Below are 72,089 nucleotides of genomic sequence, written 5' to 3'. Positions count from 1 at the left end.
TAAAATAACTTTATGAAGATGATAGAAGCTCATAAAGACAAAATGAGAAACCCCCTTAAAGAAATGGAAAGAAAGACAAACAAAATATGGACGAAATTAAGGAAAAAACAAACCAATAAATGCAGGAAATCAGTAAGTTTCTTAAAGAAAACAAGGAAAGCTAAGAAAAAAACAATAAAATAGGTGAAGGAAACAATTTAAACAGTTCAAGACTTGAAAACTGAAATAGAGGCAATAAAGAAAACATAAACCGAGGAATGCTGGAAATAGGAAATAATGGTAAACAATCAGTGACTACAGAAGCAACCATAGCCAATAGAATACAAGAGATGGAAGAGAGGAATCTCAGTTGCTGAAGATAAACTAGAAGAAACAGAATCATCGATGAAAGAAAATCTTCAGTCCAACAAATCCTTAACATAAAATATCCAGGAAATGTGGGAACCCGTGAAAAGACCAAACCTAAGAACAATAATTGTTAGAGGAGAAGGCAAAGAATTCCAGCTCAAAGGCACAGAACACATATTCAACAAACTCATAGAAGAAATAAGAATCGTGTTTTAGAGTTTAATTAAGTGATTTAATATTTACAATTAAGGGAAATTTTAAAAGTTTTCTCTAAGATTTGTTTGAAATCACAACATGATTTTGAATATAATTTACTATAACATGTCCCCAGACTTTAGTAAGCCTCTAGCCCTTAGCCCAACTAATACCATGAAGAAAATGTCACTCAAGCCTTAGAACACAGTATGTAGGTAGCAACAGCAGCCAAAATGAAAACAAATATCTAATCTATCAAGGGAAGTCCCTAAATGTACTGACATTGTTTTTGAATTCCATAATTCAGCTTCTGGCTAACTACTGTTGCTTATTGAATTATGTAAGCCCAGCATGTGATTTGTACTTAAAAGGCCTCTCCTGGGAAAGTCTTGGGATTGCACTTAGTTTCTGAATACCCATTGTAGTTTCTGGCTTGCTATAACTTTCTATAGGCTTGAACATGAGTCCAACTAGTCACATGTGGTTTGACTATTGACCAGCCTTTGAAAGCTTTCAAGGCAAGTAAAGATCTCTATACAAAATAATCATCTTATAAAACCTTAGATATGGGTTGAGACATCAGAAATGTCTGACTTAGGATCTGATTATCATCTTGACAGGAATCTAGAGGCACCTAGCTCATAAGCTTCTTGGTATGTCCATGGGAAGTTTCTATATTAGGTTAACTAAATGGGGGAAGCCAACCTTAAATGTGAATGGTACCTTTCCTTGGCTGGGCTTCTGAACTAAATAAGAAGGGGAAAGCAAGCTGAGAATAAGCATTTCTTTCTCTGCTTCCAGAATGTGAAAATCATGTGATCAACTGTCTCAAGTTTTTTTTTGTTCTCACAGATTGAACCATTAAACTGTGATCCAAAGTAAAACCTTTCTTCCTTAAAATACTTTTGTCAGATCTTTTGTTGCAACAAGTGATTACTATAGAAAATAAGGTATGAAATATGTGGTTTGTAGAATTTTGAAATGTTTGCTGGAGAGATATGGAAGAGTTTGGAACTATGAACTAGAGAAATTCTAGGATTCTAGGAAAAGAACTCCATCCCTGAGGGATCTGAGAGGAACATGAATTTCTTTGATTTAAGGAACCAGCATCTTTCATATGCTTGGTATCTTCTATATGAATACTAAAATGCTCTCATTCCATTGGATAATTTTATTTTAATTCTTCCCTAAGTCTTATTATCAACAACAAAGCACAGAGATTAGTTTGAGCATATTCCCTGATAAAATGCACAATAATACATTGTTTTTTTGCCTTAAAATGATAAGGCTAAAATATCCTAACCAGTAGTATGGAAATTTGCCAAAATCAAATTTATTAGTGGTTTCTCTAGACATACACCAATTAACATGGCTTTGTCAGATATGGTCAGCATGAGTCTGAAGGCCTTGTTATTCTAGGATCAGGCTCAATAAAACTGAACTGCTGACTTGAGCTGGCTATCTGAACATAACCCTTGGTTCATGATGACCTTGTGAACTGGACAAACTGTAGCTTCTAGAAGGAGATGAGCAAGCATTTATAACAGTTATTAAAACTATCCCTCAAGGTTCCAGCTACTCTTTATAAAATATTGTGACTTCTGCTACTCTCACCAAAATTCTGGACAAATAATAATTAACAAATACCCATTTCCTCACAATATAAAGTCTTTAAAAAAACTAGCTACCATTGTATAAAAGGTGGAAGCAACATTTTTATAAAGCTGCTTGAATTTGGTGTCTCCTGGATTGCACTTATTTTGTATTCATTCATTCTGAACCAGGATATACCTCTGTATCCTTGGCTGACCAGATCTCCCTACATGGACTAGGCTGGCCTCCATCTTCTGGCAATTCCATGCCAGGGTACTACCAGAATACTAGGACTACAAGTGTGAGATACCACACCCATGTTTGATTGCAAACTGAATTAACCCAAAGAATTTTCTTGTTTCTAATCAGTTTCATATTACAAAGAAGTCACAGACATATTTAATTAAAACTGTCTCATTGGACAATGATGGAACAGTACATTTTCATTAGCCCTATGTTCTATTAATGATAGTACTGTGAATGTGCACATGTGTATGTGTGTTTATTGAGTGCTTGTGTGTGTGTGTGTGAATGAGTGTGTGCACATGTGTATGTTCATGTGCATGTGTGTTCATGGGTGTATGCCTATCCATGTGTGTGCATAGATAATGGATGCACACACATGTGTCTGTGTACTGTCATGCTTCCTGTTCTGATGAAATGGTAACAGATAGCCAAGAAGCAAATGGTGCTAAGAATCACCCTTCCTTCCCATTGATGTTGTGGTTTGAATGTGAAATATCCCCATAGGCTCATATGTTTGAACATTTGTTTCTGAGATTGTGGCAATGTTTAAGAAGGCTAGGAGACTTGAAGTTTTATAGCCTGGCCAGACCTCCTACTTGTATCCTGCTTCCAGAGTGTAGACATACTGTTACTAGCCATTCTGCTCCTTTCCCATACCTTTGCCTATGATAGGCTCAATCTCTCTCAAGCTGTGAAACAAAATAAAATGTTTCTCCCTTAAGTTGCTCTTGTCAGGGTATTTTATCATAGCACCAAGAAAGTAGGTAAGACAGTTTGAAACAATAGAATTGAAGATTTCACCCCTAAAGTCTACATGAATAAGCAATGAAGCCTCCTGTAACTTAACACATAAAAGAAAAGCTTTAGCTTAGTGGAAGCATTGATTATGAAGCAAAGAAGGGAGAATAGCCTTCACTGTCAGTGTTATTTACACACAGAGAGATTGAAAATACTGCTCAGAGTGATAGATGGGAGTTGTTCTCATCTACTCTCTGTATCACTTTAGCTTACATTCCCAGGGTCAATATTACATGAGGATCACAAAAACATGAACAGTCCTGCATGCACTGATACACACACACACACTCACACACACTAATAAACACATATACCTGAACATACACAAACATACTCACACTTATTTTTCCAAATTTCATAATATATATATATATATATATATATATATATATATATATTCCCACAAAGGATTTGAACTTAATTCTATCTATGTGTCTGTATGACAAGATTTCAGTACTCATGCAATAAAGTTCTTGGAGGAGTTTGAGGAGTTGGGAGAAAGGAAACCATAATCAGAATATATTGTATGAAAACAATCTATTTTCAATAAAATAAGCCTGGAAAGAAATAAAAACAAACAACAACAACAAAGATATATTGGTATCTCCTATACATAGCACAAAAATTATATTTTCAACTTTTACATTGCAACTTGGAGTTTTAGAAGCAGGGGAAGTGTGTTAGGGAATTCCAAGATATTAACAAAAGTAAACCCTACTAGGATATCCTGGCTCTTCAATATTCTCATACCTGCACTATTCACAAAATTCCTTATGATTCCAAGATGGTTTCAGCTGTCAATTTGATACATTATAAAATCACATGGAAATTGAGTCTCAATGAAGGATTGTCTAAATCAGCTGGTCTGTGGGTATGTCATTGAAAACCTGATTGCATTCCATTTAATGTGAAGACAAAGCCTGAATGCAGGAGTTCCTGATCCCTGATGCTCAGTCTTAGACTGTAGAAGAAGAGAGAATGCCAGCTGAGCTGGCAAGTTGATATCTCCCTACTCTTGACTATGTATGTGAGTTGGTGTCTCAAGTACTACTGGCTTTACTTCCCTAAAATGGTGGGCTGTGGCCTGGAATTATGAGGTGAAATAAACCCTTCATCCCATAAGGATTTTTAAAATAATTTTTCAGTGTTGTAGTGTTTATTGAAGTCATGGAAATGAGACCAGAACACTTCCTTCCCTCATCCTTCCTGTCATGTGTGCTGGAAGAGGACAAAGTCTGAGTAGAGGCAAGTCATTCAGAATGTGAACTTTTCTCAAAGCAATGTAGCTGTGCTAGGCAAAATTCTGGCACTACATTCTGGTCATAGCTCTACAACCTTGATCTTTCTAAAATTCAGGTTTTATTCTAAACTATTTGATAATAACACACTGTATGTAACATCTGAGTGTTAAGTAACATTATGTATTTTGTAATTAGAATGTAATCTACATTACCAACGATGAGGTACACACCAGACATTCAGTTAAATATTATAAATGGTGAAACTCATTTAGTTTTCTCAGTAATTCACATAAGAAGCTTTATCATATTATGGAAGAGAACTCGGCTTCCTTGGGTTTCAAGGATTCAGCATATGAAAATTAACACAAATTATAAATGGTATATTTCGAGATCATTTATCTACCTTTAATTTAGTAATACAACTGCTAACTGTTCCTTTTCCTTTCATTTCATATTTTCCCTTCCTTTAAAACACACACACACACACACACACACACACACACACAGAGGCACGCAGGCAGGCAGGCAGGCAGGCAGGCAGGCAGGCACAGGAGCTGGAAAGGTGACTCAGCATTTGCCAGCACAGACTGCTCTTCCAAAGTAGCTGAGTTAGATTCCCTGCTCCCAAATGATAAGGAACAACTATCTATAAATTTAGCACCCTCTTCTGGTCTCTACAGGCATCGCACATACATGGTACACATACATGAATACACAGAAAGCCAAAATAAATTATAGACTTAGAGGTGTGTCGATGTGGGATGCTTGATTCTTTTGAGCTGTCCATCTTTGTGTACATTTAGGTGATTTCATACATTTATGTTCTACTCCAGGATGACAGCATTGAAGTGTTTCACAGATTTCTGTTATTGACAACATGATCACTTTCATTTGCCTGCTATTATTTTAAATTGTTAGACTATTAAAAATGTGTAACATGTTTATCATTGGTAGTGAAATTTTGTGTATGGAGATTCTGAATATTTTATTCTATTTTGCTTCCCTGGTGCATTTCCGGGGGGGGGGATTGTTGGGGATGTGAGGACTGGATTATTATTTCCCAATTCTTGCTTCCTGTTTCTTTTTACTGAACATGATCATCGTATTGTAGGTATGTCTCCAGGGTCACAATGAATAAAATGTAAGGGATGGCACATTACACTTTCACAAGACTGTACTGTGTGTAGGTGTGCTCTCTGAAGATTGGCACCCAAACTTCACTCTCTACCTTCACCCCTCTCAACTATACTCATTTCTCAGCATAGCTCCTCTCTGGAATATTTTCTAAAATAAGAAGAGAGCTCTTCAGAGCCTCTTCAGTGCCTTTGTGCAATTACTACATTCCTCAGTGTGACATTGGAAGACTTTTACTATTTGGCTTCTGAACAAATAGTCTGTCTCCAGATTGAATACAAGATATGACATTATTTTGAGATTTCTGGCTTCTAGCTTTTGATACACTCATACCAATATTGTCCTCATTTGCCTGTTCTGATTCATTCAACTCATTTAATAATATGCCTGTATTGGTTTATTGACAAGATTTTTCATTATTCTTATTTTAACAACAGCAGAAAGAAGAAAAATATAGAGGAGGTGGAGAAAGAGATGAGTTGCAGAAGGAGTATGCTGCCAGGGTTGGGTAAAAAGACAAAAAAGGAAGAGGAAGATGAGAAAGGGATGGTGAAGGAGGAGGAACCCTGTAGAAAGATCAAGAGGCAGCATTGTCATTTCCCCCTATATCACCAGTAAGAGCAATAATGGTTCAGGTGTATGGAAACTTTTGTTAAATATACTAGCTAATGATTTCTAGATTGGGGATCCAAGTCAATATAGCTTTAGCATAAAAGCATATATCTTCAACTACTGTGTGAATGCCATGTCTAACAAAGCCATAAACTATTTCTGTCAGCGTTAGAAATGAAAATTCAACCTTTCTAAAGTTAAAAAATTACACACCATTCTAAAGAGATGTGTAGGAACTATGTGACAGCAAGTTGACTTTTGCCTTCTAGATGTCACAAGAAATTTGACATAGAAATGTTTTTTTTGTTTTTTGTTTTTGTTTTTTGGTTTGTTTTGTCTTTTTGGTTTTTTGTTTTTGTTTTTGTTTTTTTGTTTTTTGTTTTTTTTGGTTTTTACGAGACAGGGTTTCTCCGTATTGTTTTGGAGGCTATCGGTCCAGCCCGGCCTCGAACTCACAGAGATCCGCCTGCCTCTGCCTCCCGAACGCTGGGATTAAAGGCATGCGCCACCACCGCCCGGCGAAATGTTTTTTTTAAATATGTCGGACTCATAAGTGATTACTTTTTTGAGCTCCTCTTCACCAAAGGTCTTAACATTACTTCTAAACACTTTGCCTATGGGAATAAAATACTCTGACAAAATATGCGATATAGTAATTGAATGGTTTACATACTTTTTTTTTCTTGTGGGCAGTATTGGCATGCATTTTGTAGGTAAAAATTAAATACATGCTTAAAATACATATATCTTAGGGGATTAAGATTTCAACAGAGTTTTGTGCTGATCCGGGAGGCCAGTTTGGTCTTACTACCTTGTTCATATAGGTCAGAGAATGAGGCTTGTGCTTGCATTGAAAGGTACAGTATGATTTATTTGAAATTATATCCTGTTTTAGTTTGACACAGGATCTTATATATCTCATGTTGACCTCAGAGATACTATGTATTGGAGAATGGCCTGGAAGTTCTAATCTTCCTACCTTCACATACCAAGTGTTAGAACCTACTACCACTTCCATCTTCATAAGGCTGAAGCCTAAACCCAGGGCTAAACTTTTACATGCTAGATAAGCACTCTACTAACTGAGCTATATTCAACTTCATTTGAGGTGCCATGTTGTCAATAAATGTTTGGTATATTTTATCAGCTTCATCAAATTTTGATGTACAATTTAACTTTTACCTACACAATGAATTCATGTTGTATATGCATAGTGCATTGTCAATCCTTGTTTTAGGCTTTTTGTTTCAGATAATTTCCAAAGAAATTGATGTTGAACATGGTATCAGAAGTAAGAACATGGCTTTATCAAGTCTCAAAGTACTGTCCCATATCATTTAACTATCTTACTGTGTAAGGCCTTAGTTCACTTGAGGAGAAGAGGCAAAAAACTACTTTAGAAAATCAAGTACAGTTTTTTATTGACTGGTTTTGAACAATCATAAACAAGAAAAAGAAAGAAAACAAATTCTATTCTGCTTTTGTTTTTCATCCCAAAGGGCAAATGGAACTGGGTGCCATCAATCAGGTGAACAATTGATTTTTTTTTCTGAGACAAGATCTCATGCATTCTTGGCTCTACAGCCAAGGATGACTGTAAACTCCTCATCCTTCTGCTTCCAATGCTTGTGTACTAGGAATACTGCAATGTACTATCAAACCAATAAACATGCATACACAAATGTATGTGTTGTATGTTAATTAATGTGAATAAAATAATTGCATTTTAAAAATTTCTAGAAAAATTGAAGCTTCATATTTTAACAATAAGAGTAATAAATAATGAGGCAATTAATTAAAGTTATATTAATTCTGATGTTCCCTGGAAACTCATATTCTCATTTTTTGAACGAAAGTCTATAAAATAAGGTTTTTATTTTTAGGTAAATTCCCCAGAATGATATGTGTTTATTTACAGAATCGTGTACTTTGAATATGGCTCTCTCTTTCTGTCTCTGTTTCCCTAGGCCTCCTCTTCACTGCTTCCTTAGCCTAGCTTGAAGTATGTTCCCTATTATGTACCCTCTGAAATTTCAATAATCAGAGGCTGAACGTAAATGTGTATGTGCATGTGTACACCCCTGCATGCACGTGTGCACGCACCCCCCCAACCCCAGCACAAAGTTTCTGTATTTTCTGGTGTGTTAGCACATGCTGGCAACCCAGCAAGTTTAGGGAGTAGAGGCAGAATGATCAGGAGTTTAAAGTCATCCTTATCTACACAGTTTCAATCTCACCAGGAATACATGGGGTCCTGTCTCAAAAAAGAAATAAGAGAGGAAAATATTCACTATATTGATTGGATTAAGGTACTTGTGGTAGTTTGAAATAAAATGGCCCTCAAAGGGAGTGGCACTATTTGGAGGTGTGGCTTTGTTTGAGTGAGTATATCCTTGTTGGAAAAACTCTGTCATTGTGGAGGTGGGATTTATGGTCTCATGTATGCTCAATCCACTCCTATTGTCTCAGACTACATCCTGTTACCACTGATTCAAGATGTAAAATTCTCTGAACTCCCTCTCTGCCTGTATGCTGCCATGCTTCTCACCATGATGATAATGGGCTGAATCTTTGAACTGTAAGCAAAGCATTTCCCTTTATAAGACTTGACTTGGTCATGGTGTCCCTTCACAGCAATAGAAACTGTTACTAAGATAGTACTGAAACTCAGCACATCTTAACTTAGATCTCATGAGTTTTGTCATCTCTAAATTTACTTACTTTAAAAAGTATGTCATAACTTTACTTAGTTGTGGGTTACAACATATTTGTGGACGTCAGAGGACAATTTGCAGTACTTGTTTTCCCCCCTCAACTGTTGGGTATAGTGGATGAAACTCAGGTTGCCAAATTTGGTGGCCTATACCTTTACCAGCTGAGCCATCTCTTCTCTCCCACTTCTCCTTTTGGAGTTCTAAAGTTCCCATATTTCTTCTTTCCATGTTCATGAATTACATGTTGATATCTCATAAAGGATGATAAAAAATTCTGTTTAGAATTTAGTTTGAGCAGTAGTTGAAAGAAACATGAGAAGACAAATGAGTTGTTTCAGATGAATACAATATAAATGTAAGACTAGCAAATGTTCAAATATACAGTGGTGATACTATTTTTTAAATTCAAAAGTATTCAGGAAGAAAAAGAGTCTCAGTTGGAAAGATGATGGAACTTATTAAGCCTTGGTTGTATCCTGACAAGACAGAATATATACCCAAAGGGTAGGAATTAGGAAACAAACAATAATTATTAACTCGAAGTTTGCAATGAAATGCAGAAACTTGATGCTTTTTATTTAAAGATAAAACAAACTTGTAGCCTTCATTAAATAATAAGTGTAGGTGATGCTCATTAAAAGAAGTCCTGCTTCTATCAACTCAAAATGTTGACTGGACAATAACCATGAAAGAATTTACATAAAGAATTTAAGGAGCTCTTGGCATTTCTAATTATAAGACACAAATACAGACCATAATAAGTTAGAAACCTTGACAATTTCTAAAACTGCACAGAAAAAGAGAAGAGGGAGAAAAAGTGTGGGAAATGCAAAAGGCTAGAGTTCTTTCTGTTTTCGGAATGAGAGCCAACTTGGAGAACCATCCTCTAAAAATACACTTCATATTCAAATAAAGGCTAAGTTTACCATCTTTCTTTCTCAATGCAGGACTTCCTTGTCATTATTAATGATATGTGGGAAGAAAGCAAACAGAAATTAACTAATTGTGACATGTGGCAGAGCAAAATATTATGTAGCAATTGTACTGAAAAGATATCCAGGGTGATGATTTTAGTTAAAAGCCTGCTTTTTCTAAAGACTTTTTAAATTTGAAGTGTGTGTGTGTGTGTTCATGGGACTGCAGGTGACAACAGGAGGCTCAATTGTCATTGGATCCCCTGAAGCTAGAGGTACAGGAGATTGTATTGGGATGCATACTAAGGACCTCTGAAGGAGCAATGCCCACAATTAACCATGTATTAATCTCTCTATCCTCTAGATAGACAAAATTTAAGAGATATGAAATGCACACAAAATTTAAGAAAATTAATCATGCTTTTCCCCGTCCTCAAACTCCTCTCCATCTGTCTACACACCCACTGACTTTATATTTGGTGTTAACCTCCTTCTCCCAATCAAAAAAAAAAAGGGAAGGGAGATACAGAGAGGGGGAGTATTCTTAGAAGAAGAAGCAAAACTGTACAACAATGGGTGAGGAATTTTGTAAAATCTAACCATATCATTTTGTCAAGGGTTGATGTGCAGGAAGGGAAAACAAATTTGTAGTTAATTTGTAATATCCTCATCACCACATTTTTGCACCCCATTTATGACTGCCTGAAGACAATTTAGATTGAGAAGAGTTGACCATCTTTTACTGTACAGTAGCATCTTAGTTCTGGGTGAACAATGCTGCCAAAATCAATCCTGCGCTCCTTGAATAGCAGACAAGGTTGAAAGTTAATAAAGAAGGTGAAGGAATAGAACATTGAGTTATGCAAAGGCTTATTAAAATCTCTAAAACTGTTTGTAATTCCTCTAGTTGTAAAATTTATTATCACATAGCAACTTTAACTGAAAATAGCATCAAAAATTATTATAATGTCTAATAAAAGCGAAATGGGAGAGCAAAGAGAGGGTATATTAGGATGCTTGGAGGGTTTAAAGGGAAGGGTGAAAAGTTGTAATTAAAGCTTAATCTCAAATATATGAAAAGGCGTTCATAAAAAAATTAATCAATGAATAACTCTCAGACAAAATGATAAGCGAAATAAAATATCCCCAATAGAATAAAAAGATGAGGAGGCATTGTAGGAAGAGGAAGAAGAAATGAATTTGCCTACCCTTAGTTAGAAAGCCTCAATATTATCCAATTGAAAGTACAATTAATCAGTTATTTTGGATATCCTATGGAATATGAAAAATGGCCTTAAAATTTCTCAGAGAAATTGGAGAATAGTGGAAGAATAAGTAAGCAGATATGAACAGTAACTGCTCTGACAGAAGACTGGAGTTTGCTTCCCAGCACCCACCCACCCTGCTGCCTATTACTATAGCTCCAAGGGATCCAAAGGCATTTTCCCAGCCTCCATGTGCACCCCTAAGTACATGGGTGTGGCTTCATCGGTGTATACCTACACAGAGATGGACAAGTTGAAACATAATTAAACATAAACAATGATTTTACCAAGTTAATTAATTGAAGAGTTAAGGAAGCAAATTAAGTGAGTAGGTTTATAGTTCGTTGTCAGAACAAAGTCCAAGAACGGAGTTGTAGGACAGTTCTAAGTGCTTGTGAGAAAGCTCTAAGAAAAGAAGAGGCTTGTGACCTCAGTTTCTTGAAAATGTAGAATATTTCATGAAATGCGTTTCTGTGGTCTTTCCAGCTGTGGCATATTGGAGTAAGTTTACTTAAGCTGCTCTTATTCATGTGTCTCTTTGGAGAAACATGTTTTTGTCATGTGTGGAATATTCTTGGGATTATATATTGTACTAATGTGATCTTCATAACACTCAGCATATAAATTGCCTGATGCTCTGAATAAAGTTATCTATTGCATGAGATTTCAGTCTGCCTTATTTTAGGTCCCCTTCCCCAGGTTTATGCTGCCCACTAGTGTGGTAAATAATTTATAACAAGATTAACTCATTTATGTAGGATATAAATATATTACTACAACCAGTTGCATATCAAAATGAAAATTAATGCTAGCATAATATATATTTACAAAACTAATAAAAATATAAAACAATAATTTTCAAAATGTTATGAAGATAAATGCCTCAGGGGCTGCTACTGAACAAATGACTGCAGTATATTTGGGGATGAGTATAAAATTATAAATAAAATATTATTTCTAATATCCTTTGAACCTACAGTAACACTTTAAAAATTACCTTACGTACTCACTCATATATTGATTTTTAGATATGGATCAGGGGAGTGTCAGCCTACAATCCCAGTGCCAGTGAGTCTGGGGAAAAAGGAGGTTCCCAAGAGAGATGCATGATACCCCAGAGAAGTGGAATGAGGCAAGATCTCCTGAGCAGATTGAGAACATCAGGGGAGGAGAGAGAGAACCTAGAAAAACAGAGGGGGATAAGAGAAGGGGAGAAGAAGGCTTGGAGGAGCAGGATGGTTGAGTCGATGTAAGAATAGAGGAGCGCACGATGAGAGATGTCATAATAGATCGAGTCATTATAGGTTTGAGGAATGAGCTGAGTCTAGTGAGATCTCCAGAGATCTATAAGGATAATACCAACTGGCAACCTAAACAATAGTGGAGAGACTACATTAATAGCCCCTCCTTGATGATAGGTCCTAGGCTGACTATCCTATATGCCATCCTAAGACCTTCATCCAGGGATTAATGGAAGCAGAGACAGGTACCCACAGCTAAACACTGAACTGAATTCCTGGAACCTAGTAACAGAGATAGAGGAGTGATGAGTAAAGGGGTCAAGACCATGATGATGAAACCCACAAAGACAGCTGACCGGATAAGGTGGAGCTCTTGAATCCTAGACTGATGGCTGAGCGGCCAACAGGAGACTAATCCAGACTCCATGAATGTAGTGCCAGGGAGGAGGCCACAGAAATCACTGGGGCCTTGTGTAGTAGATCAGTGTTCACCATGGTTTCTGAATGAGCTTTGGGAGTCCATTTCAAATAGAGGGATGCTCTCTCAGTCTGGACACATGGGGAAGGGACTAGGTCCTGCCCAGGATGAAATGACAGACTTTAGAGATCCCCTCCTCCAAGGAGGTTCTCACCCTCCCTGGGGAATGATGTGGGGATTGGGTGGGGGGCCGGGGGGCTGGTGGAGGCACAAGGGATTAGGGGTGGAAGAGGGAGCTGGGATTGACATGTGAAGCATTCACGTTTCTAATTTAAATGAAAACATATATTGAGGAAAAATTACTTTATAGGTGTGTGTGTGTGTGTGTGTGTGTGTGTGTTTGTGTGGTTTCATATGAATGTGGATGCGTATGGAGGTTGCCTGTAAAGGACTTGTGTCGTCAATGCATTCTTCCTTACATTCTGAGACAGAGGTTCTGATTGAAGCTGGTGCAGAGTGATTCTGCTGGACTATGGTGGCCATCTTTGTATGTGAGTGCTGGGAACTCGACTCAGACACCCGTGACTTTCACTGAAAGTACTCTAATGACTGAGAAGTAGCCATGGTCCCTTGTTTGTAGACACTTTATAAAGGATTGTTTTAAAAAAGATTTGTAAAAGTCATAGAATAGGAGAATAAAATAATAACTACCTATAGTGGGTTTGTGCTAAAATATGTGGAGTTGACAGAAAAGAGATACACATATATGGACTTACAGGCCATCATGAGTTACCGAGGAACTATATCCAGGTCCTCTTCAAGAGCAGCAGTTGCTCTTATCCCTGTACCATCTCTCCAGGCCCTTTCCAAATGCTGTAAACACATTCATTTATAAATTTAATTATAAGTTTAAAACTGTGAATACAATGTAATCTGAATTCAGAAATGGGCACAGTAACCAGGAACATTAAAGATAAGAACACCAGCAATACACAGTTGTAATTTATATGGTTGCAAAATCTGTGAGCATCTCAAAGAAAACTAGATGGAATCAGTGTTAGGGGACATGAAACACTGATAATTATAAATAATGTCTTCTGAAACACAAAAAGGGGACTGAAATGACTGTAAAGTTACCTGTACCTTCTGTGCTAGTCTGATGACTGAATTCCAAACCTGGGACCCACATATTTGAAAGACACAACTCATTCCTCAAAGATGTGTCCTGAACTCCAAGAATGCACTATCTAATACATTCCCCTAAACAGATATGGGTGGGCACATGCATATTCTACTAACTAGCTAAACTAGAAAATTTAAAGATGCAAAACAAGAAAAAATTAAAAAAAGGAGAAGATGAAATATCTCAGTATGTCTTATGCCAAGATATGTATGTGATTCCTGGAACTCACTTCAAAAAGTCAGATGCAGAGGGAGGTATTCTACACCAATCCTAGAAGATAGGAGGTGAACATAGAAGAAACTCCCTGAAGTTCCTAGGCAAATTAGCTTGGACTTTACAGCATGGCAAAAAGACCTGCCTCAATAATGGTAGAAGCAACTGACTTCTACACCAACTTCTACACATATGTGATGGTGTGCATGCACCAGCATTCATACACACACACACACACACACACACACACACACACACACACCAATTATAATGACTTTAAAAATGAAATAGAAAAGATAAAAATTCTGAAATTTGAAGTAGAAAATGGATGAGATTTAGGTAAAATACAGAATTACCTAGTTATCACAGTGAAAATTAAAACCAGTTCATTTTCCATAATGTGTCAATCACAGATTGAAAGTTTTGTGGCTAATATCAATTTAATTCCAATCATGACCCAGCTAAAAATATTTTATACACAATGCATTTTAAGCTTCTGAGTCTATAAATATTCCCTTAGCACTTCATTTATCAAAGCATATCCCTATCAACATGCAGGATAACTACCTGTTAAGGATTTTGTCAGTATTCTGATATGAATACCTTTGAGAAATAAATGAAGAAATATTCTCCAGTAGAATAGATACAGACATTAGGTTATTCTACTCCCAACCCTAACACTAACTTCTCTTATAATGTCCTTAATGGTTTGACATTCTCTTTATGACATTTAGAGAAAGTATCCAGAAAGAAATGAATTTCATATAAGGTTCTGGCACCTCAGCAATGTGCCACTGTGGGTTTATAGGTTTATGGACAACTTTAATTCTGCAGCTGTGATAAAGTATATCAACAAAGGCAACTAGAAGAGAAAATGGTTTGTTTTGCTCACAGTTCCAGGTTACACTGCATTACTGTGCAGAAGTCAAGATAGCAAGAATGTGGATCAACTGTAGTCACAGTGAGGCACCGTGAGAGAGGGAGCGCATGCATGTGCTCAGCAAGATTTCTCTCCCTATCAGGAACCAGTCCCAGGCTGAGATGCTCCACACTAGTTCATGTGATCAAAGCAACATCCAGGGTCTAGAAAAAATGGCTTAAACAATAAGAAAACTTACTGCTTTTGCAAAGGGCCTGAGTTTACATCCAAGCACTCCAATGGTGACACACAACTATCCATAAACCCACTTCTAGAGTATCCAATGCCTTCTCTGACATCCACAGGCATCAGCCATGCAATTGATACATAGACATGCCTGCAGGAAAAACACTCATATACATCAAATAAATTTTTAAAAATCTTTTTGTTATTTAAATCAGTAACAAGATTGCTTAACACGTCAATCCCAGCTCCCTCTCTGTCTCCCCTCCACCCCTGCTCCCTCGCCCCCCATACCCCCCCAATCCCCCATTCCATTCCCCAGGGAGGGTGAGGCCCTCCATGGGGTATCTCCAGAGTCTGTCATTTCGATCAGGGCAGGGCCTTGACCCTCCCCCAAAAGTTCAGGCTGAGAGAGCATTCCTCATTGTGGGATGGGCACAAAAATCCATTTACATGCCAGGGATAAATACTGATCTACTATCCAAGGTAAGAGACATGCCAGGGATAAATACTGATCTACTACCCAAGGTAAGAGACATACTTAGATTAACAATTATGGGGTAATTACTTAAGTCAGAGCTAGCCAGTTAGAAACATGCAAGGCCAACAGCTTCATAATTAATACAGCATCTTGTGTGTTTATTTGGGGACTACAAAGCTGCAGAGCCCAGGTGACTGGCGGGGGATAAACCAAAGCAGCTAGCAAAGAAAAAGCTTCTCTTAACAGATTGCCTAGGCCTCCTCAGTGACACCCACATTCAGGCGGTCTGGATCAGTCCCATGCTGCCTCACAGCCATCAATCTGGGGTCCAAGTGGTCCCCCTTGTTCAGGTCAGCTGTTTCTGTGGGTTTCACCAGCCCAGTCTTGATCCCTTTGCTCATGACTTCTCCCTCTCTGTCACTGGGTTCCAGGAATTCAGTTCAGTGTTTAGCTGTGGGTGTCTGCCTCTGCTTCCATCAATCATTGGATGAAGGTTCTAGGATGCCATACAAGGTAGTTGTAAAACTCATTCTCAGGGAGGGGCATTTAAGATAGCCTCTGCACTATCACTTACCTTGCTAGTTGGTGTCATCCTGGACATCTCTGGAAATGTCACTATTGCCACAAATCTCCTCAAATCTATAATTACTCTGTCTACTATGGTATCTCTCATCCTTCTCTCCTCTATTCTTCCCCTAACTCATCCTTCAGGCTCCCACATGTCCTCCTCTCCCCTCCTCTTCTCCCCATCTGTTTTTCTGAACATTGAAGGTGCAGACAAAATAAATAGGTCTATAATGACTAACATGAACTGAGCATTTTGAGGGCTAAGATAATTGCATCCATTATTATTCCATGTCTGGATGTTTATCAACTACATTAGTTCATGTTTATTTAATCTCCATTTGCTTACATGCATAGGGATCTGAGGTTGGATCCTCAGCCCCCACAGTCTGTGGCTTTGGAGAGAAGTATCTCCTTGAAGCAGCTAATTTATGAAGTAGGAATGGGACAAAGAAGAAAATTTGTTACGGAACATCATGAACATTTTTTTGAAATAAAATAAGATTGGTGAAGGACTCGCATGAGTTCCTGCAAAGGCTTACCACCCAGAAGTCAATGCATGTGCTAATACAGTCAACTAGAAAGGAAGCACATAAAAGACAGGTCAGAAAAACATGATAGACCTCTGCGTCATACTGAGAAAATATGGCTATTGCTTATTGGGGTGTGCTGTTGGGGTATGACAAGTGTTGTCAGGGTATTCACTATTCCATCTATGTATAAAAGGCAGATGTTGGAGCTCAAATCAATGTGAGCACATAGATAACCGAAATAACTGAGCCATGACTAGAAAGGTTACTCTTATTTTGTATGGGGGACATGGCTACTATTTTCAGTTGGGCTGGATGCTAAGCAAGATGAGATTTGGATATGCTCAGCAATATCGCATAACTCAGCAGCATTTGACCAGTTGAGACAGCAATGACCAGTGATTCTATCTTTTCAAAGCTGTGGAGGATAGAGGGAGCTGCCTAGTGTGGCAGCTCTATCACTTTTCCCTGGATATGTTAAGTAATATCTTCTGGTTCCAGATAATAATCTGATATACCTCCAGCAGAAACTCATGTCCTTGCCCGACATGAAAGATGAGCTCACTGAAACTATTATAGAGTCCCAGTTTTACTTCTTTCTTACTTCCAGTCATCCAGGGCCACTCCATTCTGTAAAGCTCTTTAAATTAGGTTAAATGATGAAGGTTCCTGACAGTTAAAGAAATTGTTTCTCTTGATTTCTGTCCTCCTCTCCCCCACAATGATGGGAGCCATGAGAGCTGTCTGTCAAAAACTTGTCATTCTTTTGCTCAAAACTCCCTGGTTGCTCATAAGAGTGCTCAACTCAGGCCTAACTAGGAAGCTTTTATTTTATTAAGTATTTTTTTGTAATTCTTGTGTAATTGTGTGTGTGTGTGTGTGTTTGTGTGTGTGTGTGTGTGTAGGTTTGGGTGCATCAGTGCAGTTGCCTGTGGAGGTAAAAAGAAAGCATTTCAGATACCCAGAAGGCCAACTCTGTTCTTTTTCAAGAGCAGCGTGGTCTCTAAACTCCTGAGCCAACTTTTCTCCCTACCTATAAGCAGGAACCTTTTCAGTTACCTTTCCATTCTCCTCCTCTTTGTTCTATAATTACCATAGAATGTTGGTGGAGAGAGCTTTCTGTTTGGATCAGACATCACCTTCTGCAGCATCTCCCCCATCCCCCAATCTTCCTCTCGATTCAAGCTGCTGCTATAAGGGGCACCTTTTCCTTGTCTTTTGTCAAACTCACTCTTCCTGTATATGCTAGGCTTTCCAAAGATTCATTGGAGCTTGCAGGATGACTGTGGGAGATCAAGTGAGGACTAGGGCCAAGGTGAGGGTAACTTGTCACTCACTCCACTCCCTTTCAGTTCCTCTTTCTGTAGTCCTAGCAAACACTGTGCTGTGTTATTAATTTCCTTACCTTCACTAAAGAATCAAGGAAAACTCCACTTCTGTAAAGCAGCCCATTGTTATGTTATGACCAGAGAGAAAGTCATGCCCAGAGTCTGCACTCTCCCACTCTCCCACAATCCCGTTAAGAAGCCTTGTCCTTCAGCTCACCTCTTCTATTTCTAGCCTCTTTTAAATTGGAAAGAAGAAGCTTCCACTTTTCAAACTTTAATTTTCACACCTTTTAAATTGTTTTCTGTAGTGGGAGAATTTGAGAAGATGCCTCCAGATACCCTCCATTCATTTGAAAAACAAACAAACAAAAAAGAAAAATCTTTATTTTTTTCTTTTAAAGTTTATCCCCCCTACCCATGGGAGGAAGAAAAGATGAAATTTCCTCTGTTGACATTTGAGTTTTCAAAGTAGGAAGATGATGGTGCCTCATGTGATTAATATTAATAATGATAATATAAGCTCCTACGAAGGTCCCCACTGATCTCATATTATTCTGGCTGCATAATGAATATCTTGAATATTTAACAACCAAGGAGAAGAAAACTCAACTGTACAGGCATCTTGAGCTGTCATATATATATGCATGAAGAAGTCTTTTTCCTGTGATGGGAAAAGACTGGTCTGTCAAGGACAAAATACGACATTTTCACCTTTAGCCACACGAAACTGATTACTGCACATGATATCCTATGCAACAAAGAACAGCTTCCTATAAAATCTGAGATTCAGGAATCCTTTCTTTCCTGAAGATCACCACCTTAGACAATACCCTTCCCTGAAACAAACTCACTATTTCCCTGCAGTCGCATCAGCTGAGCAAGAGGGGTCTTAGCTGAGAGTTAGTTGAAAAGCAGAGGCTAGAGTAAGGCAGTTGAGTGAGGGCTTGCTGGAGAAGAAGGTTCATCAACCATGAGACAACAGCAAATTTGCATGTCTATGCTTTTGCATTTTGCTGGGGGAGGTGACAAAATGTTTTTTTTTCCTTTTATTATTTTTCCCTTCCTTTTTACCATGAATAAGGTGCGAGTGGCTTCTTAGGGCACAGGCATGTGCCTTCCTCGCATATAAAGGCTTTATGAGATACAAAGTTTTCTTAAGAAAATGAGTTTTTTTTCAATTCAATTCACCCTGGGAATGAAATTAGTTTGGTGTATTATGTGAACTGTGCCACTTTCTCCTTTATTTGTATGCTCAGCATTTTGAATATAACAACGGAGACTAAGAGAATATTTGAGAGAAGGGAATAGATCCCAACAGAGTTGATTTTTACTTGGAGGATGTAAAAGCTCCCAGCAAAAGAAATTAGTCTGCTCTTCTGTAAGATGTTCTGGCTGGTATACTGCACTTGACAGCTGTCAGCCTGGCCTTGGGGATGATTTCTGAATAAAACCTGAAGTGTTAGGACCTGACATTGAATCCTGAGACCCCACTTCAAAGACAGTAGCTTAGCATTAGCATCTGCAGGCAAGCTTGCCTGTGCAGAGATGGGAGGTGGAGAAAGAAGAGATTCACAGACGAACTAGCTTTGTGTGTGTTGAGGGAACACAGCAGCAAGACCCCATCTCAAACATGGAAGGCTGAGAGTCACAACTGAAGTTGTACTCTGACCTTGACTCTTAGGGTGTGACATATGTGATTAAACTCACATTTGTTTTTTTTTGTTTAATTTTTTATTTATTTTTCAGTTTAAATTTAGATAAGAAGCAAGGTTTCTTCACAAGTCAGTTCCATACATGCCCATTCATACTACAAAGGGTGCTCTTGATCCAAGCTTATTAATTATTCAGAGATTATAGCTTCTATTAGATGCCAGATAGAGGTAGTTAACCTGAAAATTTTCATTCAGGAATCTTAAGATATCTTTGATACCAGAAACCTGCTAAGTTCTTGGCCACAAAACCTGCAAAGGAATGGGCTTTCAGGTTCCCATATGTCAAATTTAAAGAATGAAATTCACAGACCACAGAGGATGGGATTTTAAAAGAAGCTTATTTTATATTCCTAGACACACACACACACACACACACACACACACACACACACACACACACACACACACAGTGACAGCAAAGCTCTTTAGACAGCTCATGTAGCATACAATGTAGAAATAAGATCAGAACTTGTTCCTGTCATTCCTTCCTCCAACATGGACATTCTCAGAACTACTGCCGTGCTCCTGCCCCACCTAGACAATTTCTGCCTCTTGTTCTCATCAGTTGCTTATATAATGCATTAATGAAACCATTAAATCAAACACACATATAAGAAAACTAAAATCCATTTGTTGGCTGCTACTGCTACAAAAGATAATTTCTGGCTTTGAAATAAGATAGCTTTTCAGTGCTTTCATGCTCAAAATACTAGATACAGTTTCTAAATTTAAGAATATTAGATTACATCAATATAGAAAATAGTATAAACTGCATGATATTATAGGTATATTTCTTGGCACATTAAGTTATTTTCTGTACTCGCTTAAAATATAATAATATTCTGATGTCTGACACTGTTTAGAGACATGATATTCTTTATTTTATTTTTTCTTTTTTTTTTTTGAGGCAAAACAGTGTTTCTCTGTATTGCTTTGGAACCTGTCCTGGAACTAGCCATAGCACACCAGACTGGTCTTGAGTTCACAGAGATTCACCTGCCTCTGCCTCCTGAGTGCTGGGATTGAAGGCAGGTACCCCCACTGCCATGACAAGACACGATATTCTTTTTCTTTTTACATTTTATCTGTTTATGTCCTCAGGAAGAGGTATGTGTTCCAAAGCATGCCTGTGAAGGATAAAAGACACTAATAATTTGGTTCTTTTCTTCTACTACATGAGTCTTGGTGATCAAAGACAGGTTCACAGTCTTGATCCTGTTTTCCTGCCAGCTAAGCCATCTCCCCAGCTCTAGTTACTAGAGACATGACATTCCACATTTCCCAAAGATCATAAGATTGTAAAACTCTACTACTGTTCTCCTTAAGAAACAAGCAAACAAAAAGCCTGTTAATCCAAATGCACTATCAGTAGTCTGAGGCAGGAAACAGATCTTGAGAGAACTATCTGATACGGAAATTTCCAGAAACATGATATACATGAAAATTCTTTAACAGGGAAGGATTCACAACCCAGAAGCCCCTCCCTCAATGAAGTTGCTTATGGACCTTACTGCTGAACCTCCCTGCTTCATTTTTCATCAGTCCTAAATCACAAGGTTTTCATTTATCTCTTCTCTCTTTTTCAGATCCTAACCAAAATCTTACACTTGTTCATTTTGATACTTTGGAAATTTTCACACTTTCTTTCTGAACTCTAAACTCTATCACCAACCGTATTCACAAGGAGCTACTTGCAAACTTCTAGTGCTTTACTCTGACTACTTTCTTGCCTCTAACTCGAAATCATGGCTTTTGTTCTTATTTCCTCCACTTTGCGTAAAAAATAAAAACAAAAAAAAAAACAAAACCCAAAAACCAAAACAACAACACAAAATCTTAGACCTCTATTTTGATTGATTGTTTTTTCCTTTATTTTGTTTCAAATTTGCTTTTTTCTGTATTGTTTGCCTACTCACATTCTTGCAAAATTGTCTTCAAGTTTTCCTCTTATTTATGAGGATTAGATCTTGCAGAAGCACCCTTATTGCAATGGTTATTCTTGGCTATCATTTGACCACAAATGGAATTAAATAAACTCCCAAGTATCTAGGCACACTTGTTAGAGAAGATCTTGTGTTAATTGTGCTATTTGAAGTGCAAATGTTACCTTAAACTTAGATCATTTTATCTCAGAAGACTCAGCCTAATTCTGCCCCCCACCATCTTATGACAGTTTATGTGCAAGATACAGAAGAAGGAAGCTTTTGGCTTCCTGCCTGCTTGTTAGCATTCTCACTGGTAAGCCTATCCACCCTAATGCTGAAGCATTTCTTTCCTGGTATTAGAGTCTACTTCTTCAGGATTTCAACATACACTGAAGGCCAGCTGATACCAACCATGTGGACAGAAAAACTATAACATGATACAGACATTTTTGGACTAGCAAAACCATAGCCTATTAGGTACTCTAATCCCTTTTCTTTCTAAATTAATTCAAATTATTCTATCACTTCTGTTCCTTTTGAAAACCCTGACTAATACACTTATTCTCTTGGGTTTCATTTCTGAATGAATTAAGTTGAAGAGTTACAATTAAAAAATACCAGCCAAATAGTATATTAAAATATGACCAGAAACATTTCTTTTTTTATATCATTTTTATTTTAATTTTATTTTCCAGATTAAATTTAGTAAGAAACGAGGTTGCTTCACAAGTCAGTTCCAGGTCCCTCCCCCAACCCTCCTCCCTTTATCCCCTCATTCCCTCAGGGAGGGTGAGGCCCTCCATGGGGGTGTCCATAGTCTGTCATTTCATATAGGGCAGGGCCTAGACCCTTCCCCAAGAGTTCAGGGTGAGAGTGCAACTCACATTGTTCTATGGGAGTCCAAAGTCCATGTGTATACTTGGGATGGGTACTGATCTGCTGCCCAAGGCTCAATAGATTCCCTAGCTTGTTTTACATGTCAATCCCAGTTCCCTCTCCCTCCCCTCCTCCCCCACTCCGCTTCCCCCCCACCCTCCCACCCTATTGCCAAATCCTTCCACATAGGGGATATCTAGAGTCTGTCATTTTACTCTGGGTAGGGTCCAGGCACTCCCATAAGAGTCCAGGCTGAGAGAGCATCCCTCTTTTTGCTATAGGCACACGAAGAGAATTTGTATACCAGGGATAGACACTGATCCACAGCTCAGGGCCCCATAGGTTGCCCAGGCCTTCTCGCTGACACTCACATTTGGGGGGTCCAGAGCAGTCCCATGCTGGCCTCCCCACTGTCGTTCTGGGGTCCAAGAGCTCTCCCCTGTTCAGATCAGCTGTCTCTGCTGGTTTGCCAGCCCATTCTTTGCCAATTTGCTCATCACTCCTCTCTCTCTGTCACTGGGGTCCTTGGGTTCGGTTCAGTGATTAATTGTGTGTTTGCCTCTGCTTCCATCAGTCACAGGACGAAGGCTCCCCGATGGTTATAGACATCAAGTTCATTAACAGGAATGGGCATTCGAGGTGGTCTCTCCACTATTGCTTAGCTTGCCAATTGGTGTTATCCCTTTAGATCACTCGAGGTCACTCTGGTGCCTGATCTGTATTCAATCCTATGATTCCCTATTCCCCTTATTCTACCCCCACCCCCTCCACTTCCTGTTTCCCATGACCAACTCTCTTCCTCTTCACCCCCTCTCTTCTTCCCAGTTCCCACTGCCCCCCACCCCTCGCCGTGTTCCCCATCCATTCAGAGGATCTTGTCTCAATCCTCTTCTCTTGGGTACTATGCATATATGCATATCTTTTAGGTTCTTTCCTGTTTCCCAGACTCTCTATCAGTGGAAGTGCAGACTGGCACTATCCTGATCCATGTCTAAAATCCATATATGAGTGAATACATACCATGTTTGTCTTTTTGCGACTGGGTTACCTCACTCAGGATGGTTTCTTCCAGTGCTATCCATTTCCCTGCGAATTTCAAGATTCCATTTTTTTTTCTGCTGAGTAATACTCCATTGTGTAAATGTACCACATTTTCTCTATCCACTCTTCAGTTGAGGGGCATCTAGGTTGCTTCCAGGTTCTGGCTATTACAAACAATGCTGCTATGAACATAGTGGAGCAGATGCCCTTGTTGTATGAACCTGCCTCATTTGGATAAATGCCTAAGAGTGGAATTGCTGGGTCTAGTGGTAGATTAATTCCCATTTTCCTGAGGAATCTCCATACTGATTTCCAAAGAGGCTGTATGAGTAGGCACTCCCACCAGCAGTGGAGGAGTGTTCCTCTCTCTCCACATCCTCTCCAGCATAAATTGTCTTCGGTGTTTTTGATTCTAGCCATTCTGACAGGAGTAAGATGGTATCTCAGAGTTGTTTTGATTTGCATTTCCCTGATGGCTAAGGATGCTGAGCACTTTCTTAAGTGTCTCTTGGCCATTTTAGCCTCCTCTACTGAGAATTCTCTATTTAGCTCTGTACCTCACCTTTCAAGTGGATCCTTTGGTGTTTTGGAGACTTGTTTGTTGAGTTCTTTGTACAATATTGAAGAGATATGGAGAGAGTGGACAGCCTTGTCTTGTTCCTGATTTTAGAGGAATTGCTTTGCATTTCTCTCCATTTAGTTTGATGTTAGCTGTTGGTTTACTGTATATTGCTTTTATTATATTCAGGTACGTTACTGTTAACCCTGATCTCTCTAGGACCTTTATCAAGAAGGGGTGCTGCATTTTGTCAAAGGTTTTTCAGCATCTAGTGAGAAAATCATGTGGTTTTTCTTTCGCAGATTGTTAATATGGTGGATTACATTGATAGATTTTCTAATGTTGAACCATCCCTGCATTCCTGGGATGAAGCCTACTTGATCATGGTGGATGATTTTTCTGATGTGTTCTTGAATCTGGTTTGCGAGTATTTTATTGAGTATTTTTGCATCCATGTTCATGAGGGAAATTGGTCTATAGTTCTCTTTCTTAGTTGTGTCTTTGTGTGGCTTGGTTATCAAGGTAATTGTAGCCTCGTAGAAAGAGTTTGGCAGTGAGCCTCCTGCTTCTATTGTGTGGAATACTTTGAGGAGTGTTGGAATTAGCTCTTCTTTGAATTTCTGGTAGAATTCTGCACTGAAGCCATCTGGGCCTGAGCTTTTTTTGTTTGGGAGACCTTTGATGACTGCTTCTATTTCATTAGGGGTTATAGGTCTGTTTAGATTGTTTATCTGTTCTTGATTTACTTTTGACAAGTGATATCTATCCAGGAAAATGTCCATTTCCTTTAAATTTTCAAATTTTGTGGTGTACAGATTTTCAAAGTATGCCCTGATGACTCTCTGGATTTCCTCAGAGTCTGTTGTTATATCCCCTTTTTCATCCCTGATTTTGTTAATTAGCATGCTCTCCCTCTGTCTTTTGGTTAGTTTGGACAGAGGTTTATCTATTTTGTTGATTTTCTCAAAGAACCAACTCTTTGTTTCATTGATTCTTCTCAGTGTTTTTCTGGTTTCTACTTGATTGATTTCAGCCCTCAATTTGATTATTTCCTGGCACCTGCTCCTCCTGGGGCAGTTTGCTTCTTTTTGTTCTAGAACATTCAGCTGTGCTATTAATTCTCTAGTATGACTGTTCTCCAGTTTTTTCATGTGGGCACTTATTGCTATAAACTTTCCTCTCAGCACTGCTTTCAAATTGTCCTATAAGTTTGTGTATGTGGTGTCTTCATTCTCATTGAAATCGAGGAAGACTTTAATTTCTTTTTTTATTTGTTCCTTTACCCAGGGATGTTGCAATTGTGCATTGTTCAATCTCCATGAGTTTGTAGGGTTTCTGCGATTTGTGTTGTTGTTGAATTCTAATGTTAATGCATGGTGGTCTCATAAGATGCAGGGGGTTATTCCAATTTTTTTGTAACTGTGGAGATTTGCTATGTTTCCTATTATGTGGTCAATTTTAGAGAAGGTTCCATGTGGTGCCGAGAAGAAGGTACATCCTTTTGTATTTGGGTGGAATGTTCTGTAGATATCTGTTAAACCCAGTTGGGTCATAACTTCTATTAGTTCTTTTGTTTCTTTGTTAAGTTTCTGTCTGGAGGTCCTGTCTAGCGGTGAGAGCGAGTGTTGAAGTCTCCTACTATTAGTGTGTGAGATTTTATGTGCATTTTGAGCTTTAGTAATGTTTCTTTCACGAATGTAGGTGCCTTTGTATTTGGGGCATAGATGTTTAAAATTGAGACTTCATCTTGATGTATTTTTCCTTTGATGAATATGAAGTGTCCTCCTTCATGTCTTTTGATTGATTTTAATTTGAAGTCTAGTTTGTTAGATATTAGGATTGCTACACCCGCTTGTTTCTTGGGACCGTTTGATTGGAAGATCTTTTCCCAACCCTTTACTCTGAGATAACGTCTGTCTTTGATGTTGAGATGTGTTTCTTGTATGCAGCAGAAGGAAGGGTTCTGTCTTCGTATCCATTCTGCTAGTCTGTGTCTTTTTATAGGCAAGTTGAGGCCGTTGACATTGAGGGATATTAATGACCATTGATTTGTGATCCTTGTTTGTGCTTGATTTATTGTTAGTGAAGTTATTTTGTGTAGTTTCTCCTCTCTTTTTCTTTTGGTGTTTTGTAAAGTGTGATTATATATTGCCTGTGTCTTTGTGAATGTAGTTATCTTCCTTGGCTCTAGGTTTTCCTCTAGCATTTTCTGTAGAGCTGGATTCATGGATGCGTATTGTTTAAATCTGGCTTTGTCATGGAATATTTTGTTTTCTCCATCTATGGTAACTGAGAGCTTTGCTGGATATAGTAGTCTGGGCTGGCATCCTTGTTCCCTTAGCGTTTGTAGGACATCTGTCCAGGATCTTCTGGCTTTCATCGTTCCATTGAGAAGTCAGGTGTAATTCGGATAGGTCTGCCCTTGTATGTTACTTGGCCTTTTTCTTTAGCTGCTCTTAATATTTTCTCTTTACTCTGTAGGTTTGATGTTTTGTTTATTATATGGCGAAGTGACTTCTTTTTCTGGTCAAGCCTATTTGTTGTTCTGTAAGGTTCCTGTACTTTCATAGGCATATATTTCTTTAGGTTAGGGAAGTTTTCTTCTCTGATTTTGTTGAATATGTTTTCTGTACCTTTAAGTTGAATTTCTTCACCTTCTTCTATACCTGTTCTTCTCAGGTTTGGCTTCTTCACGGTGTCCCATATTTCCTGGATATTTTATATTAAGGATTTGTTGGTTTTGAGATTTTCTTTGGTTGAAGACTCTATATCCTCTAATGAGTCTTCAACACCTGAGATTCTCTCTTCTATCTCTTGTATTCTATTGGTGATACTGAAAGACCTCTACCCAGGACCCACTAGGAAAAGAAAAGCAAGGCCAGGCCGTTGCCTAATGAAAGAAACCCAGACCAGGTGTCTCACCCTCAAAATAGGATGTCTGTGATCACTATAGCAGTCATGGGACCCGGATAATAATTGCTGAAGCGTGCTGGGAACTTTCATATGACAATACTAGAAAACCTAGTCCTTGGCAACTACCCTGGCCCCCAATTGTGTCTGATCACTATAGCAATCATGGGACCCGGATAATAATTACTGAAGTGTGCTGGGAACTTTCATATGACAATACCAGGACACCTAGTCCTTGGCAACTAGCCTTGCCCCCAGTTGTGTCTATAATCACCATAGTAGTCATGGGACCAGGATAATAATTGCTGAAGTATGCCTGGGTCTTTCATAAAGTAATACCAGGAAACTTAGTCCGTGGGAACTACCCCTGCCCCCAAGATGAGCCAAAGAAATGCCTGTTACTTATGTAACCATTGAAACTCTATAAATATTGTACTCCCTGAAAGCCCGGTATGCTCTGCACCCGAATTGCAGTAGCATCCGCAGGCGCCTGTGTACTCAATAAATCACCTCTTGCATTTGCAGCCAGTGGTCTGGCCCCATTTCTTGGGCAGACGGTTCGGTTCAGTGCCCTGCGCTTTGATGCCAAGGTTTTTCAATACTTGCATCTGTAGTTCCTGATCGTTTACCCAACTTTTCTATTTCCAGCATCCCTTCATTCCTGAAGCTGGACTCGCTGGGGTTTGGGGCTTGGAAGAGCTGATGTCTTTCCTGTGTGGGCGGGTCTCCTAGATTCCAGGAGCGGTCCGGAAGATCAAGGGGATGGGTGATGGTCAGGGTGTCCTGAAGCTGGACTCGCTGGGGTTGGGGTCTTGGAGGGGCTGATGTCTTTCCTTTGTGGGTGGGTCTTCTGGATGCCAGGAGCGGCCCGGAAGATCAAGGGGGATGGGTGATGGGCGGGCCGTCCCCGCTGGAGACCCAATCTCACCTGAAGCTGGACTCCCTGGGGTTGGGGTCTTGGAGAGTCTGATCGACCAGTAACATTTCTTAATGATTGCAAAGTACTTGGCAAGTTGCCATGAATATAATGTGTGGTGATATACTATTTATGACTTATTAAAGTTTGTCTGAGGGTACAAAAAGCAATGCTAGCCTAAGCCATACAGTCAGGCAATAGTAATACACACCTTGAATCTCAGCAGCCATATTAGCTATCCATATAACTAGGTGATAGTGGCACACACCTTTAATTCTAGGATTGAAGAGACAAGCAGATGGATACCTGTTAGTTCAAGGCCACACTGAGCTACGTAAACTTGATCCAATCCCAAAGTGAACAGCTCACACAAAACTGAATACAGCAGGTAGGATCACACACCTCTAATCCTAGCTTTAGGGAGGTACAAAAGAAAAAGGCAGAGGGCCTCATGTGGAGAATCAGTCTCCAACCATGTTGAGGAGAGGCAGTAGTCAAGGAATTCAGTCTGAAGATTTTTGGAGCTAGCTGGATCACCCTTTCAGTCTGAGGTAGAGGTAAGAGGTAGTGGCCAACTGCTATGCTTTTCTGATCTTCATCTTGAAGCTTGAACCCCAGTACCAGTCTCTGGGTTTTTATCATTCATGTTACAACAGTGTGCATTTGGTAAATGATTGTTCCTTTTTTAAAAATTACAGGACACAGTCACAAAAATGATATTTTTCAGACAGACAAGATCATCTGCACGTTTCCCTCACTTTAAACGAGGGGTTTGGAAGAAAGACACGTGGGAGATCATAGACTACAAGACCAAGTGTTATTTTGTCCCTAATGCTTCTCATAATACACCTCTTCATGAAGCAGGGAAAAGGGAGTGGATTGAGCATTAAGGTTAACATGGAGAAGGAAAGTTTTCAACAGAGGAAGACTGGCAGGACTTCCTTAACTGGGTATTGTCAAAGAAGCAGTGACTGTGTGAAAAAGCCCAGGACACACACATGGGAGAGGTAGATAATGTATGGTGCTACAACTTGCTTCAAAGAAACCTTTTGAAGATGCATTTACGGGCACCATCCTCAGCCCCTAACCCACTTCCCTTACCAGAAGTGTATTTTTATTCTTAATAAGTAGTTTCTGTTTCTCTTTTTGACCACATGACCCTACAGAATTCCTTTACTCTGAGACACAGCATGGAATTAGGTGACCTCTGAACTAAAGTCCATGGCTTCTTATGTCTAAGCGTATTCTCCCTAACATCGTAGGTATTCTCTTACCTCCAGGACTAACTTAAAAAACACAGTTCCTTCTCTTTCACCATCTTCCTGCAGCTGCCAAATTTTGGAGGCTGCCAGTAGTATTTTGTTTTGGTTTTGGTTTTTCTCAATCTCCAACCAAAATCTCCTTGAGCTTCTGAGTCTGTTTTTTGGTTATCATAATTGTTAATATTGTTATTTTAATTTAATATGATTTAAACTGAGAATCCCAAAATGGGGCACTCATTTTTTCCAATAACAAGATAGACCAAGGTAAATTGGGAAGGCTTTTATATGGAAGCTTTATCTCTGTTTCCACACAGAGCTACTCCAGGCCATGTAGTTAAGAGTTAAGTGTTAATTCATATTCTATCAATTCATGTCAAGTCACATAATTCAGTACTATAAAAATATAAGCTAGGGTTGGGGAGATAGTTCAGTAGGTAAGTGTAATCCTGAAATCCTGGAACTAGGGGCAGAGACAGGCAGTTGGTGAGAGCTCACTGGCAAGCCAGGATAGACAAATCAAAGTGTTTCAAATCAACTCAAAGACATTTTGTCAAAACAATTATGAAAAACACACACAGGTATGCATACCTTCCTCATATTCATGTGCATAGGAGGCACACATTATACAAAAATTCACACTACATATACATGCATGTGCCTACACATGCACATAACACAGCCATGAATACACACAGGGGTCAGAGAGAGAAAGAAATAAAGAAAGAGAGAGAGACAGAGAGAGAGAGAGAGAGAGAGAGAGAGAGAGAGAGAGAGAGAGAGAGAGAGAGAGAGAGAGAGAGAGAGAGAGAGAGAGAGAGAGAGAGAGAGAGAGAGAGAAAGGACATTTTGGAAAATGGAACTCAGATCATAAAACCTACACTAGTTCATGTTGTTTCATTTTGGTGGGCACCCTTTTCAATACTCTATATTGTCAGAATTTAGAATTCTTATCAAGCATGGACTATTAAAATCTATATTTTATAATATCAATTTCCATTTCTTTGACTATTAATCAGAAAAAACATGTTTTTCTTTTCTATAAAAACTTCACATTTCCTTTTCTGTAAAATGCCTGTTAATACTTTGCTTTTTAATAGATCATGTATGCGTTCTTGGTTGATTTGAAACATTATTTAATTTTAGAAACAAAAAACAACTTTAATACACATCTTTTATGCTAATTGGAGCAATACTCTGTTGTTAAGAGAAGTTTCTCCTTGCTAGCCGCTTTGGTTTATCCCCCGCCAGCCGCCTGGGCTCTGCTGCATTGTAGTCCCCAAATAAACACACAAGACGCTGTATTAATTATGAAGCTGTTGGCCTTGCTTGTTTCTTACTGGCTAGCTCTGACTTAAGTAATTACCCCATAATTGTTAATCTAAGTATGTCTCTTACCGGAGAGGTTTCCGGGCTTCCTACCCCAATGGCGTTACATCTCGAACTCTCTGTGTTTCTTCTTCCCAGAGTTCTCCTGGACTCCTAGTCCCTCCTATCTTGGTTCCCTATAGGCTCAACAGTACTTTATTGACAAATGCACAGGACTTCCCCCAACACTCTGTTGAATCCTATATGGTGTTTTTGTCTATTCAATACCCCAAGTCCCAGTATCAGTATTTTGGACCCGAGCTTCTGCAGCTTGTTTCAGATCCTGCCCTCTAGGAAAGAGCTCACTCTGCTGTCTTTTAGAAATGGGTGAATGACATTGTCTAAATTAAGGCTTTAATCCACTGGAAATAATTTTGTGTGTGCCAAGAGATTATGATCCAATTAATGTTTTATTCACATTTATGGAACTAAATAGAGCCTTTACTAAAAGGTACTTCTTCCCTTACTGACCTGCCCTATGTCTGCATTCAGTGCCTCCTTTAAACTCCATTTGTTTAAAGGGTGCCTCCATACATTGCAGAAGGTCAGAGGGCAACTAGCAGAAGGCTGTTCTTTACTACGATGTGGATCCTGGGAATTGAACTTGGGTTTTCAGGCCTGGCCACTAGTGTTTTTATATGTTGAACCATGTTACTCAAACTTATTCAAAGCTTCTTTGACATTTTTATGGCTGAGTCTGTTGTCTCTCTATATTCCATTAGTGAAGATATTATTTCTCTGTGTGTAGGTCTCTCTGTCTTTCTCTTTCTCTCTCTATCTTTTACTGGGGAATAAATACAAGTTCTTGTGCTGATCTTATATACACTCAATTTAGTAACATTTTGAAATTTTTTTCAGAAAAATCTTTTTAGTTGTGGATGTAAACAAATAAGTTACAAAAAATAAAAGTTTTAAGTTGTCCTTGTATTTAAAGATAGCAGTTGCACCAATGAACCTATCTAGCTGTGGTGGAGGGGGTAATATATATATTTATTTCCTTTATTATTTTTTATGTCTTTCTTTTTGCATCTTTACTATTTGAAGACTATGATGATATTAATGTGTCCATTTATTTATCCATTTGTTTTACATCACAACTGGAGTTTCCCCTCCTTTCTCTTCACACTTCCCTCCTGCTACATCACCCCATCCCTCCCTGAAATCACTCATCTTTTGCTTCTGTTCATAAAATGGCAGGACTCTTATGGGTATCAACAAAACATAGCATATCAAGCTGAAGTAGGACTGAGACTGGGCAAAGCAACTCAGTATGAGGAATAGTTTCCAAAAGTCAGGCAAATCTTTAGGAACAGCCCTTGCTGTCATTACTCGGATTTTCAAAAGTAGACTAAGTTATACAACTGTCACACATGTGTACAGGACTGATGTCAGTTTTATGCAATATTTTTAAATAATTAGTTATGAATGAAGTTCTTAGAAGATAAAAAAGCAACAGTAGCGAATGTTGCAGCAGAATATCTTTTTGTTCATATCATTAAATCTCATCCAATAAGAAATAACCCCTATTACATGGATAAATGTGTTTTCTTTAACTTTCAATGTTTCCAGAAGCAAAGATCAAGTCATACATGTATAAGTATTGCTGTGACAATGTTTTCTTAAAGTTGGTCCCCGAAAAGCATAAGTTTAGATTCCTAATAACTTATCTGGTGTCCTGTTAGCTCTTTCTACTTAGAATAGTTTAATTTTGAATTACCATGGAAACAAACTCTCAGCATGGCTGAGATGGTGCTAAATAAGGTCTCAAAATAGCACCACCCACCAGGAACCGAGAGTTCAAGCATGGAAGCCTGTGGGGAGCATTTAATCTTAAACCACTGCATTTACTTATTGTGCCCTGTTACTTACAGACCAGTATAGAATCAAAACTGTTTGGGTCTTTTCTTTCTTGTTGTTCACTGCAGAATATTCCTCATTGAACTTTTGTCTCCATAAAACTGATCGATATTTTTACTAGTCAACTCTTTAAAAAGATATTCCCAAAAGTGAGATTATTGGATTAAAGCTACAAATTTGCATTCTAAATTTCAATAGTTATTGACAGACCCCTCAAGTAAACAGTATAAATAACAACCAGTACACTAAATATGATATGTGAATGTAGAAATTTAATTACCTGTGAGAGGCACAACAGTGCAAGCATTTATCTACCTGTATGTGATATGTGATTGTAGGAGTTTGTCTGCCTCTAAGCCAGGGACAGTTATGTTGATAGTTTTATCTTTTTACACAGACTCTTCTGAGCTATGCCTGGTTTCCTGCCTTAACTTCACTCTCCAATCATAAATTTTCAGTCCAGGTCTTGAAATTTATAAACACACATCTTGTGTTTTATAAATACACATACACACAAACATACACACACACACACACACTTTTATTTATAGTTATTATGGTTGGTTTTAACATCAACTTGCCACAAATTAGAGTTACTTGAACTGACAGCTCCATCTGAAGAAGTATTCTGATTGCCTGATCATGTAAGAAGAACCAATCTAACTGTAGTCATCACTGTCCATTAATAGGCTGGAAAAAAGGATGTGAAGATCATCCTGCTGCTTGCTGACCTGGTCTTCCTGTCACTGCCTAGTTGACCTGTTCTGTTTCTGCTGTGCTGCCCATGACTCAGCTAGATATCAGGGCCAGATTTTCATAAGAAAATGATTTTCACATACCTGTATACACAGAAATACATATAATTTTTAAAACAACATTGTTTCTATTCCTATAGAGAACCCTTATAAATACAATAAAATGAATTCCCAATAGATTTTTCTTTGTTCAACCATTTATTTTTTGGTTTGTATGAAATTTTTTATTTTTTTCTCATTTTTATTTGTTCTTAGATAATTTCTTTCAATGTGTTTTGGTCATGTTTACCCTTCTACCTACTTCTCCAGTGCCCATCCTTCTTTTCTGCAAATGCAACTTTGTGTTTTCTTTAAAAGGCAAAAATCTAAATCAAACTCATATTTATTAGTGTTGCCCATATACACTTTGCTGTGTGGCCTAACTCTGGAGTATGGTCAACCTTTGGGGGAAACAACCCTTAAATAAAACCGTGTTTTCATTTCCATGCAGATATCAATTGTCAATAGATCCTTAGCAAGACAGAATTAGGACATTGTGCCCTCTTCCCATGTTCAGAGTGTGATTCTGTCCACTGTGAGTTCTTTTGTGTAACTCTCCTGAAGTGCCCAGAAAACACTGTTTCCTTGCAGGAATCCATGACCTCTGACCCTTAAAATCTTTCTTGCTCCTCATTCTTAATGATCGTGAAGACTGGAGAAGAAGTTATGATAAACTCATCCTGTTTGGGGGTTCAGAATTACAAAGATTTTATTCATTTCAGGTTTTTGTGTTAATTGCCATCTACTACAAAAAGATATTTCTTTAGTGAGAGTTAAGAGGAGTAGCAATCTATAAGTGTAATGTAAGTCTTTAGGAGTTGGTAAAATTCTAAGCCCATTTAGCAGATAAACTCCTGTAGAGCCCATGAACTTTCTAGCTAATGATTCTCATCCTATATCTTAGTTAGGATTATTATTGCTTGGAAGACACACCATAACCATGGCAACTCTTATGAAGGAAAACATTCAATTGGGGCTGAACACTTGGGGGAGGGCCTAGGCCCTCCCACGAATGATATAAGAGACTCTAGAGATCCCCTATGGAGGGCCTTACCCTCACTGGTAAACAGAGTGGGGATTGGGTAGGGTTTGGGAGTGCTGTTGGGCAGAAGAAGGTGTTGAGGGGAGGGGGAGGGAACTGGGACTTACATGGGAAGCAATCTTGTTTCTAATTTAAATATATGATAAAAAAGTGTTTCAAAACATGAATGGAGATTTCAGATGTGTACCAACTTGATTGTCAAAATTACATGAATTTTATATTTTCTAAAGCAAAATGTATTTTCTATAACTTATTAGTGTCCTATACATTATTATCAGTCTCACAAAATGTATTTAATCTTTAATTTTTATCAGTAATTTTGATTACATATTTTATAACATAAATTTTCCTTTGCATGGTACCCCTGAGAAGGGTACTGGATCTCATGAGGGGATTGGAAACATGGGGAGAGGGGAGGTGAGAGGAAACTGGGAGAAAGAGAGGTGGAGAACAGGAGGGTAGAGGAGGACATGGGGAGCAGAAAGGTTGAGTCGGGGAAAGAATAGAGGAGAGCAGGATGATAGATACCATAATAGAGGGAGCCACTATAGGTTTGAGAAGAGATCTGGCACTAAGGAGATTTCCAGAGATCTATAAGAATGATACCAACTGACAATGATACCTAAGCAATAGTGGAGAGGCTACCTTAACTGCCATTCCTGACCATGAGATTGATCACTACCTTATATGCCATCTTAGAGCCCTCACCCTGTGGCTGATGGAAGCAGAGGCAGACACCCACAGGTAAACTGAACTGAACTCTTGGAACCCAGTTGCAGGGAGGGAGGAGTGATGAGCACAGTGTTCAAGACTTGGCTGGTAAAACCCACAGAGGCAGCTCACCTGAACAAAGAGGAACTCATGGACTCCAGACTGGTAACTGAGATGCCAATATGGGACTAATCCAGAACTCCTGAATCTGGGTATCAGTGAGGAGGCCTCCGCAGTCTATGGGGCCTTGGATAGTAGATCAGTATTTAGTCCTGGTTCACAAATGGACTTTGGGAGCCCATTCGACATGGAGGGATGTTCTCTCAGCCTGGACACATGGTACAGGGCCTAGGCCCTGTCTGGGATGATATGACAGACCTTGAAGATTTCCCATTTAAGGCCTCCCCATCCCTGGGGAGTGGAGAGGGAATTGGGTGGGGGTTGGGGGAATTGGTGGGTGTGGGGGAGGAGTTGAGGTTGAGGAAGCTTGGATTAACATGTCAAGCAAGTTTGTTTCTAATTTAAATAAAAAAACAAAGAAAATTTTATACATGTATTTAATTACTGTACCCTTGTCTCCATTTGTAGCACTCTTAATTTTGGTTTATATTATAACAGATGCTGTAATATAAACATATTTTAAATATAAATGGATATTCAAATTCTTTACAACCATTTACTAACTGTGAGTTATTAAACTGAGCCATCAATCTTCCACTAAAGTAAAATAAACTCTCCCCAGATGTCTTTCCTCTAACACCTCCATCCCCTCATTAAATCTCATTTTTATATAGCTCTACTTTCCTGCTTTAAAACTGCATCTCCCCTTTCTTTTGACTAGATGTACTTGGTTTTACTCTAGGTCTCTGGGCCAGATATCTAGACTCTGGTTCTTAGTAACCCAAGTAGTAGTGGGTATGGGTTCCATCCCATGGATAGGCCTAAATTCAAACCAGATATTGGTTTTCAAATTTTGTGCTGCCATTGCACTAGTCTATTTTATAGGTAGGACATATTATAGATTAATTTTGTGGCTGTATTGATATTTATGTTTCTCTTTTGTTAGCTTGCAGAGTATTTCCCAGTACCCAAAATGCAAGAATGTACAGATGAAGGTGTTATTTAGAGAGTAGATCAATTTTTTCATGTTCTATGCCATTTGAATGTAGACTTTAGCAATGGAGCCTTGCTTTCAGTTTATATAGAGCAACCTCTTGTCTTGACACCAGCCTTGCTTGTTTGAAGATTTACATGGGACCCCTTTGGCCAACAACTCTTTTAGATGTAACAGACCCAGTATTAAAAGTTTCATTTGGTGACAGGAGATAGCCAGCTGGGACTCCATCTCATTAGGAAGACTTCACATATTTTAGGAAACTTCCACTGTCCTAGGTTTTAATATCATTCCTCAAATGCCCCCCAATCCCAGCTGTCTTGAAATCACTCCTTAACTCTATCTTCCCTCCTGCAAACCTTCCTGACAAGAGCCTCCCATTTTAATCCCCTGCCTGCAGTCTACCAATGAAAACCTTTCTATTTCCCTGTCCCAAGGAGATTCATGTTTCTTCCCCTAGTCTCTTTCTCTAAATCAAATATTGAAGATACACATATTGTAGATTAGATGTTGTTTATTTGATGATTAGTATATACATATTAAAGAATACATACCACATTTATCTTTATGGGTCTGGGTTATCTCACTCAGGATGATTATTTTCTAGTTCCATTATTTTGCATGAAAATTTCATTATGTCATTTCTTATAACAGCTGAGTAATGCACCATTGTGTAAATTTGCCAACTTTTCTTCATCTATTCATCTGCAGAAGATTGTTTACTTCTCTAGAGGTGGTAGGACACAGGAGAATTGAGCCAATACATGAGGCAGACTAAAGTGAAATGCAATAGCTCAATTTATTCAGAGCATCAGACCATTTATATTCTGAAGGTTAAGAAGAGACACCTGAGTATAGTGTTCAGTCACATGAAAAAAATGGTTTTCCATAAAGACATATAAGCAGAAACAATAGCCAGTTTAATGATGAATCTATTTGCTATATCTGGGAGGACCACAAGAAACATTCCAAGAACAATTCACTGCTTTGAAGAAACTGATATCACAAGACTCTGCTCTTAGTTTTGTTAAGTTTTCTCATAAACAATCAAAGTTCATCCCATATGACATCCCAATATTGGACTGTGTTCTGACACAGAATATTTGAAATTTCTGGATATTTAGAAAAAAATGGCATAAATGAACACAGCTGAACAAATCACTTTGGGTAGTCTTAAGTATTTTGGGGTATGTGCCCAAGGGTGACATAACTGGATCTTAAGTTGTATTGATTCTCAACTTTTTGAGGAACTCGATTCTGAGTTTTATAGTGGTTCTACATGTTTTTAATCCTAGAAGCAATGGAAAAGAGTTCCCCTTACTCTGAATACTCAATTAAATGAGCTATCAGTTGTGGTATTGGTCTTAGCCATTTAACAGACATAAGTTGTCGTCTCTAATTAGCTTTGAATTGTACTTTTTCTGATCACTAAAGATGTTGAACGTTTCTTTATTTGTTTCTGTGTCATTTGAATTTCCCTAATAAAAATTTTCTGTTTGGATCTGTACCCCAACTGTAACTGGATAATATATATATAGTTATCTAGTTTCCTAAGTTCTTTATATATATGGCATGTTAGTACTTTATCAGATGTGGTGATGCAAAATGACTTGTAATGATATTCTGCTGTACCCCCAGATCAATGCCTTACTGAGTCATCATAAAGACAATGGAAATAAATATAGAATTCCATAACCAGACACTATGAATAGAGTGAACCTTGGAACACACATAGGTAAATGGTTTATCTTCATAAAATCCTTCCCTTCAATGCTCAGCAAATCACACAGAAACAGTGTAAAGGTCAGAGAAGATGGAGGATACTAGGAGAGGAAGGCCCACTACATCAGTTGAACAAAGCTCATACACAGAGAGGAAAGCAGAAATCACAAGGCCTACCTGGGTCAATACTAGTTCCTCTGTATATATGTTATGGATTTCCATTTGGTATTTTTATTGTAATTCTGTGCCTTTCTAATGATAGACAAAAGAGAGTGTATTTGCTTTTTTTAAATTTAATTTAAGGTTTTACACATGTTTCTCCCAGCTCCTTCTCCCTCCCCTCCTCCCACACCCCACATCCACCCCCTACCCCATGCCTCTTCTGCTACCTAGGGAGGGTAAGGGCTACCATGGGGGATTTTCAAAGTCTTATATTCTTTGTAAATTTTGGAGACCAGCCGTCTTTCAAATGTGAGATAGGTGAATATCTTTTCCCAATCTGTGGGTTGACATTTTGTCTTGTTGACACTATCCTTTCCTTGCAGAAGCTTCTCAGTTTCAGGAGGTCCCATTTATTAATTGTCAATCTCAGTGTCTGTGCTACTGTTGTTATGTTCAGGAAGTGGTCTCCTCTACCAAATAGTTCAAGGGTACTTCCTCCCTCTTTCTCTTTTAAGAGGTTCAGTGTACTTGGATTAATATTGAGATTTTTGATCTATTTGGACTTAAGTTTTGTGCATGGTGATAGATAGATATGGATCTATCCTCAGTCTTCTACATGGCAGCATCCAGTTATGCCACCACCATTTGTTGAAGATGCTTTCTTTTTTCCATTGTATAGTTTTAGTTTCAGAGGCAAACCGAGGATCAGGAGTGTATTTGTATGGGAGTGGATATGGAGAGGAATTAAAAGAAATAGAGTGAGGGGAAGCTGTAATCATGATGTATTGTATTATATGGGAATCACTTTTTAATATGAGGGAGACCTTTACTCTTAGTTCATGAAAAATGACTCCATGTTTAAGGATTGCATACTGTTCCTGCAACGGATCTCAGATCAGGTCCCAGCATACATATCAGGTGGCTTAAAACATTCTGTAAATTGCCGGGCATTGGTGGCGCACGCCTTTAATCCCAGCACTCGGGAGGCAGAGGCAGGCGGATCTCTGTGAGTTCGAGGCCAGCCTGGTCTACAAAGTGAGTTCCAGGACAGCCTCCAAAGCTACAGAGAAACCCTGTCTCGAAAAAACCAAAAAAAATTCTGTAACTCTAAGGCCTCTCAAAGTACCTGCACTCATGTATACAAGTGCACATATATTTAAGAATCAAATAATACAAAATTAAATGTAAAATACTCATACTCCTTTTTTGTAATTTTGTAGCAATTTGTGTACTTCAAAAGTTTTCTTAGCTCAAAATCATCTTTCAAATATTTAATATTTACAATAGCTATTTGTTCTTGATATGTATGTATATATATGTATATATATGTACATATATATTACATATATATTGTGTGTGATGCTTACTAGATTAATACGAAAATTTCTCTTAAAACTAACTGTATATTTGGGAACAATTGATATAGCTAGAATTTCATAAAGAATAACTTTTTCTTTTAGTGAGAATTTTAGTTGTTTATTTCATTAATTATATATATTGAGCTATAAATTGCTATTGTGCATCAGAGAAATAAATAATTTTACATTTGTATATATAACTCAAGCCTGTTAGCACACACTTGTGAAGCTAGCATTCAGAAGCTGAGGCAACACCATACCATCAAGTTTGGTGACCAAATCAGCTGTATATTCTTTCTTAAACTAAGAATAAAGAAAGAAACATAAACAAAATTTAGCATAAACAAAATTCCAGCACATATTCTACTTATTTTACCAATGTTTTATTAGAACATGTAAGCCTTTGTTAACTGTAATTTTACGTAATTAGTGGGTGATAATATTATCTCACAGCTTTTTATTTGTTTGTCTTTTAATATTATTTCCAAAGCAATGATGTATACTGTCAAATTTTTAGTACGTTTGACACATTTTGTTTTTTTCCTTGTTTTGCTGGTTGATACTAGAAATAAATTTCCTTCTAAAAGTTGGCATGCCTAAAACAATTATACAAGTGAATTTTCATGCATCCTTTACCTAAAATCATTAAGCTGCACATTAAATTATTACAACCTTAACTCCTGGCTACAATGCATTCAGTCTCTTGACTTTGGATACCATGTTTTTTAATGTCTGAAAGCAATTCAAAATTTAGATTTATCTTCTCCATCTGAGATTGTGGTCAAGGATGATGGGCACCACCATGAGACAGCAATGTTTTCTGCTTGGTGTTCCTGTAATATAATCTGTGTATTTATTTGATTGATAGATTAGAATTTACTTATTGTGGAGGGGATGAAACATAGGCAACTTCTCTGTGACTGAACTGTGTATCCCTGAGTGTCTATCTTTTATAAATTTCACTGCTTTTTTTCTCTCTGGAAAATTTTACTCCTTGCCTAAATGCACCAAAACATAATTATGAAGTGCTGATATCTTTTACTTTGCATTTTATTTCTTCCTCCAAATTCTTTACTTATTTGTTCTTTTATTTCTATAAATGAAATGTCCACCCATCTTTTAACAGACAAAATAAGAGCTTTACATGATATGATTTTGTTTGCTAAGCATGGTGATCACAACAGTGGCTGGAGACACACATTTTATCAAGTAAGTCCAACTGTTTTTGTCAAATATCACAACAATATTTTCTGCATCTATGAAATGATCTCAAAAATCTTGCTGTAACACTGTAGGCAAGATGACATAGCTTGTAAGGCCAGCACTTGGGAGGCTTCGGTAGGAGGACTGTCATAAGTTAAAGGAAAAATCTGTACTACATAGAAATTCCCAAACCATCTTAACGATAGAATTTTGTATCAAAAACCAAATAAGGAATCTTTCAATCAGAGTGATTTTTCATGATACTTATTCATGTGAAAGATAGTTGGTTCTATTTAGTTTAGTAAATGTGAAGGAATATGATTGAAATTCTTTTGGTTAATTTTTCAAATACTACTAAATTTGTGATTATTTTATTTTACTGTATATGTCTGTGGTTTATATACATGTTCAAGTGAGTGTGTGCTAGAGGTGGATTTCCTCATTCCATCTCTGCCTTAATTTTGAAACGGTCTCTCACTGAGCATCAAGCTCATTACATCATCCTTGTTGGATGGCCAGTAAGGACTAGTTATCCATCTGTCCTTAACTCCCCAGTGCTGGCATTATAAATGAAGCTGTATAGGCTTCTACATGAGCAGTCGAGATTCAAACTCAGGTCCTCATACTTGCACAGCAGACATTTTACTAATTGACACTTTCCCCCATCCTTTTCTGGATATTTTATTCTACTTTTAAAAAAATTGTTCTTAGAAGGGTAACCAAGGATTACGGGATTTGAGCCCACTCCATAAATATAGTTCTAGTACTGTCATCCTGGCTCATAACCCTTGATTACAAAAGTCATAGGTCTTAGCACACAATTCACTACTGTTTAGGTATATTGACATGGAAACAAATTGCAGGGTAACTATTTGTGCTTGTACATATAGAAAAATGTTACTCTCTCATCCTTATGTTGGATGTTTATATCAACACTTCAAGAGTCTCAGAACTTTGTCACAGAAGGAGCAAAATATGGAAGAGTCATCAGATGAAAAAAGGTACTGTGAAATGGTATTAACAAGTCATAACACAGTAACTGAAATTATGATCGCAAAACAATTGTTGCTTGCATTGGGCTAGCTTACAGCAAATCACGATTTTACCAGCAGTTCTCTGAAGAACTATGGATAATTTATGTATTCTATGTGAGGGACAGTCATTGTATACAGCATTTAGTCCACTAAACTAGCTTCAGTAGATAGTCCTGGCCACTAGACCAGCCAGACTATGGTCCAGCCACACTTCCAACCCCACACTTGAGGATCAAGCACAATAGATGTTGTTGTCACCCCAATCAAGGACATTTACAATTAATATGCACAGTTATGGATCCTTATTCCAATGAGTACATCGAAAACATCTATGAAACTGTCCTTCAAAAAAGGCTTTAGGCATACTGTGGAAGAAAGATCTTAGGAGCCTGAAATACTGAGAGTTTGCAATGACATTGTGAATTTCCAAAGCAACAGGGCTACAGCACCACCAATATGACAGCCTGAATATGGGCTGATTAAGAATAACTATAGTAGACATGCCAAAGAAAACAAGAGAAAATCCATGAGCCTTCAACCCCACAGAGAATTTTGGCCAATTAAGGAATACTAAGTGAGATATATGACCTCCTCCAAGGAAGAACACACCAATCAATTATCTAATATCAAATGGTCAAACTGAAACCATATGTATGAGTAACATACAGACTGAAAAGATTGTATTTATGCAGCAACTAATAATAAAAGAGGCCATTGATTTAAAAGGGAGCAGTAAGGTATATATTGGATGGCTTGGAGGAAAAAAGGGAAAGGAGGAAATGATATAAATACATTATAATGTAGAAAACAAAAAATATGGGAAACAAACCTGTAGGGAGAAAGATGAAGAGCAGGGTTGGGAGTGAAATAAGAAGGATTGTGGAGTAACAGTACACTCAGGGTAACATAATACTATATGAAATTGGCAAAACATAAATTAATAAAATAGTGTTTTATTGTTTTATTTTGGAATTATTATTTGTGGGTATGCTTTCAGTGGCCATTTCCCTGCTTTTTATGTTTCTTTGATTGTGTAGTAACTTTCTCTAACACATTAGAGGCCACTACCTTCCAGGAAAGTGCCTATATTATAAAAGCATGTAGATGGTTTTATTTGGCATTTTTAATTTTGCATTATGCAAAATTATTTTATTTTGTTTTACTTTGCTGTGTGCATTTTTGTGTGCCTGTTATATGCACTTGTAGGTGGAGATTGGAGGATGTCCAATCATTCCTCAACTATTTTGTGAAACTGGATCTTTCACTGAGCCTAGAGTTCATAAGTTTAGCTAAATGTACAATGAATGTCTTTGTGTCAGTCACTGACATTATCAAGAAATTCACTATTAAATGTTAACACCACATGATTAGAATTTCTCCCAAGATAAGTCTCTGGGCATGCCTTTCAGGAATTACCTAACCTAGCACAGACTGCCAACATGTTTACAAATGAGTTTCTGTAATATGTGATTTGAGATAGGAAGACCTACCCTAAATGTAGAAAACACCATTCCCTGGACTGTGGTCACAGGGATGCATGTAAATTTAAAGGGATCTGAGGATAAGCATCCATCTCCATCTGTTCCCTGACTTTTGCAACTTGCCCAGGTGTCTCATGCTGCTGCCACTATACCATTCCTATTGTGATGGATTATACCCATAACTTATGAGTGCAAGTCAATATATGTCTCTCCTTAAGTCTCTTTAATGATGATATTTTACCTCAGCAACAAAAACAGTAATTACTACAACCCTGATTTTCCCTTTCAGTATTTCTACAGGAATGGTGGCCTGCTATTCAGAACAGAAACCAGACCCAGGATGCCCATTCATAGCTCCCTGGCCTGTGTCTGCCTGCCTATTCATCAACTAAACCCTGTGGGTTGTGCTTATTTATTACACTATTAATCTAGATTTTGAAATAATGTACTTAATTCAGATTTTTCAGTATTTTCTGTTGTGTTTTATTATTGTTATTCAAAGTAACTAGAAATCCTGTCTTACGTAGTAGCTGCCTTTTTGGGTGTCTGCTATCATTTATTAATGCCCTGAGCCCACAATAAATGCATACTCTCTAAAAAGCTGTAAAGACATTCTCTGTGGAATAAGACAACCCTGAAACTGGACTCCAAGAGTTCCTTGGGCAGGTCCTTAGAACATCATTTGATCAAAAAATCTGTCTTGTGTACCCAATTCTCCAAATGCTATTCTGACAGGTTACTAGTGGATAGACCATACTTTTTGTGGGTGTTAAATTATTGACTGCCAAAAAATCAAGAATTCTTAGATGTAAGAGGAGTTAAAAATATTAAAAGACATAGGTATGGAGTATTCTCTTTGAGGTAGAAATTCTTCATATTTAATTATGTGTAGCAATGTCTTAGGATGGAAAGTGCCAGTGGGATCAATTTCACAAGATTTGAATTCAACTTGCACACAGTTTGAGTATAAATTAAATGTGGTACAGCTTTGAAAATCAAGTGTGAAACTACTTTCAAAAATCAATTTTTTATAGAAATTATAAATTGATAAATGTTTAAACACTTTATACAATCTTACTTTTCTTCCAATTAACAGTTAACAACTTTGGATGTATTCTTTGGGAGCTTTATCATGCTTATCATCTATATAAAATATAAATTTGATATCTACTGGCACTTGTAATTAATTTTAAATATATAGTTGCACTGAAATAATCCCCATTGCTTGTTACAGCAGGGGTGGTGCTGAAGGTGGAGGTTACAGGTCAGTCAATATAGTATCTGAAATATATCATACAATTGAATGGTCCCCAAATTTTCAGATGTTGTGTTTCTTGTCACAAAAGCAATCCTGCATTATAATAAACTGCATAAGCAAACTAACAGTCTCCCCAAAAGTGTTCTATGTGTGTGTATCTTTTTCTGTATGTCTGTCTGTGTGTGTATGCATGTGGGTATACATGGGCATGTGTGAATATCTGTGCCTGTGTGTCTGTCTGTCTGTGTGTATAGATGTGTGTGTGTGTGTGTGTGTGTGTGTGTGCATTCTTATGTTTGTGTATGTATGTGTAGGCTTAAGTGGAGGTAAAGAAAGTTTTCTTCTCCATTGCTTTCCAACCTTGTTTTTTGTTTTTCTTTGTTTGTTTGTTTTTCACCAAGATCTTGTCCCACACTCAGTGTTCACAAATTGTCTAAACAGTATTACCAGAAAGCTCTGGGAATCCACTACACATACTCATATCCCATGCCATAGCTGAATTTGTATATGTGTACAAACATGTCGAACTTTTGCATAACTGTTTGAGACCCCATCAGGTCCTCATGGTTGAATGGCAAACACTTTAGCAGTGAAAACATCTCCATAGCTCCTTGAACAGGTTTTCATTTATTGGTATTGGTATATCCTTTAGGAATGCTGGTTGTGGTGGTGCACGCTGGTAGGATTTGCTGAAGGAGGCAGAGGCAGGAGGATCACATCAGGTTTCTTGATGCATAGGATTACATCTCACAGTTTTCTTGGATTCTGTGGATATGAACTTAGGTCTCCATGCTTGTCCAGCAATAGCCCTTACCCATTGAGCCTTCTCCCCATCTACAAACTGCTACCAATAGCCTTTGTTTTCAGAGAATGAAAATGAAGTTCACTTGCTGCATCAGTCCTGACAAGTCAAGGCCCAGTTGCTTTGCAGACTTTGTTTGAAACATGTGTGTGGTGCAACTGGGGCTACAAATCAGAGGGTATGGTCCATAAAGACACTAAAGAAGTTTACTTGCTATATTGGAGACAACTACCTGTAGACGTTGATTACTTTTTGTGCCTCTGGCTTGACTCACTTCTGGACAGGAAACCATGTGTTTTGTTTGACTATTGTTATTAGATAAGAATTTCAATTGCCTAACAGGAACTTCTGTTCCTTTTATTGTTTGAGAATATCACATTACTGTTCATCATTGAAGGAAGTCAAAACAAGAACTCGAACAGAGCAGGAACCTGGAGGCAAGAGCTGAAGTAGAGGCTCTAGGGGAGTGCTGCTTACTGGCTAGTCAACCATGGTTTACTCAGGCTCTTTCCTTATAGAACTCAGGACCACCAACCCAGGGTGGTTCCCTCCCTATTGGCTTTCCCCATCAAACTACATGGTAGAGGGTACCATATGAACAGAGAGGATGGTAGCTGATGTCTATTTTCTTTCTACAAAAGTTTAGTTTCATTTGTAATGTCTCCATTTTCATTATGCCACTAATTATTTTAAAATAGCCTTGCCTCAAAGACCATGACAGTATAAGTTCAGAATTCTGCATGGTCTTTTCTGAGATTCATTTGAGCCATGACATGAATAATAAGAAATGTGGCATTCAAACTGTAAAAACGACAATTGGCTGAAACTCATTAGATGACAGGTAGGGTAAGGGTCACCCACAAAGAGACACTGTATCATGTTCTCAAGTATGGGATGGAAAGGGCAAACAACTATGAGTACAGTTTCACAGAGGTACATGCATGTATACATATGGAACCACATGTGATTACATGTATACACTGACACACAGCTGACCTCAATATTCATGTGTACAAACAGGAAACCTGATCCCACATATAGAACCATGTGTGTATACATATGGAACCATATCTGTGTATGTGTACATTCACACAAACCTGACTCCATCTGCAGAACCATGAGAGAGCATGTATGTAATCTTGTATGTATGCATGCATGGATTCATACAAGCTTTACCCCATCATCAAAAGATGTATGAAGTAGTCATGTTCTGTTTATATGCTAGAACAGGACACATCAGAAAAAAGAAACGAAGCAGCAAATACCTGATGAAGAATTTGACAAATATTTTTATTGAAATATATCAGTGATAAAATTGTATCATTTAAGTAATATTTAAATAAATGTGTGAAATAAAATATGTGGAATTTATGGTTTTAGCATATTGTTATATATTTATACATACATAAGTATATTTTTAAAAGATTTTATATTTATTTTTAGTTATATGTATATTTGCAGGTTTATGCATGCAAGAAGCATGAAATTGCCCCTCCAAGAACTGTAGGTGTCCTCCTGCTCTTAACTAATGAGCCATCTCCAAGAGACAAAGTTGTACTTGATCAGGTTACAATAAAACATACTTAACACAACAAAATCCAGGCATGTGAAGGTCATTAGGAAGAAGAGTAACGGACACAGAGAGGAGAACAAGCTCTTAAGGCTAAGTTGGCAATGTTAGCCTTGTAAAGCTGAGACTTTATATGAAGTTGTTGGTCACAGGATTATTATAATTAGCAGCAATAATAACAATTGTCTCTGTGTGTGTGTGTGTGTGTGTGTGTGTGTGTGTGTGTGTGTGTGTGTATGCTGTGAAGTCCAAAAGTTGATGGTGGAGTGCCTTTTCTCTATCTTATTTTACTGAGACTAAACCTGATGCTAATTATCTCATGGAGACTGTTCTGATCAGAGAACACCCACATTACCCTGAATTGTTATCTGCTCCTACTAGGGCTAGGGTTACAGACATATCCATGCCTGGAGTTTACATAGGGCCTGAAGATGTAGATTCATGTCCTTACTCTTGTGGAGCAAACACTTATCTATTGAGACTTTTCCAAGTCCTATTTATATTATTCTTGATGCGTTGTCTATACTATAAAATAAAAAACAATTAAAGATTGAAAGTTAATTACCACTAACAAATATGAAATTTATTTCTATGTATTCTCTGCATTTTTGCAAACACAAAAATATGTTCCATTTTTTAAACTTCAATTAGCTTATAGAAAAATGACAGTAGAGTCATTTTTGTAGATTTCTATTCCTGCATGCATTGCAAGACTTCCGGTAATGTCCAGCCAAATGTGTCCAGATCAGTGGGGCTCCATAATCTTTGATAACATTAATTGCACAATATAAGAAATAGTTTTAAATAGATTTTAAAGTTAAAGTAATTTTGCTTATTGAATGAATTTTACTGAGGGCTAACTGCACTATAGAAAACATAAAACAGTCAGTGAGTGCTCACCTGTCCAGCAATTTCTGAAGAGTTATTCAATGCCATGAACAGTGATGTAGAATTCACTATGAGAGGGGAAATTATTTAAAGCACATGACCATGAGTCTAATGCTATTTTTCTCATCATTGGATACTCTTTCTTCTTTGTTCCCGCTGCATTTATTACAAAGGCATCCCACAAAGAGATGGACTTTCCAAGTGAACTGAAATCACTAAGCCTTGTAAAGCCAAGACACATGATGTTTTATGCTTTAAAACACGTTGTGTTAAGGTAAAAAGTCATGGTTTCTGTGTCTTTTAATATTACATGTAATGGGTAGATATACTCTCTTTGTGTCCCTCCAGCTCTCTCTCTCTCTCTCTCTCTCTCTCTGTCTCTCTCTCTCTCTCTGTCTCTCTCTCTCTCTCTCTCTGACACACACACAAACACAAACACACACCCTCAAGTTCAAGATTTTGGGTGGAAAATAGACAGTTCTTATTACAGAAATTGGGTGTATATTTGTTTTTTGTGATCTTATAAAGAAACAACAAGCCAAAGTAATTCCTGAAGTGATAAAGTACTTCAGAAGTTTTGAACAATCTATGTTCAGTATTTTTGTTGACAAATGTTTATGTTCAAATGTACCTGTGTACCCATGTACATGTGTGCATTGAATTTAAAGTGAGATGCCTGCCTCAGTTATGTCCTACCTTACTTGTTTAAAAAATGTCTTCATAAAACATTGAGCTCACTAAACTTTGATGAACTGACTGATCAGTGAACTCCAAAATGCTCCGGTCTCTGCACCACCTGTACAGAGATCTGGAGTTATAGGGTACAGGCTTCCCTGTTGAACTAACTTATTTTCTGCAAATGCCATGAGAGTTTACAGTTTTAAAAGCTGTGCCTCATGAAGAAAATGACTGAAAGTACCTTGCATCTCTTGTCTCAAGCTCTGTTCTTGGTCTTGTGTAAAAAGTGTTTTTCCTTGGAACAAGAGAAAACTTAACCACAGTGGAATGTGTTCAAAAGAGAAAACAAACTTAGAGATACCCAAGGTGGATACAAAGACTTTGATAGGGAGCTTAGTGGTACCAGCCAGTTTTAGGGTGAACGGGTACGAAGGTGTGCAGGGAAAGCTACTGATACGAACCAATCTCAATTAATTTACCTCTTTATTTCCCAGATCTTTGATTTCCAGGCAAGTGCTAGAATTCAAGTTGGTTAAAGAATTGAATGCTCAGGGGTGAGGCTGCCTTGCCTTTCTCACAGTGTTATGTAATTAGGATGGGATTTGAGGGAAAAAATAAGCAAACACTTTAATTATGGTTATTTTTTCTGATGATTTAGATGATTTTTTAAAAATTACTTTGTTCCACATTGAGTTATGATTTCATTTTAGTAATGCTGCCTGAGATTTATATAAAACCTCTCCAAAGAAATGAAGGATTTTTATAGACACAATTTAATTAATCTTCTTAATAGCATTGGGTGTAAGAGAGCCAGGGCCAGTGTCCCCATTACTATAAATGGAGGCAGGAAATAACCAGGATCACTTGCAAAGTAGTTGTCATGGTCATCTGGACTTGCTCCCCAGTTCTTTCATGCACCTTCTTTCATATCAACTGAATGTATGAATACAAATTTTCTGCTATGCATTAAATTTCATAATCTTGAAAATATCAGCAATATATCACTGTAGTGACACCTTGCCTTGCCGGTGAATTTGTAATAGTGTCCACACACTTTGAGTGTGGTTTCAGGTACACACATGCCCTCTTAAAGAGAGGAAGAGGAGGACCACACTCTCTTGGGTTGCAGAGAGCCTCGGAGGAGCAGAGACTGCGTCTTCTGGAGCTGGAAGACTGAAGTGGTTATTTACTCTTATCTATGTAAGTCTTTCCCTAATAAACATCCATTATTTATCATTTACCCTGGGACTGGAAAACTCATTTAAACACCTACCTTCATACCATAAGCTTGACTTTAATGTGTGTGAAATATGAGTACTGAAAATATGATACTTTTTAATTTATGTTTAATTTACCCAACATATAAAACCTAAAATTTGCACATTACATGTAGTGGTTTGAGACCCCATAAAATTTTATTTTAAGACACATGTGTGATGTTTAAATCAGACTGTGCATATCCATGCCCTCAATATTTATTGAATTTGTGGTGAAATTTGTTTGATTCCTTTCTTCTAGTTCCATGAAATACACAGTTCAAGGATGTTATAGTACCCTACTGGGTAGTAACACCTTACAGGCATTGACTCCCACAACAGTTAAACACCCATTGAGCAACTTACTCCATAGCTCCTTCTTCTTTACTCTCTCTAGCCTCTGCCAACCACCATTTCATGCTCAATACCATTGAGGTGTTGAGATGAGCATTTTAAATATTTCTGATATCAGTCTTGTAGCTATTAACAATTTGCACATTCTTTTTTTCCCCCAGACTTTACAATGTTGGTGTAAATGACAGAGTACTAGTGTTTATGTGTGTGACTTCATATTTTCTTGTGTGTGAAAGTACCTGTGTGGGGCAGTAGGCTTTTGTATGTGTGTATTTGTGTGTGTAGGCCAGGATAGTCTCACCTGTCATTCCTCAGAGATAGTGTGTAAGCATTTTGACTGATCAGATGGGATGGACAGTATGACCCTGAATGAGCCCAATCTCCTCTAATTTCAGAAGCTCAGTAGAGTCAGGCCTGATTAGTATTCAGATGAAATAGACAGGGATGGGTTATGGAACTTGGGAGCCAAACAATACTGAGTGTTACAGCTCTGATAGAAAGGTATTCTGGAACTTGGGAGACAAGGAATAATATCACAGGTCACAGTAAGCACAGCAGTTTACAGCCCTGCTTCACAGAAAGGTTTCCCTCTGGCAACAGGGGGTTTCTGAGGGAAGTTGTTACAATTCAGGTCCAATCCCCCAGAGAGAGGAAAACTGAGTTTAACAATGTTGCTTCACCAGGGAAGGTTTCCCCAGTGAAAAGTGTTATAGCCCAAAGGTCTCACCCAAACCTCATTGGAGAGATTTATAAGGAGAGAAGAATGCAGGAGAGTGGCTGCAGAGGGTGGCAGAGGACATCCAGGCATCTTGCACAGCCAGAAGCTGAACAGACATAGGGCTTCTTAGAGGGTGGAGTTTCTCCAGAGAGATTTCCAGGTTGGCAATTGGTCAGATTTCAATCCCTGAGCTCTGATAGCTAGATTTCTTGATCAGGGATTGGTGGATTTTCTGCACAGGTTTAGCGTCAGATTTGGCACTGGTTTCAGGGCCAAAGTGTGTTTCTTTCACTGTGCCTTCTTAACCTTTTGGCTCTAATTTTAGGGCCAGGATGTATTTCTTTTTTTTTTTATTCTTTTTTTTTTAATTTTAAATAGCTTGTTTTACATGTCAATCCCAGTTCCCTCTCCCTCCCCTCCTCCCGCACTCCCCTTCCACCCTCCCTCCCACCCTATTGCCAAATCCTTCCACATAGGGGATGTCTAGAGTCTATCATTTTACTCTTGGTAGGGTCAAGGCACTCCCCTAAGAGTCCAGGCTGAGAGAGCATCTCTCTTTGTGCTATAGGCACATGAAGACAGATTGTATACCAGGGATAGACACTGATCCACAGCTCAGAGCCCCATAGGTTGTCCAGGCCTTCTCACTGACACTCACATTTGGGGGGGTCCAGATCAGTCCCATTCTGGCCTCCCCACTGTCGGTCTGGGGTCTAAGAGCACTCCCCTGTTCAGATCAGCTGTCTCTGCTGGTTTTGCCAGCCCATTCTTTGCCAATTTGCTCATCATTCCTCTCTCTCTGTCACTGGGTTCCTTGGGTTCAGTTCAGTGCTTTGTATTTCTTTTACTGACTCTGATTCTAGGGTCAAAGTGTGTTTCTTTGACAATGGTTTTCAAGGTCAGGGTGCATTTCTTTGGCTATTGTGGCAGGGCCAAAGTATGCTTTTTTGACTCTGCTCAAGGTGTTTTTCTTTAGCTAGCCCTTTTTTCTTACATAGTTTACCTTGTTGTAGCTTTAGAAAGGGTCTGTTATGGACCTGTAACTTACCAAAAGGAATGGACTACCAGAAGTAAAGCGCAAGAAGATCCTTCTGTCTCTCATCCCCACCAGAGGGATTACAAGTATGAGTCACTGTGAATGACTTCTTAAAAAAAAGTCATCTTCGGAGAACCCAACTCTGAACTGATGCAGTATAATGAAAATATATCTTATATCCTAAGAGACTGGTATGTTTGTTGGGCCTCACAGGCAGAATAAATAACACACTCTTAGGTTCACTTACGTTGGCTATCCTACTATATATTCAGCTTGTTGTTTAACCTGCCTTCAAACAATCAACATTACTTGCCTTGGATTTCCCAAGTAATCAACTTTTACAGTCTAAAGTTATATACTCTTGCAAGGTCCTGACCCAAAACAGTGCATGTGTATCACTAGTCAAAAGCAGCAGATACTGAAGTTGAAAACAATTTCCTAAAATCCACAATAAAGGCTGAAAGCAACAGTTTACGGTTATGTGTTGATAAAGAGTGTTGTCAGTTGTCAAAGGTAGTGAGGAACAGTTGCAGCCAGTGACTTAATCCTTTGTTACATCTGTTAAACATTTCTATAAAGTACCCTATTTCCTCCTCACATGATGCTCTCCCTGCTTTTCAGTACATACAGAGACTGTGTCTTTGGTAAAGGCAGACAAACTTACAGTCCCACAGCAATCACATACAAAACCAAAAAATACACATAGCCCTTATAACAGACAGATATACATGGGGACAAACACATAGAGACACAAGAACAGATTCACAAGAGAGCCTTCAGGCTGGCACAGACTTAGATTTATTTGACAGACTGACAGAGTACAGAAAACACAGGGATCATGAAGTAAAGAGTTCATGTCTGGACTCACTCTTACTTAAGTGACTTCAAGTGGGAGGTGTTTTTATTTCTTTTATTGCAACACCAACATTTTATTGTTGGCTTGGAGTTAATCACTAATGTGTACAATCCACATAAGACTCAGGCTCTCCAGCAAGGCAAATTATATTGTAACTGAGTCATTAACATCTCCCCTTCACAGGTCCCAGTGCTTAAACTATCTGCATGATATTTCAATATAAATGAATATTATCATTTTCTTTATTCATTCTTCAATTGATGGAAATTCAGGGGTACAGTCTTCAGAGCTAAAGAGGTGTAATAAGCCAATAAAAAGGGGAGAGTAAATCTGTGACACAGCTGTGGCATTTTGAGGGTTTAAATCAAAGCACCAAAGGTCAAAAGTATAGTAACATATGCATAAGATCTTCAGAACCACACAAATTCCCTTAACTATGTAATACTAATTTATAATACCAAGTCCAATATCAGGAGCAGGGCCAATATTTGGAAGATATGCTATACAATGTTGCCTTTCAATGGTTTGTTTACTTCCTTTTACATTGTCTGAGGCCAGCTGAATTTACACATGTCCCTGTCTTCATCACCCTCTGCTACATAGCTTTTACCATCGCTCTGCAGGTATTTGAAGAGCTAGAACTTCCCTATTCACTCATAAGCTTCTGCATTCTGTTCCTGAGCTGTCTTCTACAGAAGGCTCTGCTTTCCTATCAGTGCTTCTAGGTTTCAGTAAAGTTTCTATTTGTACTGTTTTGAACAGATCAAATTGTAGGTAGAAGGTCTTTTATTGTTTCCACAGGTAGGAAGCAGACTCAGATAAAGAACAAATTTCCATATACAAAATTTCAACAATCCATTGAGCATGTCACAGTCACACAAGGTAGGTGGGACTGGATAGATAGACACTTGGGGCAACACAGTTTTCAAGGTAGGAGCCCAGATTTTCTCTGTTAAACCATCATGGGTCTAAGTAGTCCCCACCCTCACTCTCAAAATATGGCATGGGAATTGAAAAAAATGCAGAGTAAGCTTCTCTCTCTAAATCTCTCTGCTCTCTTCCTCCCACCTAGCCACCCTCTCTCTCTTTGTCCCCCTTATTTCTGTGTGAGGGAGCATATGAATGTGGTTTATGAACATATGTATATAAAGGTGATGAGCCCCTGTATTTAAGTCCAGATTCCAGAGGAGGATTTGCGGTACCTGCTATCTTATGTTCAATCATATTCACTGATGGTGAAGGCAGACTGGCATCCAGCAAGTCCCAGCAATATTCCTTTGTTCTCTCCCATATGAGTGGGGTGATAGGCATGGGCTTGGGACTGTGCCTAGGTTTTCACATGGACTCTGGGAATTTGTTTTAATTATAAATACTAGTACTGTGATGAAACATGCTAGCAAGTTGACATAAAACTAGCATGATACCGGTCCCCCTCTTTAACTTGACATACAAGAACATTGCTTTCAATTAGAATCATTTCTTCTAATTTATCCCTAAGATGGCATTTAAATAATATCACAGAATAAATCTGAAATAACTTTAAAAGTCACACAGTCTATACAAATTCAAGTACGTTAATAGTTCAGTATCTTTAAAATATCTTCTTCTCTATAAAAATCCCAAATCTCTTATAAAAGTTCAAAGTCTTTCCACTGTGGGCTCCCTTAAAATTAAGTTGAATATTTTCTTTCTACAAAAGAGAATAATCAGGAAACAATCACAATCCTATCAAAGTAAAAAGAGAGTACAGTAGTGTAAATAACACAGTGTCAGGTGCTGATATCCACTCACAATCTTCCGCAATTCTCCAAAGCCCTGGCTCCAGATGCTGCCACTCCACCACTGTTGCTGTTCTTGTTGGTCATACCATAGTACTGGGATCTCTAAAATGCTAGGTTCTCTTCCTGATGGGTTCTCCTCAGCAAATTCAATCCTGCCATCCAGTTGCTTCAGCTGTTCTCCATGGCACCTTCATTCCTGCAAAATCAGCACCTACACTACCGAGGGCAGTTACCAGAACAAAGTGCAGCCTCAGCTGACCCTCGAACACACCTTCATTGCGCTGAATCTGAGGAGACCCTTCGCAGAAGATTTTGCCTCAATGATGATGGTCTCAATCATAGTTGATTCTTAAGCTCCATGTAACCAGCCTTCATTTTTTTCCCAGCAAAACAAAAGTTTTACTGTAGAGGTTCTGGCCTCTTGTTGACTATACGTGATTCTTCAGCTCACACCCAACATTCTTCACATGAATGCCCTGGTAAAGTCTCGTTTCATTTCCCTCTTAGATTTCACAAGCCACGTTTTAATTATCTACACTTCTCTCCACATACTTATTGCAAAAGCTCATATGGAATAGATCACTGAGTTCTGAACATCCAGTGACTTTTCTAGGCCTAGGTTCCAAAGTGTTTCTACAATCCTTTCAAGAACAACATGTCACAGAAATCATCCTTCAGTACTGGTATCAATTTGTCTTAGTAAGGGTTACTATTTCTGTTAAAAAACACCAAAAACAAAAGCAACTGAGAGAAGCAAGGGTTTATTTCACTCACATTCCATATAGCATATGTTATACTTCCATAGTTCATCTAAGGAAGTGAAGGTAGGAACCTGAAAGCAGGAGCTGCTTACTGGCTTGCTTCCCATTGTTTGATCAGCCTTCTTTCTCACAGAATCCAGGACCATCTTCCAGGAATGACACTATCCTAAGTGAACTGGCCCTTCCACTACCAATCACTAATTAAGAAAATTCCCTACATGTTTATCTTCAGTTTGATCTTAGACAGACATTTCCTCACCTGAAGCTCTCTCCTATCCTGACTCTGGCTTCCTCAATTGACAAAATCACCCAGCACAGGATTCAACCTCTGATCCTCATGCTATCATAGAAAGGTATCTTGCCTACTGGGATATTTTTAGAGCCCTGAAATTATTATTAAGATGAATTTTATTTAACAATACAAGCTAACATTTTCAATTATTGAAATTCCAAACAATTCTGTATTTTTGTACTCGCTTATCCATGTAATGTCTGCTAAAAGCCAGTATTCAAACCTTAAAACAACAGTATTGAGTGCCTGATAATAACATTCATTTAAGCAAATGTATTGGCAGGAAGGATTCATGGTCCTTTCTCAAACACAGTGTCAATATGCTATACAGAATACTTGTGACGATGAAGAACAAGCATGTTGTCATTCAGTCACCACTCACAGACATCACGGTGCTTCATGAAGGTACTGAGCTCTGGCATGCCATCTCTAGTTTTATTAGGGTTACATTTAATCTACACATTAACTTGTGAGAGATAAGTTTGAAGTGTGGTTTGCTTTTGAATTATTCTAATTTTGCAATATTTTGGTGTTATACTAATTGTTCTAGCCAGTTTTATGTCAACTTGACATGAGCTGCAGTCATCAGAGAGAAGACAGCCTCAAATGAGAAAATACCACCACAAAATGGCTCTATAGGCAAGCCTGTAGGGCATTTTCTTAATTAATGACAGATGTGGGAAGGCCTAGCCCACTTTGAATTCTTTAAGAAAGCAGTCTGAGCAAGTCAGCCCTCCTTGGCCTCTGCACCAGATCCTGCCTCCAGTTTCCACACTGCTTGCAATCCTGCCCTGACTTCCTTCAAAAGTGAACCATAATGACGAAGGGTAAGCCATATAAACTCTTACCAATCTAAGTTGATTTTATTCATTATGTTTCATCACAGCAACAATAAACATAATTAGGAAAGAGATGTTATATATTCCAGCTTAATTCATATGTAGAATACCTGCCTAAGCACCAAGTTAAATATTCCAGTTAGCTAGTTGACAGTATGTTTGCCTATTGTACAGGGAGCCTTGGGTTCAATCATAGTAGCAAAATTACAATTCCAGTGTTTGGTCAGGTGGAACCAGAAAAATCAGAAGTTCAAGGTCAGGCAGTTATGTGTGAGAACCTGTCTCAAAAACTAAACAAACAGCCTAATAAAACAACCCACTCCAAGGGAATGATGTTTACTTGCAAGTGTGTTCTACAATATTTAAAAGATCCACTTATATCCATAAAATACCATGGTGGGAATTAAACTCAGCCTTGTGATCACGCTTTGAGGATTTTTACTTATGAGCTATGGGTCTCATACTGGAACCCTTGATGGGAATCACAGTACTGTTACTCTGATATATACCCTGACCCAAAGCACCTTATAAAAGGAAAAGACTTAATTTAGCTCCCAGATCACAGTCTGGCACTGAGAGAGTTCGGGGCAGGAACTCAAGTAGGAGCTCAAACAGAAACCTTGAAAAAATTCTTATCTTTGACTTACTTGCAGATTCATGCTTCCACAGCTTTCTTATACAGGAAAGATCATCTGCCCAAGGTTAGTGTCAGTTCACAATGCCTGAACCCTCCCTCCTACAACAGTTAGCAACAATTGAGATGAGTACATGCAGATGGGCCCAAAGGCCAATTGAATCTGGGTGATCCCTCGGCCTACACACTTTTCTCAAGAGACTAGGTTGTGTCAGATTCACTGTTAAAGCTAACTGGAACAGTCAACTTGAAATTATCTTACTGAATTTTTTGTATGTTGTTATATTTAGTTAGTTACCCATTCCTTAGATATTTTAGTGTTGAGATGGACTCAATGGGCATAATTCGTAATTTCTTCTCCTTGGTCTCTTGAGTTTAAGATTACAAATATATCTGGCCATATGCATCTTTGTGATTTTAAATATATTTTATAGGATGAGACTGCTCTATAATTTCTTCTTTTTTGCTAACTTTGTAATATTAAGAGTCATTAGTTTATGAGAATGAGTTATATGATATATATGTATACTTATACATATATATAAGTAAGTCTTCACTATTAATAACTGCTTTCAAGCACATCATAGGCTTTTCATTTATTCTGAGTTTCACCTATAGTCATAACATATGAACCTTTTGCGATTTAAACATCACACATTATTTTCTAGTGTCTTGCTTTGTTGCCAGAGAAATAATACAATTTAAATCTATTCTTTGAGTTGTTTTTATCCTATTAGCCCAATTAATAGTGTTAATTACCCACTTAGTAAAAATGGTACCTGCTGCTTCAAAACATATACGAATTTATGTTAATAAATATATCTTAGGAGACCAATATTTTAACATATTTTTGAAGAAATGGCTTGTAATTGAGTGCATGAAACTTCAGAGTGAGCTTTCTGTTCTAAGTTCCTTCATGGTGGCTCACAACCATCCCAAGCAATCTGGTCCCCTCTTCTGACCATGATCGGAATTGCAGGCACCTGATGTCACAGGCATACAGGGAATTAAAACACAAGTAGCAATCAAAACGCAAGTCCATAAACATAAAATAAAAACAAATAAATCATATTAAAATTTACACTATATTTATGAATTTATTCATTTGTGTGTGGAGTAGCAGGAATATTGGGATCATAGGACAAATTGGGAGTGTGTTCTCCCTTCCAACCATACGGGTCCCAGGCATCTAACTCAGGTCCCCCCAAGCCCTCTGCCTGGCTATTTTACTGGTGTTTTATAAATAGCACATCATGGCTTAACTCTCTCTGCCAGCCAGACTTTCTCTTTTAATACTAGACGGTAGTTCATTTACACTTTATTTAATTTCTGATATAGCTCAGGTTCCATTGTTTTCCTTCCTTGGGGCTGTCTCACTTCCTGTCATGTTTGGATTTATCTCATGACTTTTCCTCTTATTAGTATTTTAGCATATATATTAGAAATTTCAGAACATGGTTTCAAGATAAGGAAGTTTAATGCAGGTGGATATGCCAAGCCTCGTAAAAATACAGGATCTTACATTGCTCCAATTTCATCTGCTCTTCATGATTTATTGTTGCAGAATAATTTGATTCTATTTCAATGAATTTTTAAAGCCAACATTACATTGTCATTATACAGTGAGGGTTCACTTTGGTGTAACTGGGCATATTCTTCACAAGTTGCCTTCTCTCAGTCCATGCTGGGTTTGTGCTCATTTTACATAGACATTGATGCAATTTTGCTTGTATTCTCCCAGAAGCAAGGTCATTCAATTGCAGCTGTTAAACAAATTCTTTGCTTTTGTTCTTGGAGATTTTCCCCATTTCATTTGTGCTCCTTTTCTAGTTTAAAAGGTTTGATTCCCTGTATATGGGTAAGTCAGGTGTATACTTGTCTATTCTTCAAATCATCGTTTGTATTTGTGAAAGGTAAAAATGTCTCCCTTTTTGTTTCTCTATTTCTTTGCTTTTTCGTTTTTCTGTTCTTTCTTATTATTTTTTGTTTTACCATGAAGTTCAGGTTGTCATGGATTTTATTTAAACCTTATTACATTAAAATAAATCTTTAAAAAAACTTTGGATCAAAAAGATGCTGACATTTTTTTCCTATTTATTTTGTGAGGCCATAGAGTATGGCCATAATCTTTTCCTTCTATCATGTGGGCCCTTGAGACAGAAGGCAAATTAACCTATTGCATACTCTAGGTTTTACTGCAATTTGATGTAAAATGTCTGGGATTCTTGGATCTGTGAACATCTTTTATCAGTTCTCTAATAGTCATCCTTTGTTTGTTCCACACCATTTTCTCCTTCCCCTAGAAACTGAAATTAACTGTGGCTTCAGCATAATTCTCAATTCTCAGTCCCTCTCTCTTGCACCTGTCATTTTACCCTTCCTTTGCAACTTTCTCTCCAATAACAGCAGTTAGCCTCATTTCTTCATTATTTTCAGTTTGCTTTTCTCATGTTCCACAACTGGGCTCAGGTAAAAAGTCAGGTATGTATATTTAGATTAATAAAATATTCATTTTTATATTCTCATTCCCTCCCCCTAAAAATCCAAGCTTGAATTTATTTCTTTGGCTGTATTACTGTTTTATAAAAATAACCCTCCATTTTATTATGTTATTTAGTATTTATTTATGTGCATTTGTAGTTATGTGTGTGTGTATGTGTGTTTGTGTGTAAGCTTATGTGTCATAACATTTCTATGAGTGTGTGAGGACCATTTGTGGGAGTCAGTTCTTTCCTCCCACTATGTACTGTGGATCAAACACTGGCTGTCAGGGTCAACAGCAAGTGGCTGTACTCCATGACCCATATTGCCAACCCTGATTATCTTTCGCATGGCCAGCAACCCAGCAGATCTATTTACATAGTCAATTATTCTTTCTGTGTCTCACTTCGCAGTCAAAACCACTAACTAGCAGCGCGTTTGCTTGGATCTATTTGTTGATTATCATCTTTGAAAACATTGAGGAAAACCATAAATGGTGTTGAAAACCTAATATTTTTTCATCACTAAGAAAATACAAATCCTAGCTATAACCAAAAGATGAATTTATATTATTTATTTTTTATGACAATTGCATGACAAAGGAGTAGTTTATTAGTTCTCTACTCTTCTTACACTTAAAACTGTGATCTGAATATATGATATGTTTTATACTACCATAAAGACCACTAAGGATCTTTAAAATTTTTTGAGGCAATGTCTCACCATATAATGCTTATTATCGTGTATCTTACTTCATTGTTGACCTTGAGCTCACATATACTCATCTGTCTCTGCATCTCTCATCCTGGATTTAAATGCTTGCACCACCATGCTCTGTACCAATGAGGCTCATGGACAACATCATGAAAGAAAAAGGGAAGTACATTATCTATTTAAAATACACACATTGTAACTTGACATGTTTTGCACAAATTCTCTATGATCTTAATAATAAAACTGAGAGTCAGCTATTAAGGGGTGAAAGCATCCATCTCTACAAATCCTCAGACTTCCCTGAGCTTCTGGCTCTTCCCACCTTATATTCCTCTCACTACCCAGCCTCTCACTCCTGTCTCCATGTCCCCAGTGCTAGGAATACCTTTGTATCAGATCTGTTTGTCTTTTAGACAGATTAAATCTCATGTAGCACAGGGTGGACTTGAAATCACAGAGATCTGTCTGCCTCTGTCTCCTTTGTGCTGTGATTAAATGTGTGTATCACCTCTGCGTGGCCTCTGGCTAATCTGTGGCTTATCTCTGTGCTCTGATCCTCAGGCAAGGTTTATTTCTTATAGCATAAACAAAATATTACCACAGACTTGTACGCATATACTGTATTTATCACTCTCCCAGTACCTATTGTATGTATGTAACCCTATTCTGCACTTACTAGGTTGGGAGTGAGCTCTGTCACTATTGCATTTTTGTTCTCAGTGGATTTTCCCATGATACACTATATCAATGGATTTACACTCTAATAGTCATGATGTATACTAATAGATATGGGAATATTAAATATAATTTTCCCTACCAATATTTTTGACAATACAGCTTTCAATAAAAGCTGGTATCATCACACATCAACAAGAAGGGTACAGCTTGGGTCAGTGTCACAAGAAGGTCAAGGCAAGAATAGGTGTGAAAATTGAAGAAAAGGTAGGTCAAAGCCAAGGGAATAAAAACAATCACCCCCCCCCCATCTGGTCCAAACCAGCTTCTGTTGTAATTTGGTTTATTTATTCTTCAACTTTCAGACTGTGGTTAGATGAAATCTCAAGGTAATTTTAAATATATACTTTTGCTTGCTAAGGATGTTGAACATGTTCCTGCTTCCAGGCATTTGTATTTCTTCTTTTAGAGCTCTTCATTTAAAATCTCTGCCTTATGCTTTACCTGGGTTGTTTGTTATCTTGATATTTATTTTGTTAGTTCTTTATATATTTTAGGTATTAACCCTCTGTCAGAGATAAAGCTGGAAAAGACATTTTCTTCCTCTGTAGTCTGACTGATCACTGAAGTGATGGTATCTTGTGAGGCACAAAATCATTTTGGTATACATTGGTGCCATTTGTAAACTGTGCCATTTGTCAACTGTTGGCCTACAGGAAAAAGTTCCTGTTCAGAAAATCCTTCACGGTGTCTATGTATTCAAGTGCATTCCCTTCGGTATTGTCTTCTGAATTTAGTGTCAGGACTTTTGGTGAGTCTCTTGGTCATCTAGAGTTGAGTTTTGTTAAGTGTGAGAAATAAGGATGTAGTTTCATTCTTCTACATGCTGCTGTCTAGTTTCACTAGAACAACTTGTTGAAGATTTTGTCTATTTGACAGTGTGTAATTTGGGCCCCATTTTCAGAATTCAGGTACTTGCAGGGGTGTGACCATATTTGTGGGCACTCAGCTTATTCAATGATTCTATTATTGCACAGCCCTTATGGTATAAGCTGAAATGTGATAAGCTGATATTTCTAGCAACTTAGGTTGTTCAGGACTATTTTGGCTTTCCCGGATTTTTATTTTTTGTGTTTCCATATGAAATTTGAGACATTTTCAAATTCTGAGGACAATTACACAGCAATTTTGATTGGGAATTACATTGAATTTGTAAACTATTTGGTAGAGTGACTATTTTCATAATACTAATCGCAACCATCCATGGGCAAGGAAGACTTTCCAGTCTTCTCATATCTGTGGCCTTAAGTTTCTTTCTATGATATTTTAAAATTGTATTATATAAAGTTTCAGTTAGTTAGATCTTCCAAGATATTTTGAGGCCATTGTTAATTTGATTTCTAGAGTTTCTGAGTATGTTTGCCAGTTTAATATAGGAAGGCTTAAAATGTGTGTGTGCACATGTTTGTGTGTGTGTGTGTGTGTCTGTATTTGTGAATATATATTATTCTATGTGTTTAGTATATGCACGCATGTTTGTGTGTATGTGTGATGCATATAAGTTTGTGCATGTGTGTGTACATGAAAGTGTGTGTTTATATGTGTATTGTGTGTATGTATTAATGTTTTATTATGCTACTTTGCTGAATGCATTTATTTACCCGGTGTAGGATTTTATTTCTTGTAGCAAAATACATACATATATACATATACATACATATATATACATGTATATGACACTGAGACAGAGATTGGGATTCAAGCTTCAAGCTGAAAATCAGAGAAGCAAAGCAGTCAATCTAGTAGATCTTACATATACCAGCAGAAATATAAATTCTGTCCCCATGAATCCTCAGAGACAAAAGACTAGGAATTCCTATCTTCTCATCTTTATTCCTTTCTCCACAAAGACATATCCTCCTGTCTCCACATCCCTAGTGCTTACATTAAAGGCCTGAGTCCTAAGTTACTTGATATCATAGACATAGAGAAATCAAGCTGTTACTGACCTGGAACCTTGATGCCTATTTCCAGCTTTTGTGACACTGGGAGATGGTATGGAAGCTAATAGAGGAGGCAAGCAATCAACAGTCTCACTCAGCTGTCAATCCTGTGAGCTACAGTAATGTCTTTCCTGGCAAGATGTGCCCACTGGGGCAATAGTGGCATGGTTTGCTTTTTGACACTAAATAAGCTTTGTGGCCTCAGTATGCTCAGTGTCTTTTGTGTTTCAGTTTTGTCAGTACTCTGAGATCATGAGCTAAACATTGTTTCCTGTGTCTATGAACCTAATATATTTTTTTCACACATCAGGGGATGGAACTATATATACGTCTTGCTGCTTGTTTATTAAATGGCTCTAAATACATCTTCAAAAGTCTATCCTCAATTTAGATATGCTAGTCTTCATTATAGGTGAGGGAAAAATTGGGTCTGACTTGAGCCCTCAGAGTAGTGGGTTTATTGTCCAAATGTGTATGTGGCCAGGAAACCTATGTGGCTCAAGTGCATGGGTTTTCTTTTTGAAAATTATCAGTCAATGTTTCATCCCGTTTTATCTATATGAGACAAATTCTTTAAAGTGAATTTTGGGAAATGGTGACCTACAGTGTCTCAGACAAAAGAATAAAATAGAAAAAGCAATGCTCTTCTTGGTCTTAGAAACTAGAAAGCTATATGCTTGAAGGAGTTCTTTGTCAACACCGTTCTTTACAGAAGGCAATTGTGTGAGGCTAAGCATCCATTCTCTATCTTCACAGAGTGGAGCAGTGTGGGTGGGTGTGAGCCTCTGTCTCTATCATGGCACAAAATAGCTTTTTAGGCTCTCTCCTCTTGCATGGCTTCTTCCACCACCTCCCATGTAATTTCACATTTCTACTTTCTTTCATCAGTTACTGCCAAGAACTACTGCAGAATAATCCAATTAAGTAGATTTTACTGCAATGTGATTATAAGATCCATTATTTCCACTATTTTCCATTCAGTTAAGAAAACTTCAAACAGACATGCACTTCATATGAAGGAAAAGGGAAGACAACACAGAAAACTGAAGATAAAACTTAGCTTTGAAACTATGCAATTACCAATTGTATACATGGAGAGGCTCAGGGAATTTCTTAAACCTTCAACAAGTGATGTTGGTGATTTAAGTGCCAGCATTGTTCTGGGTAATTGGTAAAAAAATTACAAAAAATCTGAACGACCTCTAAAAATCCACTCAAAAATGCCATTCTACTTCATGATTTGGTGGGTGAGTAATTTGAGTGAAACGTTAAAGTGGTGGTTCTTAACCTATGGGTCATGACTCTGTTAGGGGTCAAACCAACCTTTCACAGAAGTTGCATATCAGATATGCTTCATATAAGATATTGACATTACAATTTATAGCAGTAGCAAAATTACAGTTATGAAGTAGGAATGAAAATAATTTTATGTTGGGGTTCACAACATGAGGAACTGTATTGAAGGGCTGCAGCATTAGGATGTGATTCACTGCTCTAAATTAAGATAGACAATGAGATGAACTGAAGCATTGCTGTGGTGTAAATTTGGGAGATAGACAAATGTAGACCTGAGTTAGTGGGAGCTCATGAATTGTGGACTGACAACTGGGGTACTTGTATGAAACTGAACTAGGTCCTCTGTGGGTGTCAGTTAGGTGGCTTGATTTGTTGGTAGGGGGGACACACAGGCAATGGTACCAGGACCTGGTGCGTGAACTGGTTTTTGGAGCCCATTCACTATGATGGAATACTGGGGGAGAGGGTCTTGGTCCTGCCTCAACTTGGTATTCGAGACTTTTGTGACTCACCAAAAAAGGCCTCACCATTTCTAAGGAGTAGATGTGGGATTGGAAGAGGGAGATAGGACAGCAGAAGAGAAGAGAGAGGAACTGGTGTTGTTATGTAAAATGAAAAATAAATTTTAAATTAAAAGGTCACATGTAAGTAGGCATATCCACATAAATAAATATAAAATTATGTAATTATCCATCTAGACAAACAAAGATGGATGCCAGGAACGGCCCGGAAGATCGAGGGGATGGGGGTCGGACAGAGGATGGGGAGAGTCCCCCCGGAGACCCAAGCTCACCTAACTGGGATCGCTGGAGTTTAAGGCCTGGAAGGGCTGATGTCTTTCCTGTGTGGGTGGGTCTTCTGGATGCCAGGAGCAGCCCCGGAAGATCGAAGATCGAAGGGATGGGGGTGACTTCTGACTTTTTCATGCTGGTCCACACATGCATGCATGCAGTTGTACCCACATACCCATAAAACAGTTGCTACACACATGGAATTATTGAGCCTTGAGTGTCCCCTGCTATAAAGAGGGGTTTTTCCTTTGGTATATTTACAAAATTACTTCCTTGTGGTTTGATAATACAGTTTTTTTGAAAGTTCTTTAGAAGTGGTAAAGAAGGGAGGGTTTAACCCCAAATGAGAAACAAGATTTTTTTCAGAGAATATGGTATCTCACCTTGATCAACACATATAAATATACTGACTGATTTCCTACAGGGTGTTGTTAATAATCCTTGAAAAGCAGAATGGTGTGATCTACTGGGACACAGTGCAGATTGTATAAGTACCTGATAAAGATGACTTCCTTGCCATCAGAGCTCTGTTCAGTGTATTAGACATATCTTGCAAGGCAACTCTGTGGAGAATGGACTAGATTTTTAGATTAGAAAATGTCAGAGGATGGTTTCTCATGCCACTGAGATGCCTGGCTTTTTCTTTCCTTAAAGCAAGAATTGATTGAATCTTTAATGTAATAAGTGCTGTAGTACTATGGGTATTGTTGTAGAAAAGTAACTCCAGTAGCAGTGAAAGAAGATAAGGAGAAAAGTCAATTACTGGAAAGCAGTATATTAGGAGGATATGTGCAAAGGAAAGTCATAATGTATGAACATGTCTGCAAGGAAAGTTGGCTACAGCACCGTACAACTTTGTAGTTGACTCAAGAGGATTGACTCATCAGTTACCTATCAAGGTTTAAAAGTCAGCAGTGTTGGCTAAGTTGTGCTGGAGAGATGTGAACAGTGTCTGCAACTGGCTAAGGGACGTGAACATGGTGAAGAAAAATCCAGGGAAACAACTTTCTTGAGCCATCAATTATCCTGGGGTGGGCTTTTCAATGATACAGACCTGGAAGTTTTGTTCACTCCCAGAGCCTTCTAAGATTCATTCACTTCCTGAATCATATCAGCTTTCTTGATCCCCACAGGAGAGAATGTTTTAATTCAGATAAAACACATGTACACATAAAGTAATCATTAACATGAAAATCCCTCACCACCTGGCTCGAGACCATGGCAGAAGAAGAGGCAAAAGGATTGAAGAGCAAGAGGGAAGGAGAACACCAATGAAATGTTGTGCCTTCTATACACAACATGCCTGATGAATATATGAACTCACAGAGACTGTGGCATAATTTGGAGCCTATATATTTCTGAGCCAGATGGGGTTCCTGCACTAACAGGGAAAGTAGACACATCCTCTATCACTAACCTCGATGCTATCTCCAATTTATACTCACAAAGTAAAATTATTTTTCTCCAATGGAGTCTCATTGGATATACAAAGCATACTTAAATACGGGCCCCCTGCCTACCAATAGATGGCCAACACAAAATAAATTCTGTGGTATTTTTGGAAGGTTTTTTTTTTTTGGTACCAGAATATTTCATTTTAGGTCACCAAACAACCCCCAAATCATGACATGGAGATTTAATATTAGTTACGAATGTTTGGCCTGGCTTAGGCTTGTGTCTGGCTAGCTGTTTTAACCTGTTTCTATTTGTCTATCTTTTGTCTAGAAGCACTACTTCTACGTGTCTGGATGGCTGGCAGCTGCCTGGATTTTTTTCTCTATGTGTGTCCCACATTCTCTCTCTCCTTCTCTCATTCTTTCTTCTCTTTCCAGCCTATTTTCTCTTTCTTCTCTTTTCCCCCCTATTTATTATATCTGCCTTTCAGCCACACCTATTTCTCTCCTGACTAGCTATGGGATATTCATCTCTTACACCAATCAGTTACCCTAAACAAGCAAGGTGAAACAGGCAACAAATTTTTATGTAATTAAACACACATCCTTACATCATTAAACAAGTGCAGCATAAAAAATATAATACACCTTTACACAGTTAAAGTAATGTTTCATAGTATAAACAAGGGAAACACATCGTTGCCTAGTTAAGATATTCCACAACAGTGTTTGATTGTTTTCTCACGATGCTTTGCCTGGCATTTTTATTTTTACTTTATTATTTCTTTGCTAGTGTTTTACTTCTATATTGTGATTTCAAGTTTTGTGTTTTTATGGATTTCTGTGTGTGAGAATGTATGTGTCTCTGCCTATATATATATATATATATCTTGTGTTTTATCCTTGGCTCTTTTGCTTCTTGCTCCTTTGATGGTTTTGTCCTATCCAAGATTATTTTGTTTTATTTCATTTTCTTTTTGATTTTTAGTTTTTTAGATGCCTATTTTCTTTTCTGAAAGAGAAAGAGAGGATGTAGACTTGAGTGGGTGCTAACATGGGGAAGGTATAGGAAGCATTGGGGCAAGGAAAATTTAATCAGAAAGTATTGTGTCAGAAATATATTTTTATTAAAATATAAAAAGAAAATACACAATGAGAGAGGGAGAATTACACTTGTAGGAAAGAATGAGACACATAATTGATGATAGAGTGCCCTAAATATAGTTTCTCCTTCAATTACAGAAAAAAATAAATAAAATCATCAAAGCAAAGAACACATTATGAAATACCTGAGACCTGTGCAGTAAGTTCTACCCTTGGTGCTGCTCCAGTACTCATTACTTTTCAAAGATACAGAAGATACAGGTCAACAACACACTACAGTTCTTTGCAGTCATAGAACTTACAAATTAGAGGGCAAAGAAATGTTAATTGTATACCTAAAACTTAAAATTAATCAAAGAGACAATGGTAGACAGCAAGAAAAGTGGGAGTGGAAAACTAAGATGACCAGGTCTAAAGAAGAAAATCTTACGTGAAATTCCCCCCCTAATGTTTGAGGGTTATTAGGCTTGGTGACTGCTCTTAGTGGGAACCATTTCATGCCGACAGTGGCAACTTCAGGCACATAATTTTCTCATGATTCTAGGAGAGTTACTAGTATCTTTATTTACCATAAAGAAATGTTAGTTATGCCTCTTACCTGTGCTCATATGTAGGCTCTGGTGCAGAAAGTAAAGTCAAAATCCAATTAGTCACATAAGGGAAAATTGTTCACTAATGATACCAGCTGGGTAGAGTTGGCCACTCTGCCCGCAGAATGAAGAATAACTCTCACAACTATTGTCTGTAGCAAAGAATAGATACTGATGCAAGACAGTGGTCAGCAAAGCAGGCTTGAGGTGTGTAATGTTGAGTTCTGTAGCAAAATACTCCAATTGAAATATTCTATCCTTGTGGTAAACTATTAAGTCACAGAGAGTTCTAAGGGGTAGAATTTTCACATCAGGAAGTTACCCAAACACAGATCTCAAGATGTCCCTGAAACTTATCAGAATCACAACGACCATCATGCCCAAAGATTATATAAACAATATTTAAAGCTGAGGAAATGTCTCCAACATGTCCAGATGCATTGAAGTCATGCAGGAAACATTCAATGTTTCTGCTTCAGATTTTATGAGTTGTTACCTGGGCTGGGCTGGGCTTTCAGTGATATGGCTGCCTTTGAGACCTCCATGTACCTGTAAGTAAGCCCTCACTTATATCTCTGTAAGTAATCCTATTAAACTCATTGTTTCACAGAGCTAAAAATCAGTGGTATCATTCCTGTGTCCTGTCATTGACTCTCTATATGGTGTAGGTAGATATTTTTTTCACATCCTCCCAATAAAAATACCACAGTCATTACAATTGTTATTTCTTTCTTTTCCATACACTACAGCAATGAAAGAAACAGTATACTGACACAGAAATTTGTGGCTTCTATTTAAATTTGAATAATTTTCGAGAGATAGATCAAAGTCAAAAGTTCTACACATATCCTGCTAAAACTCAAAATGTTATTATGACCAACTAAAATTTACTTGAGTTAACACACTTTGAATATTGACCATCAGTGAAATAAATTTAATATGACTCTATTCACCACTGTTGAAATTTCTTCTCAGGCCTCACCACATTGTATCTTCTCTGCTTTTATTAGTTTGCCTTCATGATAAAATAAGGACAAAAGTCAACTGGTAGAAGGAAATTGTATATTGAGTTATACAACTGCTTCAAGTCCATCATAAAATGAACAAAAATTAAGATGTCAGGACAGCAAACTGAAGTTAGAAACCAAAGTAAATACAACAGAATGCTACTAACTGATTAACTCCCACTGGCTTATTCTGGCTACTTTCTTACATCATACCCATTTGCCTAGGAACATTAATGCTCACAGGAGGCCAGACTTTCCTACATCATTTAACAATTAAGAAAATGCCCTCACAGGCTTGCTAACCCTCAAAATAATCTATTAAGGTGAATTTTAATTTGAGGTTCCCTTCTCCTAGGTGTGCTAAATCATTACAAAATTAACCAGGGCAGATTATTTGACTATAATTATCTTTCAAAAATCTTGACCTCATTCTTATCTTTTGCATCCTGAGAAAGTCCTGACTACAATCTGTGACTTTTGTGCACAGAAGCAGCAGGAATCCAAAGTAACCAAGGAAACACAGAGTAGCAAGTTCAGTTTCTCATTAAGCTCCCATCTATTTCTCCTTTCATATCCACAATGGGAAACTCAATTGCATTTGAACATCATTGTGTATCTCAAAGACATGTCATAATTTACTGAACAAGTTACTACAAATTTTTGTTTCTTTCAATTTTTCTTTAAGTTTTAAAGGAGGTCTGAATACACCATTTAATCAAAAGTTAAGTCCCAAGTATTTTAAGCTTTTGTCATTTCATATTAACTACTCAGTGCTAAAGCTATAACAAGAAAAATCTATAGGCAATAAATAATGAAGTGTAGCTGAATTCCCACCAGAGTTTTCACAGAGAAAAAGTTCTATCAGGGTGGTCTTCATCTTTGAGTAATATTCTTCTGGCATATAGAATTTTATTGAAAACTTATATGTGAATTCTTTAGAAATCCAAAAAGTCAGACATTTCCTGCCACCAAATCCCCCAGAGGGACATGGAGTTAGAAAATAAAAAACACCCAGCATCATCGCCATGCCTGTCTTGCCCCTCCACCCTCTAGGAGAGAGGTGAGTGCCAGGGGCTCTTCCAGTCCACCTTTCCCTCTTGAGTTACGTGTCCTGCAGCCACTTCCTGCCACTGAATCAGACAGAGGGACCTGGAGATCAAACAAAGCAGTCAGCATCAAAGGCTGCCATTTCTGACTTGCCCCTGCACACTCTGGGAGAGGAGATGATAGTGCCTTGAACTCATAACCCCCAGGAGAGGGAGAGACCTAACTGCACTTACTGGAAGAAGAGATGGGAAGATGACAGTATAAGAATATATTCAACAATAGAAAGAATTGTATGATATCTACAATACCACCAGAGTCTAGGAGTTCTATACAGCAAGACCTGAACAACTCAAAGCAGATGGAGCATAAGAGAATGGCCTTAAAAGTAACTTCATGAAAATGATAGAGGCCCTCAAAGAGTGTATGAGAAAATCCATTAAAGAAACAGAAGAAAAAACAAATGAAAATGCAAGATATCAACAAATCCCTTAATGAAAGCAAGGAAAAACAAACAGATGAAGGAAATTAATCAAAATGTTCAAGTTATGAAAATAGAAAAAGAGACAATAAAGAAAATACAAACTCAGGGAATTCTGGAAACAGAAAATTTGGGTAAATGGGCAGGAACTACAGATGCAAGCATAACCAACAGAATGCAAGAGATGAAAGAGAGAATCTCACACACTAAAAATAAATGAGAGTAAATAGATTCATCAACAAAGAAAGTCTCAAATCCAACAAGTATTTAACACAAAATATTCAGGAAATATGGGACACCATGAAAAAGCTAAACCTAAGAATAATAAGTATAGAAAAAGGCAAAGAAGACCAGATCAAGCTGCAGAAAGCATGTTCAACAAAATCATAGAAGAAAACTTTCCTAACCTGAAGAAGGACATGCCTATATAAGTACAAGAAGATTACCGAACACCAAATAGGCTGGACAAAAAAAAGTTCCCTAACCACAAAATAATCAAAAAACTAAACACACAGAATAAAGAAAACTGTTAAGAGCAGCAAAGGAAAAAGGCCAAGTAACATATAAAGGCAAACCTATCAGAATTACACCTGACTTCTCCATGGAAACTCTGAAAACAAAAGGTCCTAGATATATGTTCTACAAACACTAAGAGACCATAGATGCCAGCCCAGACTACTATACCCAGCAGAGCTTTCAATCACTACAGATGGAGAAAACAAGATATTCTATGAAAAAATCAGATTAAAAAATCAATAATATGAACAAATCCAACACTACAGAAAGTATTGGAAGAAAAACTACAACCTAAGGAAGTTATGTACACTCACAAGACCAAATGCAATAGGTAATCCCACAGCAAAAGCTAAAAGAAAAAGTGGGGTAAATCCCTCCACAAAACCACCACTAACAACAATTTTATGGATAGATATCACTTAACCAAATTAAATCAAGAACAGAAAAGTGATTTAAATAGAGCTATAGCCCACAATGAAATAGAAGCAGTCATCAAAAGTCTCTCAACAACAATGAAAAATATGCACAGGGTCAGATAATTTCAGTGCAAAATTCTACCAGAAATTCAAAGAAGAGTGAATACCACCACTCCTCAAATTGTTCCACCCAATAGAAGCAGATGAATCATTGTCAAACCTTTTTTTATGAGCCTTCAATTATCTTGGTACCCAAAACACATAAAGTTACAAGTAAGGTAGAGAACTACAAACAAATATCCCTATTGAAAATTGATGCAAAAATACGTAATAAAATACTGCCAAATCTAATCCAAGAGCACAGTAGAGAAATCATCCACCATGATCAAGTAAGTTTCATCCTAAACATGTAGGGATGATTCAACATGACAAAATGCATCAATGTAATCCACCATATAAAAAATCTGAAAAAAAACATGATCTTTCACTAGATGCTGAAAAAGCATTTCACAAAAACCAACACCCTTTCACGATAAAGGTCTTGGAGAGATCAGCAATAACAGGAACATACCTAAGCATAATAGAGGCAATAATCAGGATACCAACAGCCAACAGAAAACTAAATGGAGAGAAACTCAATGTGATTCCTCTAAAAACAGGAACAAGACAATGTTGTCCACTCTCTCCATA

Source organism: Mesocricetus auratus, unplaced genomic scaffold (assembly GCF_017639785.1).
Source record: "Mesocricetus auratus isolate SY011 unplaced genomic scaffold, BCM_Maur_2.0 Super-Scaffold_100676, whole genome shotgun sequence".
NCBI classification, from domain to species: Eukaryota; Metazoa; Chordata; class Mammalia; order Rodentia; family Cricetidae; genus Mesocricetus; species Mesocricetus auratus.
This window is presented reverse-complemented; position numbering follows the sequence as displayed.